General features: G+C 35.3%; 1 protein-coding gene, 1 non-coding gene and 1 pseudogene across 2 annotated transcripts; 2 read left to right on the forward strand and 1 right to left on the reverse strand.

The window, feature by feature from the left end:
- Window positions 1–24,735: 24,735 nt before the first annotated feature.
- LOC130963202 (uncharacterized) lies at window positions 24,736–26,130 on the forward strand. Its single transcript, XM_057889341.1, has 2 exons — window positions 24,736–24,978; window positions 25,335–26,130. The coding sequence occupies exons 1-2, from the start codon at window positions 24,789–24,791 to the stop codon at window positions 25,862–25,864; spliced, it is 720 nt and encodes a 239-aa protein (XP_057745324.1). The 5' UTR covers window positions 24,736–24,788; the 3' UTR covers window positions 25,865–26,130.
- A 19,371-nt stretch (window positions 26,131–45,501) lies between these two features.
- On the reverse strand, window positions 45,502–45,609 carry LOC130956564 (small nucleolar RNA R71). The gene has a single exon (XR_009077162.1). It is a non-coding gene; the product is annotated as a small nucleolar RNA R71 (small nucleolar RNA).
- Window positions 45,610–62,412: 16,803 nt separating this feature from the next.
- On the forward strand, window positions 62,413–64,836 carry LOC130977318 (NADP-dependent malic enzyme-like; annotated as a pseudogene).
- The last annotated feature ends 7,253 nt before the right edge of the window (window positions 64,837–72,089 follow it).

The raw sequence follows: 72,089 nt of genomic DNA on the forward strand, positions 1-72,089 counted from the left end.
ACCAGGGACCTCTCACTTAATGCAAAAAGTTTTTACCAATGAACCAAGATCATCAATTAATAATTTAACACTCAGATCATAGAATCATAACCCTCCAAACTCCCTAAGAACCCTAATCTATGATTCTCTTCTCTCAAATCTCAATCTCTTTGCAACTCCACGTCTGCCCCTACTCCCCTCATCGCCGCTGCTCGCCCACGTCTTCGGCATTTGCCAACTTGGTCGTCGTGGTCTGTGTTCGGATGGTCGCGTGCTCCGTTAATATTTTAGCGCTCCCAATGCTCCGTGCTCCATTTAGACTTCAACACAGTGCTCCATTCATTCATTTTTGCTATTTAGTGCTCTCCGTGTTCTATGCTCCATTCACTAATTAGTGGTAAAATTTTGCTTGCTTTTATTATTATTGCTTATGCTGATTGGGTGATTTTTATCTGCATAAAGTGTATTTGAACATGTTACATTCATATTTGATGCAACTAATAATTTTTTAGTGTTTAATTTGATTTGATTTGATATATCTTGATATTAAACTGCAAATGATGATGACAATGATGCTGTATCTGAAGTCATAGACTAGTGATGATATTGTTGTAATAAATAGAATGCTCACGAACTTACAATAATTTTATTTGTGTTTGTATTATTAATTTAAGAAAAGACTTTTATATAAAATTGAATATTTGATAGTAATGTTGTTTTCAGGATGATTGTATTATTTATGGGATGATTGTGTTATTTGTATTGAATTTTTAATTTATATGTTCATTAGGTTATATAATAATATTGTATATTTGTAAAAATTTGTGAGCCAGATTGAATACCCGTAGGTTAATCATGGATAAAATTAGAGTTAAGTTATTTTCAATTTGTGAGTAAAGTAGAGTTAAATTTTAATAAAAAATATATTTTGTAAATAAAATTAGAGTTGGTTCTAAATCCTATCTTATCATTAGGGGTGTAATCGGTTCGGTTTTACAACAATGTCAACTGTTCGGTTTGCTATTTTCTGGACAACCGAACTGAATTGAACCGAACTAACAGAAGTTTGGTTTGGTATTTTTTCGATTTTTTTAATCCTAATAATCAGAATTAAATCATCATAAAATGATGTTTAAAACCGTCAATAAACTAGAATAACAAGAGTATATGACATCTAAATTCAATACAAATTCAACTTGTCCCAACAATTAAATATAAAACAAAGACAATTAAAAATGTCTAGCAAACAACAAAAACAAACACACTTTAAAAACTGAAACAACCACTTTAAATCAAATAAAAACCAAAACAGCCACCATGCTTAATCTGAATCCACACCAGACTCGTCATCATCTTCTCCAGTTGGTGCAATTTCTACAAATACAAAACAAAGAAATTAATATAGATTATAAACATAAACATAATATAGATTATAAATTATAAACATAAATTATGAAAGGAACTTCGAATTTCTTTTTTGCATACTTAATTCAAGTTTCTCAAACTCCTCAATAAGCTCCTCAAAATCAGTTGTTATTGGAGAAGCACGAAGCCAATTTTGTGTGCAAATTAATGTCTCAACTATCTTTGGAGTTAACTAACTCTCTCAAGCTCTCATTCTCTCAAAGTCTCAGGCATGGAGGAGAAAGTGGAAAGTGAGTTTACTGAAACTTTGTGTTGGGGGTTGTGTGTGACTGCGCTGAGTGGTGAGTGGTAAGTTAGGGATTTGGGGGTTCGGTTATTAGGTTAAAGGGTAAACTTGTAAAAATAAGTACCCATTATTTGGTTCGGTTCGGTTTAGTTCAGTTTTTACGGAGCCAACAAAAAATCGAACCGAATTGATCGATTTAATTAAAAAAAAAACAAAAAAAAATGATTTTTTTAGTTTTTTATTCGATTGTTGTAAATTTCGATTCGATTTTGCGGTAAATTTCGGTTCGATTCGGTAACTTACACCCCTACTTATCATATCTATTGCCACGCCTATGAGGAGCTTTGAGAGCTCTTAGCTAGGGATGTAAATGGGATGGGGTGGGGCGGGGCGGGGGATGCTTCCCTGCTCCCCGTTTTCGCCCCCAGTATTAATCCTCGTCCCCGTCCCATTCTCCGCCATGGGAGAATAATTGTCTCCATCCCTGTTCCCCGCATTTTTCGTGGGGCCCATTCTCTATCTCCTTATGTTTAACATTCATATGAAAATTATAATAAAAAAATATAAAAAAACCAAAAAAAAAAACAAACTACAAAATATTATTACAAACACACAAACATGTCTTATCCAAGATTATAAGTCCAGAAATATAACATAGCAAATCATAGTCCATAAAATAAAATTTTGAACAATAGAGTTAGGGTTTTTCAATGAGTGAAATTACTAAAAAAATTCCTATAATAAAAATAAAGTAAGGGTTATTAATTAAGTTTAAAGATTCAGGAAATTATCGGAGATGGGGTGAGGATCCCTGTTCGGGTTCCCGCACCTGTCTCGGGAGAATTTCGCTCCCCATCCCCATCCCCACAGAAAAAAATTTTTACTATTGGAGTCCCATTCAAGATGGTCTCTACGGGAATCTCCGCATCCGAAGAATTTTTGACACCCTTACTCTTAGCTTCTTATCCATCAGGCCGCCGTTTGAACTTTGAAGTTAGAAAAGATGAGGAAAGGATTGAATGAGGCTTCATTTAGGTTACCCTATTTGTGTTTGTGGGTTCGTTATTTTAGGGCCCATGATCTTTGTTTTTCACACTTTTAAATAAAGTCCAGTTACACAATTTCTCAGTCTTCTAATTTTATTTCTCTCTTTGCCTCTCTTATAGTTTAAACAGTAAAATAAACTCAAAATAAAAAATCCAAGTATGAATACATTAACAACCCAATGTTGATCAACAAGAAGATTTGGAGACTTTAAATCTCCATGGACAATGAAGGAATGCTTGTGAAATAATATATAAGTATGTATATGTTCTATTTTTATATGTTTTTTTTAATTTATGTGACCATCTATCTATTATATAATTTTAACGTGCCTACAAAATTTATCTATTTATAATTAATATATAATCTATTGAATTTACCTATAAAGCACATATAATTTGTTGAGTTGCCGTGTCCGCATATCGGACACATTTTAGATACGACACTAGTCCGACATGTGTATTTTCTGTGTCTAATCATATTTTAATAAAAAATAAAAAATTCCTTTTCAAACATGTTTGAACATACTTAAATATCATTAAGTGTCAGCGTGTCCAATCTTATTCTTAACATGTATTCTTGAAATGAGTTTAAAAATAGTATATATTATTAATTATTAAAACAAAACTTTTTAAATACTTTATATAATTAAAAAAGACATTAAAAATAGTTAAAAAATTAAATTAAGTAAGACATTTTGTTGTTACCTTTTTATTACAGGCTCTCAAAAACTTCTATATATACCACATTCATCATGCAGTTATCTTCCAAGTGTCCATGATCTTGCAACAGCACTCGCAGACCATATTTACTCGTTACCTTGATAACGCAACATACAATTGACCATGGGTAAAAACTGGCATTGGAAGGTAAATTCTAACTTTTGATAGAGTTTGTCCCTGGATTTATTTATTGTCATTGCAAATGACATGATAATTGGGAATTGTCTTTTTTGAAACCTGACCGGTAATATTTCATTATTTGGAATTAGATTCAGTTTTGGGATAAGAACAATACTTCCAACTTTGCTACCGGTTAAATTAAAGTCTTGCATTCTATCACATGATTTCCCATTCTTCTAGCTTGCATTCTCGTTCCATTGCATAAACCATTAGTTTGGTCTATATTCTGCAGTAACATAACAGGAGTGCCAACCTTCACAACCAACTTGTGTGGTGGTAGACCTGAATAGAGACTTACTATATTTTGGTCTATATTATTGCTATATATGAAGCAGGTTTAAATTCCTATAATTATAGAGACTTACTATAATTATATCAAATTTAATTATGTCTATAAATAAATAAAATAGATAACGATGAATACTATTTTTTTATATTCAAAATTTACTGTAAATATAAAAAATAAAATCACTAATGATTAAAAATTTGAGTGAAAAACAAAACTTCATAATAAAAATTCAATTTGTTAACTAATTAATCTTATGTCCATATAATATTATTATTATTATATACCAATTAAAATTGTGAAAATAATATACCAAAATTATTACGTATGAATGAGAATTAGAACTATATCAATTATATTAATTTAAAATAATAATAATAATAATAATAATAATAATAATAATAATAATAATAATATTATTATTATTATTATTATTATTATTATTATTATTATGCTTGAATAATGATGATAATTCATGTGATTATAACTTTTACCTATAAAACATCTAAAATTAAATAATAATAAAGTATAATTAGCTGACAATTATAATTCAAATTATTGCATATGAAGTCACGTGAATTATTATTATAATTGATATAATTGCTATATATACTCTCAATGTTATCGATTATATCAATTTAACTATATCAATCATATTCAAATTATTAGTTAATAATTTTAATACAAATTATTGCTATAATTAGGTTATTCTTATTTATTATCTTGTATTAATCGTAATAATTAATTCAATAGAAATATTTATTCAGTATATATGTTATCTACATTAACTATATGTCAATATTTTTAAAAAATAATTAAAAAAGAGATATATAAATATATATAATATTATTGCTATATAAAAAATAGATATAAATAAATAAATAAATAAATATATATATATTATATATATATATATATATAGATTGTATTATTAAAAAAATAAAGCCTATATATAAGAATAACGAAAAACTCAAGTAAGAATTTATTGGTTTTTATGGTTTCTATGATGAAAATTGAGCGATCTAAAAAATAAATACTGAGGTGATTACTATATAATTTTGTTATTAAGGTAATTACTTATTATTAAAATAATTTTTTATTATATACCCTTTAGTAAAACACGAAAAAATATATAAATTACTTATTATTATTATTATTATTATTATTATTATTATTATTAGATAATGAATAAGAATTAGAATTATATCAATATTTTTAAAATTAATATAATTAAAATAATTAAAAATATTTAAAATCAATGTGCGTTATTAATATCATAAGATTTGATCATTTTATAATTAGAATAAAATATTCTTATCATGATTAGACCGGTACCTGATGAGCGGATAATTTATACGCTTTTTGGCATTGTTTTTAGGTAGTTTTTAGTAAGTTTAAGCTACTTTTAGGGATGTTTTCATTAGTTTTTATGTTAAATTCACATTTCTGGACTTTACTATGAGTTTGTGTGTTTTTCTGTGATTTCAGGTAAATTCTGACTGAAATTGAGGGACTTGAGCAAAACTTTGAAAAAAGGCTGACAAAAGGACTGCTGATGCTGTTGGAATCTGACCTCCCTGCACTCGAAATGGATTTTCTGGAGCTACAGAACTCCAATTGGCGCGCTCTCAACGGCGTTGGAAAGTAGACATCCAGGGATTTCCAGCAATATATAATAGTTCATACTTTATTCGGGAATTGACGACGTAACTTGGCGTCAAACGCCAAGTTCATGCTGCTGTCTGGAGTTAAACGCCAGAAAAACGTCATGATCCGGAGTTGAACGCCCAGAACACGTCATAACTCGGAGTTCAACTCCAAGAGAAGCCTCAGCTCGTGGATTTATCAAGCTCAGCCCAAGCATACACCAAATGGGCCCCGGAAGTAGATTTATACATCAATTACTTACTCATGTAAACCCTAGTAGCTAGTCTAGTATATATAGGACCTCTTACTATTGTATTAGACATCTTTGGTCTCAGTTTTGTTTTATTCTTCATCCTAAGAGGCTATTGATCACATTTTAGGGGGCTGGCCATTCGGCCATGCCTGAACCTTTCTGTAACAACCCCGGTTTTCGAGTACGCGAGATCTTTTCTGAAAGTACGGAGAACTCCGGAGGATCAGTAAGGGGAGAAGCTCTGATATATTATCAAGTATCTCAATTCTAATTGTCATTATGTCATCTTTAAGCTAGAACCTTTTATGAGGCAAGCTTGATAATGCAGTTACGAAGAACATAGTTTTTGAACCGTATCGGTTAGGAGTTTTGATCCGGTTTTTCGTAAATAGTCTCAGTTTGACGAACCGGACTCGATTCATGAGAGGAGAGAGATAATAGGGTAATATCATCATTATATGAGTATTAGAAGCTTCTTGAATGATATTATAAGGTTACCTGGTCAGTTTTAGTTAAAAACAGAAAATCGGTTTAACCGGGTTCACAGTTTACTGGTGCAGCTTAGCACCAGCACTCTCTGATGACTTTAGCAATGCTAAGGCCTCATTATTCATGTTTTATTCTTATAATAAATATGTTACTAGTGTCATTTATGCTAGTAGCTCAGAAAATAATTTTTAGAGATGTTTTTGCAAGTGTTCCGATACACCTAGTTTTAGTAGTTATACACCTGAGATATTTTAATATTATTTTAATCCACCTCCAAGCCAACCAATCACAACTCACCCTACACCCCAAAACCCCCAAGGCTGGCTCATTTTCACTTTGTGGCCGAAAATAGGTAGAGAGAAAAAGAGAGAAAAGTTCTTAGTTCCAAATCTTCAAAGCTTGATTTCTGCTGAACTAAAACTCAAATCAAAATTCCAATCCGACCAAAATGATCCTCTCTTCTTTCTCTACATGATCATATGATTTATCAAGGCTGGGATCAAGGTGAGTTGGCTGCACCATCTCTCTTTTGATTCGGTTTCAAGGAAACATGGTTAAATATGTGTTTCTTGGTGTGATTTAGGAGGAAAAAGTGCTTAAGGACCACCTGAAAGTTTGATTGAATTAGGAGCAGCAAACCAGGTAGGGTGTCACGAAATTAATCTTGATTGTTTGTGTTTGAGATGTGTGAATGTTGTATTTGGCTGTGCTAAAAATTGGTTGCATATATGATTGATTCTTGGTGAAAATTTGGTGAAATTTTGATGAAATTTGATGAAATTCAAGCTTTATGTTCATGTTCTTCGAGCAGCTGGAAAAACGAAACCCTAGGCTTAAATTGAGGTTCAATTTGTGATGAAATCATGTAGAAAAGATGGGGTTTTAGTGGCTGCTAATTTATTATGAATTATAGTAAAAATCGGTTGCTGAAAAGACTGAAAAACGGGTAAAAACAGAGAAAGAATTTGAAGAATATATGAAGAACATGAAGAACACTTTGAGTGTGGTGAAGAACATTGAAGAACACCTTTTAGATCTTAGAAAGGGCAAGGAAGTAATTATTTTGGTGTTTAAGGGGTTATTTGGTAATTTCTGAAAGTTAGGGTGGTTAAAGTAGAAATATTAAAAGTTACCGGGGTAAAAAGTAAATTTTAAAGGTTAAAAGTAAAAGTGAGTTAATTTTCGAAAATTTAATAATAAAATAATAAATAATAATAAAATAATAAATAATAATATTTAACTAAAAATAATATTTTATGTTAAGTATAGACTTAATGAACCTATACTTGGGACAGGCTAACTATTCATACCGAAGTTTACATAAGCTTTAAATACATATGTTAAGCAGAGAAACACAGAGAACAGAGTAATCAGAGTAGAGTAGAGAAACACAGAGAACAGAGTAATCAGAGTAGAGTAGAGAAACACAGAAAACAGAGTAACCAGAGTAAAGTAAAGAGATAAAGAGAAAAGGAGTAATATAGATATATATATGAAAAGAGTAATCAGAGAAGAGAAAAGAGATACAGAGAACAGAGTAATTAAAACAGAGTAAAGAGATACAGAGAAAATGGCAACCAGAACAGAGTAAAGAGATATTATATATATCTATATGTTGCGTAATGCAACCCAAGAGATATTATATATAAATATATATATTAGTTGCTTGATGCAACCCAGAGCTATATTTAATATATATTAGTTGCTTAATGCAACCCAGAGCTTCTGTAGGGAAACTAAGTTACCTACAGCTATTTTCCGCTTCCCCAGAGCAGAGCAGAGTATATATATTTTCCTGCAGTAAGCAGAGGCTGTCTCAAATGAGCGGCTATTATTATATGCGCATTTATTTAGGAACGGAAAATCGTATCCGGGAAATCGGGATTACTCGTGACCGGATAAATGTCGGGATTGCGGGCAGCCAACCGACACATGAGCTCATGGCCTGTACTAGGGCTAGACATGCATCATTCTTGTCTGCGCATCATTCTCTGTTGCATTCCTTTCTGTGTGTGATCTATTTCTTTGTGTTTGTCAGCTTGTATGCTATTTCTATGTTTTATTTTCTTGTATTCTTTTGTTTGTGTTCTGCTTTCTTTTGTCTCTACCTTCTCTTTCTGTCTTTATCTTTTGTTTACTGCTTCGCTATCTTATGTTATTCGTCTGTTAATCGACCCCAAATAAATGAACGTAACTAATAACCCCGACCCTACTAAGAACTCCCCAGTTCTTACCCCTTCTCTCTCCCTTCCTCCCCCTCAGATGGAGACGGGCGTGATCTTCTATGAGTTCGAGGACCCTTACGTCTACGAGGATCCGGTACATCACAGTTATTTCATCATGGGATTGGAGCCTCGTATTAGACGATACGCGTTACCTGATCGAGCCTTTCAACATCCTCTGTCTAGCCCGCATTTTGACCCTGATGCTCCTTACGACTTTCCCTTATCCTGGTTACATCCTGACGCACCTGTACATCCTTTTCCTGATGACCCCGAGCACCCTATACCAGCTCAACCTTTGAATGAGGTGGAACTTGAGCCTATCATTCCTGATGAGCCCGAGTTAGTTGGTGACTACGTACCTGTGATACCACCAGAGTGGGACTTTCCCCCTGAGCCGATCCCTGACTTTCCACAGCCTGATGAGCCGGCACTACCAGATGATGGGGTAGCTCCTATATACGCGAACGGACCTGTGCTCGCGAATGGTTTTGTACATAGTGACAGCAGTGTTTCTGGTGGATCTGAGGGTATAGTTGTAGCTGCGGATGATGAGGAGGAGGAGGAGGATCCTGAGATAGAGATAGAGCAGGATGAGGAGATGGACGAGCCTCACGGCGATTCTCCGAACGGCCACGAGTAGATATAGTTTGACTGCGGAAGGGGCATTCTTTTGATGACACTCTAGTCTAACATTATCGGATAGAAAGTCTCTCACTTGTGTTAGTACACCCGAGAGCTAGGAGCTATATAGTGGTTAGGCTAGCCTGGGTGCCAGTTTAGCGGCTTTTTGTATGGGCCAGGCCCTGGGAGTGTCGTGTAAATATTAGCTACGTAGGATGACGAGGATGTGAACTGACTTGATCTTGTGTAAACGCTACATGTTTTGTTATAGTGTACATGATGTATATTATCAGCTGTGTTGCTATGTTTCTTTATGCCACTTTTCTATTATTCTTATTACATGCTTGTTTATTTTACCTGAATGTCCGCAACAAAAAAAAAAAGTTACTCGTAAAATTGGCAACGTTCTAACAAGGAACAGGCTCATATTTTAAGTAATGGTAAATAATTAGGAAGAACAAGTTGGTAACACTTAGCTTCTTGTATGACCATGGCATACTGGGAGTTGGGTCGTTACACTTTCACTTATGTATTTTCAACGGTGGAGTTTCTGCACACCATAGATTAAGGGTGTGGAGCTCTGCTGTACCTCAAATATTAATGCAATTCTATTTTCTTTTATTCAATTCTATCTTATTCTTATTCCAAGATATTCATTCGCACCCAAGAACATGATGAATGTGATGATTATATGACCCTCATTATCATTCTCACTTATGAACGCGCGTGATTGACAACCACTTCCGTTCTACATGCAACAGAGCTTGAATGTGTATCTCTTAGATTCCCCAACAGAATCTTCGTGGTATAAGCTAGATAGATGGCGGCATTTATGAGGATCCGGAAAGTCTCACCTTGTCTGTGGTATTCCGAGTAGGATCCTGGGAATCCGGAAAGTCTAACATTGTCTGTGGTATTCCGAGTAGGATTCCGGTAATGAATGACTGTGACGTGCTTCAGACTTGCAAGTGCTGGGCGTGATGACAAACGCAAAAGAATCAAGGGATTCTATTCCAGTAGGCGCGGGAACCAACCAGTGATTAGCTGTGCTGTGACAGAGCGCGTGAGCGTAGTTTTCACTGCGAGGATGGGATGTAGCCTTCGGCCAGGTGATGCCTCTAGACGATTAGCCATGCGAGTGACAACCGCAGAGGACCATTTTCCCGAGAGGATTAAAAGTAGCCATCGTCGAACGGTGAACCCCTATACACAGCTTGCCATGGGAAGGAGTAAGAAGGATTGAGTTGAAGCAATAGGAGAGCAGGCGTCCTTGGGCCATACAGTATCTCCATATGCTTATCTGAAATTCCCACCAATGAATCTGCATAAGTATTCTATCCCTTTTATTATTTCTTTTTATTATTAATTATTCGAAAACCCATAAACCAATTTAATCTGCCTAACTGAGATTTACAAGGTGACCATAGCTTGCTTCATACCAACAATCCCTGTGGGATCGACCCTTACTCGCGTAAGGTTTATTACTTGGACGACCCAGTACACTTGCTGGTTAGTTGAACGGAGTTGTGAAAACAACCGATGCCATAATAATGATTTCATACAAAAACAAAAGAACATGGATCACAATTTCGTCCACCAAGTTTTTGGCGCCGTTGCCGGGGATTGTTCGAGTATGGACAACTGACGGTTCATCTTGTTGCTCAGATTAGGTAATTTTCTTTTCAAAAATCTTTTTCAAAATTTTTCTTTTCTTTTTCGTTTTTCCTAACATTATTTCCGAAAAAAAAAATTAATAAAAGTATAAAAAATTAGAAAATCATAAAAAAAAACCAAAAATATTTTGTGTTTCTTGTTTGAGTCTTGAGTCAATTTTTAAGTTTGGTGTCAATTGCATGCTTTAAAAATTTTTCTTGCATTTTTCGAAAATCCCATGCATTCATAGTGTTCTTCATGATCTTCAAGTTGTTCTTGATAAGTCCTCTTGTTTGATCTTGATGATTTCTTGTTTTGTGTTGTTTGTTGTTTTTCATATGCATTTTTTGTTTGTTAGAGTCCATGCATTAAAGATTTCTAAGTTTGGTGTCTTGCATGTTTTCTTTGCATCAAAAATTTTTCAAAAATATGTTCTTGATGTTCATCATGATCTTCAAAGTGTTCTTGGTGTTCATCTTGACATTCATAGCATTCTTGCATGCATTCATTGTTTTGATTTAAAAATTTCATGCATTGAGTATTTTTGTTGTTTTTCTCTCTCATAATTAAAAATTCAAAAATCAAAAAATATCTTTTCCTTATTTCCCTCCAAATTTTCGAAATTTTGGGTTGACTTGGTCAAAAAATTTTCAAAATTAGTTGTTTCTTACAAGACAAGTCAAAATTTCAATTTTAAAAATCTTATCTTTCTAAAATCTTTTTCAAAAATCATATCTTTCTCATTTTTTCTATTTTTCGAAAATTTCAAAAACAATTTTTCAAATTATTTTCAAAATCTTTTCCTTATCCTTACATCATAATTTTCGAAAATTCACTAATAATTAATGTGATTGGTTCAAAAATTTGAAGTTTGTTACTTTCTTGTTAAGAAAGGTTCAATCTTTAAGTTCTAGAATCTTATCTTGTAGTTTCTTGTTAGTGAGGTAAATAATTTCAAAATTTTTGAATTAAATCTTTTTATCTTTTATTTGATCTTTTTCAAAAATTTTATCTTTTTCAAAATTTTTTTTTAAAAAATATCCTATCTAACTTGCTATCTTCTTATCTTTTTCAATTTTGATTTCAAATCTTTTTCAATCAATTAACTAACTTCTTGTTTGTTTCTTATCTTTTTCAAAACCACCTAACTACTTTTCCCTCTCTAATTTTCGAAAATATCTCATCCCTTTTTCAAACATTCTTTTTAATTAATTAATTGTTTCATGTTTTAATTTTAATTACATTTTATCTCTAATTTTCGAAAATCACTAACCCCTTTTCAAAAATTATTTTCGAAATCTCCCTCCTCCTTTCTTCTATTTAATTATTTAATTACTAACACTTCTCTTCACCTCTCTTCATCCAAAAATCCGAATCTCCCTCTTCATTCTTCTACCCCTTCTTTTTCTACTAACATAAAGGAATCTCTATACTGTGACATAGAGGATTCCTCTTTCTTTTCTTGTTTTCTTATCTTTCATATGAGCAGAAACAAGGATAAAGGCACTCTTGTTGAAATTGATCCAGAACCTGAAAGGACTCTGAAGAGGAAATTAAGAGAAGCTAAATTAAATTATTCTAAAGGTAACCTTTCAGAAACATTAGAACAAGAGAAGGAGATGGCAGCCGAAAATAATAATAATGCAAGGAGAATGCTTGGTGACTTCACAAAGCCAACGTCCAAGTTTGATGGAAGAAGCATCTCCATTCTTGCCATTGGAGCCAACAACTTTGAGCTGAAACCTCAGCTAGTTGCCTTAATGCAACAAAACTGCAAGTTCTATGGACTTCCATCTGAAGATCCCTATCAGTTCTTAACTGAGTTCTTACAGATCTGTGAGACTGTAAAGACGAATGGAGTTGATCCTGAAGTCTACAGACTCATGCTTTTCCCTTTTGCTGTAAGAGACAGGGCTAGAGTATGGTTGGATTCACAACCCAAGGATAGCCTGGACTCATGGGATAAGCTTGTCACTGCCTTCTTAGATAAATTCTTTCCTCCTCAAAAGTTGAGCAAGCTGAGAGTGGATGTTCAAACCTTCAAACAAAAAGATGGTGAATCCCTCTATGAAGCTTGGGAAAGATACAAGCAGCTGACTAAAAGATGTCCATCTGATATGTTTTCAGAATGGACCATATTAGATATATTCTATTATGGTCTCTCTGAATTTTCGAAAATGTCATTGGATCATTCTGCAGGTGGATCTATTCACCTGAAGAAAACGCCTGAAGAGGCTCAAGAACTCATTGACATGGTTGCAAATAACCAGTTCATGTACACTTCTGAGAGGAATTCCGTGAACAATGGGATACCTCAGAAGAAAGGAGTTCTTGAAATTGATACTCTGAATGCCATATTGGCTCAGAACAAAGTGTTGACTCAACAGGTCAACATGATCTCTCAAAATCTGAATGGATGGCAACATGCATCTAACAGTACTAGAGAGGCAGCTTCTGAAGAAGCTTATGATCCTGAGAACCCTGCCATGGCAGAGGTTAATTACATGGGTGAACCGTATGGAAACACCTATAACTCATCATGGAGAAATCATCCAAATTTCTCATGGAAGGATCAACAAAAGCATCAACAAGGCTTTAACAATGGTGGACGCAACAGGCTGGGCAATAGCAAGCCATATCCATCATCTTCTCAGCAACAGACAGAGAATTCTGAACAAAACACCTCTAATTTAGCCAATATAGTCTCTGATCTGTCAAAGGCCACTTTCAGTTTCATGAGTGAAACAAGATCCTCCATTAGAAATCTGGAGGCACAAGTGGGCCAGCTGAGTAAGAAAGTCATTGAAACTCCTCCCAGTATTCTCCCAAGCAATACAGAAGAGAATCCAAAAGGAAAGTGCAAGGCCATTGACATAGTCAATATGGCCGAATGCACAAGGGAGGAGGAGGACGAAAATCCTAGTGAGGAAGACCTCCTGGGACGTCCCTCAAGCAAGAAGGAATTTCCTATTAAGGATCCAGAGGAATCTGAGGCTCATACAGAGACCATAGAGATTCCATTAAATCTCCTTCTGCCATTCATGAGCTCTGAAGACTATTCATCCTCTGAAGAGGATGAAGATGTGACTGGAGAGCAAGTTGCTCAATATTTAGGAGCCATCATGAAGCTGAATGCCAAGTTATTTGGTAATGAGACTTGGGAAAGTGAACCTCCTTTGCTCATTAATGAACTGGATACTTGGATTCAGAAAATTCTACCTCAAAAGAAACAAGATCCTGGCAAGTTCTTAATACCCTGTACCATAGGCACCATGATCTTTGAAAAGGCTCTATGTGATCTGGGGTCAGGGATAAATCTAATGCCACTCTCTGTAATGGGGAAGCTGGGGATCATTGAGGTACAACCTGCCTTGTTCTCATTACAACTGGCAGACAAGTCATTGAGACAAGCCTATGGAATAGTAGAGGACGTGCTAGTAAAGGTTGAAGGCCTTTACATCCCTGCTGATTTCATAATCTTAGACACTAAGAAGGAAGAGGATGATTGCATCATCCTTGGAAGACCTTTCCTAGCCACAGCAGGAGCTGTGATAGATGTCAACAGAGGGGAATTAGTCCTTCAATTAAATGGGGACTACCTTGTGTTTAAGGCACATGGCCATCCCTCTGTGACAAAAGAGAGTAAGCATAAAGAGCTTCTCTCAATTCAGAGTCAAGAAGAGCCCACACAGTCAAACTCTAAGTTTGGTGTTGTGAGGCCACAACCAAACTCTAAGTTTGGTGTTAAGATCCTATATCCAAACTCTAAGTTTGGTGTGGACAACTATACAACATTGACCTGATCACCTTGTGGCTCCATGAAAGCCACTGTCAAGCTATTGACATTAAAGAAGCGCTTGTTGGGAGGCAATCCAATTTTATTTATCTAATTTTATTTTATTCTATTTTATTGTTATTTTATGTTTTATTAGGTACATGATCATGAGGAGTCACAAAAAAATCATAAAAATTAAAAACAGAATCAAAAACAGCAGAAGAAAAAAATTCACACCCTGGAGGACGCACAGGCTGGCGTTCAACGCCAGTAAGATGCATCTGGCTGGCGTTCAACGCCAGAACAGAGCACCATTCTGGCGCTGAATGCCAGAAACAAGCAACATTCTGGCGCTGAACGCCAGGAATGTGCCCAGAGAGGAAAAACTGGCGCTGAACGCCAGTAACAAGCATGAAACTGGCGTTCAACGCCAGAAACATGCTTTACATGGGCGTTGAACGCCCAGAATGTGCACCAATGGGCGTTTAAACGCCAGAATGATGCACGAAGGCATTTTACATGCCTATTTGGTGCAGGGATGGAATTCCTTGACACCTCAGGATCTGTGGACCCCACAGGATCACCTCAGGATCTGTGGACCCCACAGGATCCCCACCTAACATATTCCCACCTTACCTTTTAATCCTAATCACACTCTCCTAATCCAAATCCACTCTTCCCCATGTCACACTTCCCAACACCTTTCACCAATCACCTCAATTCCTCTTCCCAATTACCCCATTCACCACTCACATCCATCCACTCTTCCCCATAAACCCCACCTACCTTCAAAAATTCAAACCAATTTCCCTCCCATTCCCACCCAAATGGCCGAACATACCTCCCCCCCTTTCCCTATAAATACCCTTCCCTTCTACTTCATTTTCACACAATACAAACCCCTTCTTCTTCACCTAAGCCGAACCTATCCCTCTCCCTCTCTACCATATTTTCTTCTTCTTCTTCTTCTCTTCTTTCTTTTCTTTTATTGCTCGAGGGCGAGCAATATTTTAAGTTTGGTGTGGTAAAAGCATAAGCTTTTTTTTTTCCATTACCAATGGCACCTAAGGCCGGAGTATCCTCTAGAAAAGGAAAAGGGAAAACAAAAGCTTCCACCTCCGAGTCATGGGAGACGGAAAGATTCATCTCCAAGAGCCATCAAGACCACTTCTATGATGTTGTGGCAAAGAAGAAAGTGATCCCTGAGGTCCCTTTCAAGCTCAAGAAAAATGAGTATCCGGAGATCCGACATGAAGTCCGAAGAAGAGGTTGGGAAGTCTTAACCAACCCCATGCAACAAGTTGGAATCTTAATGGTTCAAGAGTTCTATGTCAATGCATGGATCACTAGGAACCATGATCAAGGTATGAACCCGAGTCCAAAGAATTATCTCACAATGGTTCGGGGGAAATACTTGGATTTCAGTCCGAAAAATGTAAGGTTGGCGTTTCACTTGCCCATGATGCAAGGAGATGAACGCCCCTACACTAGAAGGGTCAACTTTGATCAAAGGTTGGACCAAGTCCTTATGGACATTTGTGTGGAAGGAGCTCAATGGAAGAGAGACTCCAAAGGCAAGCCAGTCCAACTAAGAAGACTGGACCTCAAGCCTATAGCTAGAGGATGGTTGGAGTTCATTCAACGCTCTATCATTCCTACTAGCAACCGATCTGAAGTTACTGTGGATCGGACCATCATGATTCATGGCATCATGATTGGAGAGGAAGTAGAAGTTCATGAGGTCATCTCCAATGAAATCTACAAAATAGCCGACAAGCCTTCACCTATGGCACGGCTAGCTTTTCCTCACCTTATTTGCCATCTATGTTACTCAGCTGGAGCTATCATAGAAGGAGACATCTCCATTGAGGAGGATTAGCCCATCACCAAGAAGAGGATGGAGCAAGCAAGAGAAGCCCCTCACGGTTCTCAAGAGGTGCATGAGGAAGCTCACCATCAAGAAATCCCTGAGATGCCTCAAGGGATGCACTTTCCTCCAACCAACTATTGGGAGCAACTCAACACTTCCTTAGAAGGTTTGAGCCACAATGTGGAACAATTAAGGGTGGAACATCATGAGCACTCCATCATTCTCCAAGAAATAAGAGAAGATCAAAGAGCAATGAGGGAGGAGCAACAAAGGCAAGGAAGGGATATAGAAGAGCTAAAGAACACCATTGGTCCTTCAAGAAGAAGACGCCACTAGAGGTGGATTCATTCCTTGTTCTTTATTTCTTTCTTTTTTTCGTTTTTTTTAATATTGTGTTTATCTATGTTTTGTGTCTTTATTTCATGATCATTAGTATGTAACCATGCCTTAAAGCTATGAATAAAATCCATTAATCCTTCACTTCTCTTAAATGAAAAATGTTTTAATTCAAAAGAACAAGAAGTACATAAATTTCGAAAATAGCTCTTGAATTTAGTTTAATTATAGTGATGTGGTGACAATACTTTTTATTTTCTGAATGAATCATTGAACAGTGCATATGTCTTTTGATCTTGTTTTTTATGAATGTTAAAACTGTTGGCTCTTGAAAGAATGATGAACAAAGAGAAATGGTATTGATGATCTGAAAAATCATGAAATTGATTCTTGAAGCAAAAAAAAGCAGTGAAAAAAAAAAGAAAAAAAAAGAAGGAGCAATAGAAAAAGCCACGAGCCCTTAAAACCAAAAGGCAAGGGTAAAAAGGATCCAAGGCTTTGAGCATCAATGGATAGGAGGGCCCAAGGAAATTAAATCCAGGCCTAAGCGGCTAAATCAAGCTGTCCCTAACCATGTGCTTGTGTCATGAAGGTCCAAGTAAAAAGCTTGAGACTGAGTGGTTAAAGTCGTGATCCAAAGCAAAAGAGTGTGCTTTAGAGCTCTGGACACCACTAACTGGGGACTCTAGCAAAGCTGAGTCACAATCTGGAAAGGTTCACCCAGTTATGTGTCTGTGGCATTTATGTATCCGGTGGTAATACTGGAAAACAAAGTGCTTAGGGCCACAGCCAAGACTCATTAGTAGCTGTGTTCAAGAATCAACATGCTTAACTAGGAAAATCAATAACACTATCCGAAATTCTAAGTTCCTAGAGAAGCCAATCATTCAGAACTTCAAAGGAAGAAGTGAGATGCCAAAACTGTTCAGAAGCAAAAAGCTACAAGTCCCGCTCATCTAATTATAATTAATATTCATTGATATTTTGGAATTTATAGTATATTCTCTTCTTTTTATCCTATTTGATTTTCAGTTGCTTGGGGACAAGCAACAATTTAAGTTTGGTGTTGTGATGAGCGGATAATTTATACGCTTTTTGGCATTATTTTTAGGTAGTTTTTAGTAAGTTTAAGCTACTTTTAGGGATGTTTTCATTAGTTTTTATGTTAAATTCACATTTCTGGACTTTACTATGAGTTTGTGTGTTTTTCTGTGATTTCAGGTAAATTCTGACTGAAATTGAGGGACTTGAGCAAAACTTTGAAAAAAGGCTGACAAAAGGACTGCTGATGCTGTTGGAATCTGACCTCCCTGCACTCGAAATGGATTTTCTGGAGCTACAGAACTCCAATTGGCGCGCTCTCAACGGCGTTGGAAAGTAGACATCCATGGATTTCCAGCAATATATAATAGTTCATACTTTATTCGGGAATTGATGACGTAACTTGGCGTCAAACGCCAAGTTCATGCTGCTGTCTGGAGTTAAACGCCAGAAAAACGTCATGATCCGGAGTTGAACGCCCAGAACACGTCATAACTCGGAGTTCAACTCCAAGAGAAGCCTCAGCTCGTGGATTTATCAAGCTCAGCCCAAGCATACACCAAGTGGGCCCCGGAAGTGGATTTATACATCAATTACTTACTCATGTAAACCCTAGTAGCTAGTCTAGTATATATAGGACCTCTTACTATTGTATTAGACATCTTTGGTCTCAATTTTGTTTTATTCTTCATCCTAAGAGGCTATTGATCACGTTTTAGGGGGCTGGCCATTCGGCCATGCCTGAACCTTTCACTTATGTATTTTCAACGGTGGAGTTTCTGCACACCATAGATTAAAGGTGTGGAGCTCTGCTGTACCTCAAATATTAATGCAATTCTATTTTCTTTTATTCAATTCTATCTTATTCTTATTCCAAGATATTCATTCGCACCCAAGAACATGATGAATGTGATGATTATATGACCCTCATTATCATTCTCACTTATGAACGCGCGTGATTGACAACCACTTCCGTTCTACATGCAACAGAGCTTGAATGTGTATCTCTTAGATTCCCCAACAGAATCTTCGTGGTATAAGCTAGATAGATGGCGGCATTTATGAGGATCCGGAAAGTCTCACCTTGTCTGTGGTATTCCGAGTAGGATCCTGGGAATCCGGAAAGTCTAACCTTGTCTGTGGTATTCCGAGTAGGATTCCGGTAATGAATGACTGTGACGTGCTTCAGACTTGCAAGTGCTGGGCGTGATGACAAACGCAAAAGAATCATGGGATTCTATTCCAGTAGGCGCGGGAACCAACCAGTGATTAGCCATGCTGTGACAGAGCGCGTGAGCGTAGTTTTCACTGCGAGGATGGGATGTAGCCTTCGGTCAGGTGATGCCTCCAGACGATTAGCCATGCGAGTGACAGCCGCAGAGGACCATTTTCCCGAGAGGATTAAAAGTAGCCATCGTCGAACGGTGAACCCCTATACACAGCTTGCCATGGAAAGGAGTAAGAAGGATTGAGTTGAAGCAATAGGAGAGCAGGCGTCCTTGGGCCATACAGTATCTCCATATGCTTATCTGAAATTCCCACCAATGAATCTGCATAAGTATTCTATCCCTTTTATTATTTCTTTTTATTATTAATTATTCGAAAACCCATAAACCAATTTAATCTGCCTAACTGAGATTTACAAGGTGACCATAGCTTGCTTCATACCAACAACCTCTGTGGGATCGACCCTTACTCGCGTAAGGTTTATTACTTGGACGACCCAGTACACTTGCTGGTTAGTTGAACGGAGTTGTGAAAACAACCGATGCCATAATAATGATTTCATACAAAAACAAAAGAACATGGATCACAATTTCGTCCACCAGTACCATTATCATATCATTATCATATATTATTATTATTATTAAAATGATTAAAAATATTTTTAATTGATAATTGATAAGTAGTTTAATAATGCATTAAATATTGATAATTGATTTTGCATATGAATAGATAATTGTTACAAAACAAATTATAATTGTAAATCTTCACATACTGCAAATCATGGAGATCAACCACAATGTAATGGCCATTTTTTCCTGCTTTTGACCATGATATAATATAAGTTCTCCTTTTTCGGTTAAGAATTCAATAACATCTAATTAAAAAAATGAATTAAAAGCATGAAATTAAAAATGATCGGGAAAATTGAAATGATTGTGAGGAATGTTATGATCATCGATCGTATTTACTATACGTGACTCCTTCTTAAAAGTTATTCTACACACATATGTAGTCGGAAGATAAATTCCGCTTGGTTCTTCATTCAGAAAATTTGAGAAGACATAAACTTTTCCCTCGATCAAATCATTCTCAAACATCTTTGCCAAATAATTCTTGATTGAACAATGAATTTTAGCACACTGTAAAACAAATTAAAAATGAAGACTATTAGCACTTATAACTCTATTAAATCGCACTATCGTTGATTCGTCCAAGGGTTTACTTATCAAATAAATTTAAAATATGAACAAAAAATATCTATAAATTGGACCTAGCATCACTTGAAGAAATCATAGAGGAGAATCAACCTACCTTATCATCCATGAGAACCATTTCTACGTAAGCTATCTTACTCTTGTCAAATTTGGATGGGACTTTCCATAACCTTATAATCCTTGCTTTTATTTTCCAAACATTTTCATTACATAATCTACTGTAGGTAATACTGTTGATAGAATCATAGCTTGTAGCCATTAGGTATGAAAAATAATAAAGAGAAAAAGAAATATAAATGAGGTACGAATTTCTTAGATGATAAATAATTGTAACAATTGGCTATTACGACTTATATATATACACACACGGTACGAATTTTTAATGGAGATACTTGCTACAATTAAAAAAAATATATATATATATATATATATATATATATATATATATATATATATATATATATATATAGGTGTTATTCACATTAATTATATGCCAAAATTTTTATGAAAGAGATAAAAGAGGAGATATATAAATATGTATAATATTATTGTTATATATGAAGCAGGTTTAAATTCCTATAATTATAAAGACTTATTATAATTATATAAAATTTAATTATGTCTGTAAATAAATAAAATAGATAATGATCAATACTATTTTTTATATTCAAAATTTACTGTAAATATAAAAACAAAATTACTAATGATTAAAAATTTGAGTGAAAAACAAAACTCCATAATAAAAATTTAATTTGTAAACTGAATAAATGACCATTTGTACCCATGACAGATGAAAACGTTGACATTTGTACCTATAATAGCCTGAAACTAAAGTTATACCCATGATAGATGCCTTCCGTGTGACAAAAGTGCCTTGACTTGGATCTGAGCTTGGTTCGTGGGAATCCGATCCTACGTGGCACTTCCTACCTTATCTTCAACCTCCCTCTCTCTTACTCACTCTCTCTCTCTTCAACCCCCACACTAGTTCCTTCTTCCTCAACACTCGCTCCCTCACATTCCTCGTCGTCATCAATGGCGTAAATTGGTAATACCAATACACCAGTAATCAACAACACCAATACATAAAGTGGCACCACTCTTCCCACTACTAAGTACTAACCTTCTGAAACTTCAACCCTCTCGCATTGTTTTTTCAAACCTCCACATGGGTTGCTGCATCAGCAAATTCCAGACCCAAAACCAAAATCCATATCACCAAAATAACCAAACTTCCCAACAATACCTTAGACCCTCTCTCTCCAACTCAAACCTTAACTAACAAATACCACAGCGGCAACCACCACCAGTGTTAGAGGAAGAGTCTGTGAAAGAGGTCCTATCACAAACACCCATTGCCAAACGAAATCAAGTTCCAATTTTGAAGACAGAATCAGACACCCTTCTACCTCCTCTTCAAAATCCTGATGACAAAATCGAATCAAAGAACTCACATCCCATTCCCGACTCCATTATCATCAATAAAAAAGAAGGTGAAGCCTCAGAGGTAGTGTCTCAGCTCTCAGAAGAACCATGTAGTATCAACGGAAGCTTCTCCACCGCTACCACAGTTACGGAGAAGAGAGAAGAAGAAGTAACCAGCAAAAGAAGCACCAGGGAGGGAACAACAACAATGATGAAGAATCATAAGTGGAACAGCAACAGATCCCCGTCGAGGAAGCGCCCTCACGGCGAAGTTCTGGAATTGGTTCGACTCGGAGAGCTGGTACCTACTTGGACGCATCATCGGCGGAACCCTCTATCCTGGTCTCATGCTCACTGCCACCGCGCTCTACTGGGTCCTCCGCTTCCTCCATTTTGCAGTCCACATCCGCGAGGTTTGCGTCCTAACGGCGCCTTTTTTCGCCTCCAACACCACCCTCGTTGCTTACTTCTTCGGCAAGGAGATTTGGGATTCCGGCGTAGGGATCATCGCCGCGGCTTTGATTGCAATCTGTCCTGGGTATATTTTCGCGGTCTGTGGCAGGGTCCTATGACAATGAAGGTGTTTCTATATTTGCGCTTTTGTTGAGATTTTACTTGTTTGTTAAGGCTGTTAATATTGGGTCGTTAGCTTGGGCTCTGGCTTCGACGTTTAGATATTTCTACATGGTTTCAGCTTGGGGTGGTTATGTGTTTATCATCAATTTAGTGCTACTTTATGTATTGGTGTTGTTGATTACTGGTGTATTATGAAGGCTAGGATGTAGATGAGTGTGAGGACAGTGACGCGGATCAGAAGCTCTTGCTGCTTGGTCTTGAGCTTCAGGGTTTTGGAGAACGAGAAATTGTTGAAGAGATCTTGCGCCATTGATGATGACGAGAAAGGTGAGGGAGCGAGTGTTGAGGAAGAAGGGGCCAGAGTGGGAGTTGAAGGGGCCACGTAGGATCGGATTCCCACGAACCAAGCTCAGATCCAAGACAGGGCACTTTTGTCACACGGAAGACATCTATCATGGATATAACTTTAGTTTCAGGCTATCATGGGTACAAATGTCAGCGTTTTCATCTGTCATGGGTACAAATGGTCATTTATTCTTTGTAAACTAATTAATCTTATGTCCATATAATAATATTATTATTATATACTGATTAAAATTGTGAAAATAATATACTAAAATTATTACACATGAACGAGAATTAGAACTATGTCAATTATATTAATTCAAAGTTATTATTATTATTATTATTATTATTATTATTATTATTATTATTATTATTATACTTGAATAATGATGATAATTCACGTGATAATAAATTTTACCTATAAAATATCTAAAATTAAATAATATTCAAGTATAATTAGGTGACAATAATTATAATTCAAATTATTACGTATGAAGTCACGTGAATTATTATTATAATTGATATAATTGTTATATATACTCTCAATGTTATCGATTATATCAATTTAACTATATCAATTATATTCAAATCATTAGTCAATAATTTTAATGTAAATTCTTGCTATAATTAGGTTATTCTTATGTTATTATCTTATATTAATCATTATAATTAATTCAATAGAAATATTTATTCAATATATATGTTATCTACATTAATTATATATTAATATTTAAAAAAATTAAAAAAAGAGATATATAAATATATATAATATTATTGTTATATAAAAAATAGACATAAATATATATAGGCTGTATTATTAAAAAAATAAAGCCTATATATAAGAATAACGAAAAACTCAAGTAAGGATTTATTAATTTTTATAGTTTCTATTACGTTTAATGAAAATTGAGCGATCTAAAAAGTAAATACTGAGGTGATTACTATATAATTTTGTTATTAAGGTAATTACTTATTATTAAGATAATTTTTTATTATATACACTTAAGTAAAACAAAAATAAATATGTAAATTACTTATTATTATTATTATTATTATTATTATTATTATTATTATTGGATAACGAATAAGAATTATAATTATATCAATTTTTTTAAATTAATATAATTAAAATAACTAAAAATATTTAAAATCAATGTGCATTATTAATATCATAAGATTTTCTCATTTTATGATTAGAATCAAATATTCTTATCATTATTAAACCGGTGCCATTATCATATCATTATCATATATTATTATTATTATTATTATTATTATTATTATTATTATTATTATTATTATTATTAAAATGATTAAAAATATTTTTAATTGATAATTAATAAGTAGTTTAATAATGCATTAAATATTGATTTGATATAATTATAATGAAAATATATTCCTAAATTATAATATAACTATAATAAAGATATTTTTTATAAAATAATTTAGAATAGAGAAACTTGCATTCATTTTGGAGGGAAAATAAAATCACGAGAGATCGACACATCACCTTTATTAATTGGGAGAAAACCAGTTTTTGTATATTAAGTAGATGGATAATTTAAGTTCAATAATTAAAGTTATTAATTAAGTTTTACAATATTTTTTATGAAAATTATTTATATCTACATTGTTTGTGTTTATTTATAATTTGATATATCATTTTATTTTAATTAAATCATAGTTAAACTGATTAAGATAATAAATTAGTGAATCGAAAACTAGAACGTTTGTTTTCAGAACTTTGGTGTATAGTAACGAATCTAGTACTAATAATTGAATTTCCACAATAGTTGCGGTACAAAATTAAGAATTTGGGTATTAACATAGTATATGTACTCATTAGGTGGTACAACTTCTGTATGCATACTTACTTCGTAGGAATTACCTATAGTCATTGTTGTGATACTGAACTTATTATCTCTTGTATTTATACTTAGCATAATAAAATTAGTTATTCGTATAAAAAGCAAAAAAAAAAAAAAAAGGTAATAACATAACATTTCAAGTTTCATTTTCTAGCTTTCATGCATATTGTATCTCCCAAGTATTCGCATTCAGTTAATTGAACTAGGGTCTAATTTCTCTTTTACCCTGTGAGAAGCAAGATATTTCGTGAGGATAAGGTGATAATGAATTGTACCTTTTATTGAAGGGGGTGGACGAGATATATACATAATATAATATTTGTGGATATATCATATACAGATACAGTTAGATGTGGATGGGATGGCATCAGCATCATTATCATCATCTTGTATGCCAAACACTCTGCCATTCCAAGGGTGGAAAACAAGAACTCCCCATTGCTTATTCGGTTGGAAGAAGAAGAGCGCTGATGATGACAAACCTCAAATTAAATATCATGATATTGATCTCACTTTTCCAATTTCTTTGGTAGCTAGTACATTCCTTAACGGTATTACTCACTCTCTCATCTGTCTCTATTAAGTTTCAATCTACGATTACTTAGTCATATCATCAATCTCATCAGTTATTAAGGCAAGCAAGGAATTGCTCAGATTTTTTTTTTTTTTTTAACTATGCTAAATATATATACTTACCAAATCAGCTACTCATTATAGAATACATGTTAAAATGCATGTAGTAGTTTATCAAGGTAATTATAAACATATTGTCATAAAACACCCAAAAAAAAAACATTTTGTCATCTAATCAAGTGATTCTATCTAGATTTATTTATTTACTTAATTATTTGAGATGCTACTTATGAAAGTTAACTATTTTTGTTAATTTCTGACTTGTCCTTGGCAGGGAAGGAACTCAAATGCTGCTATAGGGCAACAATTGACGGATTTAGTGCAACAAATTTCCATGAGTGCTGTGATTTCAAGGGACCCTGTGTCATAATTGGCTACACAAACAAGTCCTTCAAGTTTGGTGGATTCAACCCTGAGGGCTATAGAAGCACAGATGACTACTATGACACCTTTGATCCCTTCTTGTTCTATTGGGCCGACAACAACAATGGGCCTGAGGTTGAGCCCATTATCTTACCCAAAATTGGTGGAAGTGGTGCAGCCCTATTTGATTACGCTCGTGGAGGGCCGCAATTTGGGGCCGATGGACTCCTAATTGGGCCTCCACTGGCACCAGTTATGGGGGGCTTTGCTGGGCCTGATACCAATTCAGGGGTTGGTGATTTGAGGCAAGCTAAGTCAAGATTGGGATTGTCTTATGCAAAGAGGAAAGATGGGAAGGAGTCTCTTTTTGGTGATGAGTCCAGGGCTATCATTCAAGAAGTGCAAGTTTTTTGCAATCCCAAAATTGCAAGCCTATACTAATTTACTTACAATTCATAAGGGGTGGGGAATGGTGGCTGACGCACTGTACAAGTGGCAAACCTGTTTGCCATAACTGGGTTGTGGTAGAGAAGAACTTTTAGTGTGAAAATAGATGAGTGTGTGTGTGGAAAAAAAAAAAAAAACGGTTGGGAAATAGAATATTTTACTAGAAAGATGGTAGACAATTTAAGTCCTTTGAGCTTGTTAAAACAATGATGTATCTATATACATAGTAATTTTTATGTGAATAAATAATTTTGTGATCATATTTGTTTAGAATAGCATAATATTTTTTAATAGGGAATGAAAATAATCTATCTAATGATTCTATTATAAAAAATATAGGCATGTGATAAATGGTTTTTGTCTTATTTAAGATATTAGTTAGATAGTGTTTATTTTGAGGTAATGAGATTGAGATTGAAAGATTGGAATTTAATATCATGTTTATTAGTTTAGAGATTAGTACTAAAATTTCAGTTTCTGTTTCCAAAATTTTAGTATTTTAATACTTCTAAAAAGTGGAGATACAGGGAACTGAAATTTTTAGAAACGAAGACTAAAACTTTAATAACATTTTATACTTAAAATATCTCTATTTTAATTAATTAATTCTAACTTTACCCTTTTGTAAATTAAATTAGAACTTCATTTTCATTTCAGTATTTATCTCTTACTTTACATCAAACACAATACTAAAACTTATTTTAATTTCTATCTCTAAGTCTCTGTTTTTTAGTCTCAATCTCTCAGTTTCAATCTCTCGTCTAAACACTAGCTTAAAGAATCATAAAAAGTGATTTGTTTAAAATTTTAACATTTTTTAGTATCAATGATCTATGTCGTCCAATCATTATGATAATTATTTTTTATCTTTTTAAAGAAAGAAAGGAAGTAGTTTTTAAGCTTATTTTGATTTTATACAATTGCTATACTAATTATTTTTTTGTCATTTTGATTCGGTGTCCGATGTTTTGAATCAACTAATCTAGATTTAGGTGCTGCAGGTGTCTTCTACGGAAAGTGGTCCTTTCAAATTCATTTTTTTATACACAATTTAAAATTTAAACTCTGGTATTACTTAAAAAATCTAGTGTATCATCTCACTAGATCAATAAAATATTAGTATTACTACACTAATAATTAAATATCGGTAATTGTTATAGTACTTAAAAGGTAATATTTAATTTACTAAAAAAATTTAAAATTAATATTTAATTTAAAAATATAAAAATAAATCATTTTTAAATATTTAATATTTTATATAAAAAATAAATTAGACAAAAATTAAACAACCATTCATAAAACCATAGAATTAACGTTAAATATCCCTCTTGCTTTTCATGAGTGATATCCAAGTCTATGATGAGATCAGACCATGTTCCCATTTTATTGTAATACTTTGTGCTTGATTTACAAATATCAAAGTAAATAATAACCAGTTAAGCCTTTTCGTCCTTTTCTTCTCATCTTCCACTTGAAAGATTCACCAAGTAATATATATACTCCAAATGTATATAAATTAACTTCCATTGAGGATGCTTTTCACTCATTTCATTGTCAACCCGCTAGTGGAGAATAAAATAGCCGAATGAAATTTTCTTAAGAAACCGTATTATAAAAAAAAAAGTAATCTTTGCTTAGCTAGGAAAAAGCCATATAAGGACTTTATTTATAGAGTGGACCGTAGAAGGGGGGTGGAAGAATATAATATGTCACTACAGTTATCTTATTGGATAGTATTGCACTAAAAAAGAGATTTGGAACTAAGTTTGTTTCTTAGTTCTTTTAAGAAAGTGTTGCAGAAAGTCATCCACTATTAAGGAGTGAGATTTCCTTTTAGAGATTCTTGACAACATGGAGAAGAAGAAGAAGCATGCGGTTTTTGAAAACCCCAGACTGAGAACAAAGTGAATCTATAATACATTGTATTAAGTAAGAGGTTTTATTAGAGGAGAATAAAAAAAAAATAGATTTTTACAACAAAAAATTTTAAAGACTTAATTATTTGGTCATTTTCTATAGTTTCAACGTTATAATTAAATTCCTATATTTTATAAATTTTCAATTAGATTCTTATACTATTTTTAATTTTATAATTAAGTTATTTTTATGTTAAAAATATCAAATTTAATGAAATATTCTTTCAAAAAAAAAATTATGTGGATGCAAAAGTTTAATTAGATTCTTAACTGTGAGTACCTTAGTTTGCAAAAAAAAATATTCTGTTAATTTTAATATTTTTTATTGATAAAAATTCAATACAAAATTAAAAATATTGTAAAAACCTAATTAAAAACTTTTAAAATATAAAGACTTAATTACAATTTTGATAAAATTATAAGGTTTGACAAAATAATTAAACTAATTTTAAACTATATATATTTAAAGTACAAAAACTATACATTCAAAATTTCATAATCTATTTTTGTTGAATATTTTCTTCTTTAAAATTATTTTTCCAAATTTACCCTTAACAAAATTTACACTAATCATCACAAATGAATATAGGTAATAATACACATGACAACTTTAAATCTTTTTAAAATATTAAATTGATCCAAAGGTCTTTATAATTTTATGAAATTTTTAATTTAATCAATATATCTTAAAAATTGTCATGAATTATCTACATTTTTTTAAAGAAAAAGTTTGCAATTGAATTTCTATCATTCATATTAAAATGTTTTATAAAAAAGAATATTAGGTTCATACTTATAGAAATTTAATAATTGAATAAATGTTAAATAATAAGAACTTAATTATTAAAAGAGTAAATTATTATTTTGATCTTTAACGTTTAATTCGGTCTCTAATGTTTCAAACATTCTATTTTTGTCCCAAATAATTTTAAACAAATTTAATGTGGTTCTACCATTAAATTTGCCACTAATAGTTTATAAAATAAGTGATGTGGACGTTAATAACGTTACTATTCAGGTCATATATCTTCTTTTATGTGTTAGAAAAACATAAATAAAATCATTTTGTAACACTTTTTTTTTTCTCAATTTTTTTGGACAAAATTTAAAATCTTAAAAATCAATCATCAACGTTTCAAAATAAAAAAAATTTTATATTAGTGATCATTGGTAAGTGATCGATTTTACTTACATACTAAAGTCGAATACTATGTATTAGCTCTTCAATATGTAAATTATTTGTATCAAATTTAATAGTGGGATAACATTAAATCCACTTAAAATTTTTTGGAGGAGTGAAATAGGACGTTCGAAAATTTTTGAGATTGAAATAAGATACTTAAAACGTTAAAAAATAAATTAAAATTCGACCTAAACGTTGAGACTAAAATAATACTTTACCTTTATAAAAATAAATTCTTATATATTAATACTGGTATATTAAGTAACGTGTTTATTAATCCACATTGCTATAAATTACATGTATATAATAACAACAAATATGAGATTATAGTCAAAATATTAAATGTCTTGTATACCATGAACCAGAGAAAAAATTATGCACCTGTCTTTCCCGACTTCTTCATTCTATATTATATTTAGTAGATTATTGTTTCATATAATTATTATCTAATCATAACATGAAATAGATGTATGTGTGGGATATATGAATATCATTATTTTCTCATGTACACCAAAAAAAAAATTAAATAAATAAAAAATGAAGAAAATTTGTTTGCGGACATGAAAAAATAAAAATATTCATATATCTCCCACATACATCTATTGATAACAATTTAAGGATCAAATAAGGAGTTTGGCTAAAAAAATTATTCAAAAAAATAATAAATAAGTCTTTAATCTTTTAATTCGAAGATAAATAAATTATTGATTAATTAAAAATATAAAAGTATCTATATTTTTTAAAATGTGAGATATTTAAGTATTTTAAAGAGATTTATATTTGTCCTTGTATATTTTAAACGAAAAAATTTAAATATTTTATATTTTAAAAAATAATAAATATTTTTATATTTTCAATTAATAAAAAATTTATTTATCTTTAAATTAAAAAGTCTAAAACCTATTTATCTTTTTCTTTTAATCTTTAACTTGTACAACTTTCATTTTTTCTTGAAATAATCCTAGCAAATGTTTATTTTTTAACTTTTGGGGTTAGTTTTGTTAGTTTAACAGCTCAAAGCTAAGTGATCAATCTCTTGAACCATTTAATAGCATCCTCTTGAAATAGTTTTAGTTTCAGCGAGTCAATATATAGCAACTTTTGAAAATCCACCATAATTGATATGTAAATGAGTTTTGATTTGTTAGATAAGGGAGAAATTTTAACTAGAACTAAGATGGTGCAAGGCTAAGCAAAAATTTAAAACTTTATAAAAAATTTAAATGATAACTTTTAATATTTGTTTAGAGTGATTCTGATAATGAAATATGAGTAGTTATACTTTATTTAAGTGAGAAAAAATTGAAAATATATTTGATTCTAAGAATAAAATAAAATAAGAGTTTGAGAATAAAATACAAGGATAGAAACACAAAAAATTAATATTCTTATATTTTATTTGATGATAAATTAGAATAAATTTTGAAGTCTAATTTATTCTTATTTTTTTTTCATTCAAAAAATTTAGAAATAAAAATATAATAATAGAAATATAATTATAAAAAATTAATAAGAAAATAAAAGAAAAATAAAAAATAAGTTATGTCTCTTATTAGTATATCTGACTGCATATGTTTATAGGCACGAGACATTGAGACAAGGACAGAGAGATATAAAATTATATTTGACAGATCAAACATGGACAAAGACATTGTGTTTAGAGGTACTGAATTAGTGTATTTTGTATTCATTTTGATAGGAAGGACACAAAGACACTAACAAGAGACACAACTTATTTTTTAATCTTTTTTTTATTATTCTTGTTAATTTTTTATAATTATATTTTTTATTATTATATTTTTCTTCTAAAATTTTTTATTGAAAAAAATGAGAATAAATTGGATTTTCATAATTTATTCTAGTTTATCATCAAATAAAATTTAAGAACACTAATTTTTGTGTCTCTGTTCTTTGTATCTTGTTCTTAGTGTTTTGTCTTGTCCTGTCTTTAGAACCAAACATAGTCTCTATGTCTCTAGATACAATATTTCTATTCATGTCTCATTTGTCAAATATAATTTTGTATCTTTGTGTTTTTATCTTAGTGTCCCGAGCTTGTAAACAAACACAACTTAAAATATCATAAAAAATAATAATAGTTGAAAAAATTTAAGACTATTTTAAAAGAAAAAATACTAAAGGTTGTGGTAGGCTTAGAGAACGGGGGTTGAATCTATGCCTTCCTTTTAAGTTGCTGTTATGACCTTTTAAAACAAACTTTCAATTCTGATTCTGTTTGTACTCAGCAGTGGAAATTTATGAGATAATTTATTTTTGTCTCATGAATATCAGAAAACAGAACATAGCAGAGAAGAGAGAAGCTAACACCAGCATGTATCCTGGTTCGGTTGCCTTGTTTTATGCAACCTACATCCAGTCTCCTCCATAATAATAGAGGAATTTCCACTATAGTTAAAAGTATTACATACACCAATTTCACAGGATTTACCCAATCCTTTCACACTCAAGTTCTAACCTAACTTGACATTGGCTATGCTAATACCTAACTATTCACTCTTGGTGCTAACCCAACTAAGAAAGGGATATCTTACAGATACAAGATACAAGACATAGACATACCTAAAGAAATTAGAAAATAACTCTAGGCTTTTCTCTCAAGTGTATCACTCAGCCTTTCTCCACTTATGGCTTTTACTTGAGCTTTCTCACTTATGCTTTTTCTCACAAAAAATTACAGAAAGATAAACATTGAAAAGTACATTACAATCTGTAAAACATGAAGGAGATTGACTTCATCAACAGCCTCTTTACTATGTGCAAAACCAGATTTGCAAACCTCAGATACAGTTCTTCAGTATTGGCCGAATGCTTCTTTGAAAGAAAGCATTATCCAAGTAGAGGAACTTCTTTCTAGAACACAACTCTCAAGCTCTGGTTTTCTCTCCTTGCTTCTGAATGAGCAGAAAGTCTTCTTTTATCTCTTTGCATGTTGCTGGAATCTTTTTCCTAGGTCAACTCCTAGAGCCTTGAACTTCACCAATCTACTATCTCACTTTTTCTCATTTTTCCTCAGAGTAGAACCTTTGCTTCTGACTTCTCCATCTTGACCGAAAGCCATAAAACAGTAACCACAAAAGTCTTCCAATGGTAAACCGAATCTGAACCCTTGAAAATCAACGTGGTCCCCAAGACATGTTTGAGACTGTGGATTTACAGTAGAGAAGAACAGAAATTCTCTTTTCCATATAGCTCAAAACGGAGTGGCAGAGAGTTGAAGATGAAGAGAAGAAAGTGTGTTGCATGTATAAGGAAAGGGTTACCTTTAATCTTTTCTTAAGCTTGATTTGGTTTGAACTCACTGATTTGACATCTGCCTTTCAAGCTTAATCTCTCTCTTTCTTTCGGTGAATGGCATGTGGGAGAAGCTCTCTCTCTTTCTTCTGTATTTTCTGACCAAGAGCAAAAGGTGAATGTTGATTTTGTGAGAGTAGGTGAGAGAGGTTTGCTTGCTGAAATCAAATCGGACTTGGATATGGATATGGTTTGCTTAGCCTGTTTTGATTTCTTTGGCTTTGTTTCTCTTGGGCTTCTCTTGATTTACTAGCCCCCATCCTTGTTGTTTTATTTTGTACCAATTGGGCTGCTTAAATTTGAATTATGGCCTGCAACATATTATAAATAATTATTAATATGCAATTAAAATTAATCAACACTAATTATTTATTTTGCCCAAAAATAATATTTGTCATCACTAATTAATTTAGTTAATTTCTTAACTCAACAATCTCTCCCTTGATGATAAACATATTTAAACAATAACAAAAAGGAATTAAAATTTAGTAAAGTTGGAAAACTTCTCTTTGATTAATATTTCTTACTTTTGTGTTGCTCCCCCTTTCCTTTTCAATTGTAGCTCCCCCTGGATTTTTGCTTTCCTTTTTGTTCCTGTTTTACATTGTACTTAAAGAGAACATAATGAAGAGCTACACACATTTATCTTGTCTAAGGGATGTAGAACTAACAACACCACAGAATTAGCCCAACACATCATGAAAGCAAGTTCTAATACAACAGTCAAACAAAGTCACAAAACAAAATAATACTAATAGCTGCAGTAATACCAATAAACTTCATCAGTCAAAAGCAGTAATAAAAACAACATTTCCTAACCCTATAGCTATTACTCCCCCTTTTTTCATCAAGGGCGGAAAATAAGCAAGAACAACAAAAACACCTCCCTATAAACCTGCAGGAAAGAGTTAGAGCATAGTTCAAAGTACTAACTAAACAACCAAAGGTGCAGCAGTATTTAGAGTTATTACAGCCATAAAAAAATAGTTCAGCAGTAGCAAAAGAAATAGAATTTATGAGACAAAAAGAGAGCAGCAGCAGTAGTTTTCATGAGACAAATTCTAGGCATCAGAATCATTTCCCTCCGAACCAGCTTCTTCTTCATCATTAGTGATAGGGTCTTCATCCTTTTGAAGGTTATCAATGAAAGTCATGAACATAGCCACTCTATCCCTTAATTTCCTTAGGAAATTCTCATGCTTGCTAGCTAGCTTCCTTTGTTCCTTACTCATGGCAATCATATGATTGGATTGGGAGACAAACTCTTGAACAACATCCTTGACCACATTCAGCAGAGCGGATTTCTTCCCAGTAGAGATGGAAGTACCCTTGGTGGAAGGAGCAGGAGATTTCTCAGGGACAAATTCATCATCTTCATCATCTAAGACTACCCTCTCAGATCGAGTAGGTCCCTTTTGCTGTTTTACTGCACCACCTCCTTTTAGATATGAATGTCTATTTTGATACTCCTCATTGGTCAAGTCAACACTAAAATACTCAAATATGCAAGTTAGAAACATGCCATAAGGAAGTGCTTTGTCTTTTTCACTCCTAACAGAGTCAAACATGTATCTAACTATCAAATATGCAAATGAAATTTCAGTTTTGGTGAGAAGGGCATATAAAACAAGAGTATCAGTGTAGGAAACCCTTTGATATGAACCACTTTAAGGAAGTATAATGTGGTTGACCATTCGATGCAACTGAGCACGCTCATATCCCATGACTTTGTGAGTGGGTGTGATGCCATCAATTAAAGAAACATGTTCACAGATGTGCGCTAATACATCATTGTAGGAAATACCAACACTATCATCCCACTTAACTAAAGTGTAAGCACAAGGCCCAACATCAGTATACTTCAAAGCATCACTGATAGTTTCATTGTTTAAAACTATGTCTCGGCCCTTTACATATGAGTGAGAAGTGCCTTCATGATATGTCATGTTGGCATAAAATTCTTTGACCAATAGGGGATAAACAGGCTTTTTGATGTCAAAAAGGTGACTCCAGTCCAGAAAAATTAAGTTATCAACAAATGGAAAACCTTTTCTTTTCAAAGAAGGCAAATCAGCTAGAAAAGATGGACACATGGTACGATACCAAATAACCCCCTTATAAAAGTCATTATTCATAGTAGATTTGAATCTATAAGGGTTATAGTTTGAATGAGAGGTCAAAAAATGAGCTTTGTGATCAAAAGGCCCAATGTCAGGTTCACTAACTGATTTAAGAGGAACTCGAGTTTTACCTCGCTGAGAACGCACAGGAACAGACTTTGACCTAGGTTGTGGTGGCTCTGAGGCAGGTTCAGTTGCGGCTGGCCGTTTCCCTTTTGAGGTACTAGGCTTTGACGACCCTGGTTTTGATGAAGGTTCCTTCGGAGGTTTAGGGTTTGGCGTCGACTTGGCTGAAGGTGTAACCCTAGAAGGATTTTTGGTTCGAGCCATGGGATCACACCAAGGAGGAGAGGTAGGAGGAGAAAGAGATGGAGTGAAGGTTCGGTCTTGGGAGCGAGTTGAAGGTTTTGTGGGAAGCTTGTACACTTTCTCTCGAGGAGAACTTTTAGCAAGAACTTTCTTCCTCATTTGGTTAGATTCAGGCTTTTGAGGGAAGAGAAGTAGTAAAGGTAGTTTAGGAAACCGAGGAGTTGAAGAGAAGTTAATGGAGGGAAGTGAGGGAGTGTTGGTAACCGTACCCAAGGAAATTTTTCACAAACCATGCAACTGCATCATCTTTTGAAAAGACTTGAAAAGACATGACCTCATAAAAGAAAGATTTTATTTGATTTTAAACTAAAACAAGAAATTAATTTTAAAATTTGAAAACCGTTTTTGAAAAAAAATTTAAATAAAACTGAAAATCCTTTTTTTTGGACCAGAAACCCTTAAATGAGAACTCTTTCAAAAAAATTTTAAACACACAGGCCAACAAAAAATTAACTAAACAAAAATGTAACATTCATATTTGGGCCCAGAGGTGGTTGGATTTAAGGAAATATATCTGAATTTTTTATGTTGGCCCAGATCAACTATCACTTGAAACAAGCCTAGAACACGCTGATTGAAGGTAACGTTCATCACCTGCCCAAAATTGTCTCATGCCTGTTTATGAGACAAAAACTCCAACAAACACATAAGCAACTTTCAAACAAAGAATCATAATGTAAAATACCTAGACTAGTCCTAAGCATGCAGAATCTGTCCTCAGCAAGTGATTTTGTGAAAATATCTGCCAATTGCTCCTCTGATTTAACAAATTGAATACTAATATCTCCCTTTTGGACATGTTCTCTTATTGATTGAAATTTCACTTCAATATGTTTAGTCCTAGAGTGCAAAACTGAATTTTTAGAAATATTAATGGCACTCATGTTATCACACAGCAAGGAAATATTTTCAGCATTTAATTGTAATCAGCAAGCTGTATTTTTAACCACATAAGCTGAGAACAACATGAAGAAGCATCTATATACTTAGCCTCAGCAGTGGATGACACCACTGTTGGCTATTTCTTACTTGACCAAACATTCAAGGACTTTCCAAGGAAGCAACATAAGCCTGAAGTGCTCCTTCTATTAACTCTATCACCGGCAAAATCTGCATCACAATAACCAACTGTAAAAAAGTTATCAATCTTAGGATACCACAGACTAAAATTCGATGTGCCATGAACATATCTAATGATCCTCTTAACTACAGAAAGTTGTGACTCTTTAGGTTTGGATTGAAACCTTGAACACAATCCAACACTTTGCACAATATTGGGTCTAGAGGAAGTTAAGTACATAAGAGAGCCAATCATTCCTCTATACCTAGTCTCATCTACATCTTTCTCAGTTTTTTCCTTATCTAATTTTGAATTAGGGTGCATGGGAGTTCCCATGGGTTTGGCATTTTTCATACCAAATTTCTTAATTAATTCCTTGGCATACTTATCTTGATGAATGAAAATACCATTTTCAGTTTGTTTAATTTGCAGCCCAAGAAAAAAATTAAGTTCACACATCATACTCATGTCAAATTCACTTGTCATGAGTTTTCCAAATTCAGAACAAATGGATTCATTGGCTGATCCAAAAATAATATCATCAACATATATTTGGACTAGAATAAAAGAATCATTAGAATTCTTGATAAATATATTTGTGTATGTGGTGCCTCTTTGAAAACCATTTTTTAAAAGAAAAGAGCTAAGTCTCTCATACCAAGTTTTAGGAGCTTGTCTTAAACCATAGAGAGCTTTAGATAATTTGAAAATATGATTAGAATGCTCTTTATTTTCAAAACCAGGTGGCTACTCCACATACACTTCTCTATCTATCACACCATTCAAAAATCACATTTCACATCCATTTGATATAATTTAAAACCACAAAATGCAGCATAAGCTAAGAAAAGTCTTATTGCTTCCATTCGGGCAACAGGGACAAAGGATTCATCAAAGTCTATTCCTTCTTCTTGGTCATATCCTTGTGCCACCAGCCTTGCTTTGTTTCTTGCAATCATCTTCTCCTAATTTGTTCCAAAATATCCACTTGGTGCCGGTCATTTTCTTTCCACTTAGCCTTGGAGCCAAAGTCCACACTTGGTTCTTCTCAAACTCAAGAAGCTCATCCACCATTGCTTTAACCCAAGAAGGGTCACTAAGGGCTTCCTTGACATTTTGAGGCTCCATTTGTGAGAGAAGGGCAATGTTTGATCCTTCATTTGCCTTTCTAGTGGAAGACCGAGTTCTAACCCCTTGAGAGACGTTCCTAATGACAAATTCCTCAGGATAATTCTTCAAGAATCTCCATTCACGAGGTCTGGTGGACTTGGAGGTAGATTCAGATACCAAGGAATCCTGGGTGCTGCTGGCTTCAGGATTTCCTTTAGATTCATGAGACAAAATGGAATTGTCTCTTAAATTTTCAGCAATTGCAGTTTCTAGTTCAGCTTGAACAGAATTTCCATTTTCATGAGTTTGAGCAGTTTCATTTTCATTTTGAGCTTGATTTCCTGCATCACAATCTTCCAAAATACTTAGCACCAAGTTAGTATCACAGAATGTAACATGTATAGACTCCTCAATGATCCTAGCATCTTGATGATAAACCCTATATGCTTTACTAGTTGTAGAATATCCTACAAACAAACACTCATACGCCTTTGGATCAAATTTACCCAAATTTTCTTTGTTATTTAAAACAAAATATTTACATCCAAAGATGTGCATGTAGTCCAAGTTTGGTGGGTAACCTTTCTAAAGTTCATAAGGGGTTTTCTTCAAAATTTTTCTTATGATTGTTCTATTCAAAATGTGGCAGATCGTGTTAACCGCTTCAGCCCAAAGAAATTTTGGAACATTACTCTCACAAAGCATAACTCTTATCATCTCTTGTATGCTTCTATTTCTTCTTTCCACAACACCATTTTGTTGTGGTGTCCTTGGACAAGAGAAGTTGTGAGATATTCCAAATTCCTCACAAAAGGATTCAAATAAATTGTTTTCAAATTCAGTTCCATGATCACTTCTTATAGAAGAGATTTTTAAATCTTTTTCATTTTGAATTTTCTTGCAAAAAGGTTCAAAGGCCGAAAAGGCCTAATTTTTGTGTGTAAGAAATAAAACCCAACCAAACCTAGTATATTCATCCATAATCACTAAACCATAATGTTTACCATCTAGGCTTTGAGTTCTTGTTGGACCAAATAAATCAATGTGTAGCAACTCAAGTGATCTTTTAGTAGAGATGTCTTCCTTTGGTTTAAAAGAACTTTTTATTTGTTTTCCCATTTGGCAAGCATCACATGTGATGTCTTTGTCAAACTTTATCAAAGGAAGACCTCTTACTAATTCTTTCTTTACAAGTTTGTTTATTTGAAACATACTTACATGGCCCAATCTCTTGTGCCATAACCACTTTTCAGATTCTTTAGAATGAAAATAAGCTACATTTTGATCCTTTAGTTCATCAAGAGTAAGTCCATACACATTATTAAAACGCTTGGCAATAAAAAGCACTTCATTTTTTTTCTCATTAACAACACAACATTCAAGTCTTTTGAAAGTCACTAAATATCCTAAATCACACAGCTGACTTATACTCAAAAGATTGTGCTTCAAACCACATACCAAAAATACATCATCAATGATTTCACCTACTTTTCCAACAACAATTATTTTACCTTTACCATCATCCCCAAAGGTAACAAAACCTCCATTATACTTGTTTAGTTTGATGAAATAAGTTGACCTTCCAGTCATGTGCCTTAAGCATCCACTATCCATGTACCACATGTCCTTTTTGTTCTTGGATGCTAGGCAAATCTGCATGAAGAGTTTCAAGTAGCCTTAGGTATCCAAATTAATTTGGATCCTTTGAAGTTAACCCATCTTGGTTGCCCAAGTGCATTGATATCACAAACAACATTGTAAATTTTGTTTCCTACAACCCTCTTTTCAATGAAACATTGTGCATATGAGTGACCAAATTTCTTGCAATTTACACAACGATTTTCTGATGTGTATCACTGAAATTGAAGTGAGTTGCTTTACTAGAAATGATGAAAAAGTTGAAATTTTCTGGTTTTTGGAAGAGGTGCATTTATTTTGGCAAATTGATTTTTATTAAAATTGTTCTTCTTTGCAAAAGCATTTTCACCAGAATTTTTTTGAACTTTTGGACTTTTCGAATATGAGGTTTTGTTGTAAAATGGTGGTTTCTTGAAAGCAACCTCATTTTTCGAAATGTATCCCAAACCTGGCCTATTTGAACTAGGTTCGGCTCTTGGTGAAGGTTCAGTTTCTCTTGTGTATACTTCATCAAACTTTTCTTTTAAAGTTGGAACATATCCAATACCAGATTTGATTGGTGTGGATTTAACATTTGATGAAGAAGCCACAAATTTTATAGAGTAATCATTAAAAACTGCATCTTTCTTGGCTATATAACCTAAACCAGATTTTTTAAATAATGGTCTTTGACTTGCAAGTAATTTGTCCAAGTTACTAGAACTTTGAGCAAATTTTGCTAAGTCACCATTCAGCTTTTTAATCATATCATTTAATCTTTCATTTTCAGCAATTAACTCATGAGAAGGATCTACAATGTGCTTTCCTTTCAATTTTTCAAGTTCAGATTTTAAAAATCTATTTTTTTTTCAATAATGTCCAAAGCACATTCAGTTTTCTTCACTTTTTCTTTTAAAAAATAATTTTCAGCTCTCAACACATCTCTTTCAGATCTGCATTCATTGTACTTGTCAAGCAGTTTTGAGGTATTTAAAGTGATATCATCAATAATAGCATGTAAATCATCAATGGTCAAATCATAATAATTTACCTCATCAAGATTGTTGTTTCCAGCCATGAAGCAGTCTTTATCTTCACCTTCAAATTCTTCTTCTTCATTTGAGTCATTCTCAAGATCCTCCCAAACTTCCATGAGCACTCTTTTCCTTTCCTTCTTTCCCTTGTCCTCCTTCTTGAGCTTTGGACAGTTTAGCTTGAAGTGTCCAGCCTCCTTGCAATGGTGACATGTCACCTTGCTTAAGTCTATCTTGTGTTCCTTTGAGCTTGAACCCTTGTACTTGCCCTTGTTCTTTATCATCCTTCTAAATATCCTAGCAAAAAATAAGAATTCATCATCTGAAATACCATCACTAGACTCACTATCTTTTGGTTCTACTTTTGACTTGAGGTCTATTCCCTTTTTCTTTAAGTCGGTGTTTGTGTGTGTGGTTTCATAGGCAAGGAGTTTTCTTCTCAACTCATCATAGGTTATGGGGCTTAGGTTGTTACTCTCGGTTAGGACAGTGGCAGTGGTTTCCCATTCTTTTGTGAGGCTTCTAAGGATTTTTCTCACCAAGATTTGTTCTGCATAGTTTGTACCCATAGCATCAAGGTTGTTGATTATGATTGAGAATCTCTCAAACGCTTCATCAATGCTTTCTCTATCCTTCATGTTGAACATCTCGTATTATTTTCGCAATATATCAATCCTCGTTTCTTTGACTTGTTTAGTGCCTTCGTGTGTAACTTGGAGTTTTTTCCAGATTTCTTTGGCTGTCTTGCATCTAGACAGCTTTTGGTACTCTTCAAAACTGATAGCACAGTGAAGAAGGTTGATGGCTTTAACATTCAGCTCCAACTTCTTCTTATTGTCTTCATTCCATTCAGCTTCTTCTTTTAGAGTTACCACTCCATCAGTATTTATTTTTGTTGGGATCTTAGGACCGCTCACAACGATCTTCCATATGTTGTAGTCAATTGACTAGATGAAGATCCTTATCCTTTCTTTTCAGTAGGCATAGTTCTTCCCGTTGAAGAAAGGTGGCCGATTGTTTGACTGGCCTTCAGTGAGGGTGTAGGCAACTGTTGATGTGCCCAAGTTATTCGCCATTGGATCTTTGCTCCAAGTGGTTAAGCTTGATTCTTGAGACCTTAGCTCTAGATACCAATTGAAGGTTGTGGTAGGCTTAGAGAAGGGGGGTTGAATCTATGCCTTTCTTTTAAGTTGCTGTTATGACCTTTTAAAACAAACTTTCAATTCTGATTCTTTTTGTACTCAGCAGCAGAAATTTATGAGACAATTTATGTTTGTCTCATGAATATCAGAAAACAAAACACAGCAGAGAAGAAAAAAGCTAACACCAGCATGTATCCTGGTTTGATTGCCTTGTGCTATGCAACCTACGTCCAGTCTCCTCCACAACAATAGAGGAATTTCAACTATAGTTAAAAGTATTACATACACCAATTTCACAAGATTTACCCAATCCTTTCACACTCAAGTTCTAACCTAACTTGACATTGGCTATGCTAATACCTAACTATTCACTCTTAGTGCTAACCCAACTAAGAAAGGGATACCTTATAGATATAAGATACAAGACATAGACATACCTAAAGAAATCAGAAAATAACTCTAGGCTATTGTCTCAAGTGTATCACTCAGCCTTTTTCCACTCATGGCTTTTGTTTCAGCTTTCTCACTTATGCCTTTTCTCACAAGAAATTACAGAAAGATAAACATAGAAAAGTACATTACAATCTGTAAAATATAAAGGAGATTGACTTGTACAACTTTCACTTTTTCTTGAAATAATCCTAGCAAATGTTTATTTTTTAACTTTTGGGGTTAGTTTTGTTAGTTTAACAGCTCAAAGCTAAGTGATCAATCTCTTGAACCATTTAATAGCATCCTCTTGAAATAGTTTTAGTTTCAGCGAGTCAATATATAGCAACTTTTGAAAATCCACCATAATTGATATGTAAATGAGTTTTGATTTGTAAGATAAGGGAGAAATTTTAACTAGAACTAAGATGGTGCAAGGCTAAGCAAAAATTTAAAACTTTATAAAAAAATTTAAATGATAACTTTTAATATTTGTTTAGAGTGATTCTGATAATGAAATATGAGTAGTTATACTTTATTTAAGTGAGAAAAAATTGAGAATATATTTGATTTTAAGAATAAAATAAAATAAGAGTTTGAGAACAAAATACAAGGATAGAAATACAAAAAATAAAATTGTTATATTTTATTTGATGATAAATTAGAATAAATTATGAAAGTCTAATTTATTCTCATTTTTTTTTCATTCAACAAATTTAGAAATAAAAATATAATTATAAAAAAATTAATAAAAAAATAAAAGAAAAATAAAAAATAAGTTATGTCTCTTATTAGTATATCTGACTGCATATGTTTATAGGCATGAGACATTGAGACAAGGTGATGAGCGGATAATTTGTACGCTTTTTGGCATTGTTTTTAGTATGTTTCTAGTAGGATTTAGTTATTTTTTAGTATATTTTTATTAGTTTTTAGTTAAAATTCACTTTTCTGGACTTTACTATGAGTTTGTGTATTTTTCTGTGATTTCAGGTATTTTCTGGCTGAAATTGAGGGACTTGAGCAAAAATCTGATTTAGAGACTGAAAAGGACTGCAGATGCTGTTGGATTCTGACCTCCCTGCACTCAAAGTGGATTTTCTGGAGCTACAGAAGTCCAATTGGCGCGCTCTCAACGGCGTTGGAAAGTAGACATCCTGGGCTTTCCAGCAATGTATAATAGTCTATACTTTGCCCAAGATTTGATGGCCCAAACCGGCGTTCCAAATCAGCTCAAAACTGCCCGGCGTTTAACGCCGGAACTGGCACAAGAATGGGAGTTAAATGCCCAAACTGGCACAAAAGCTGGCGTTTAACTCCAAGAAGAGTCTCTACACGAAAATGCTTCAATGCTCAGCCCAAACACACACCAAGTGGGCCCGGAAGTGGATTTTTATGTCATTTACTCATCTCTGTAAACCCTAGGCTACTAGTTCTCTATAAGTAGGACCTTTTGCTATTGTATTTTCATCTTTTGATCACTTTAGATCTTAGATCAGATCTTGGTTCTTCTGGTTCCCTCTCTGGGGCCGAGGCCAATGATCACTTTTGTTCTTATGTATTTTCAACGGTGGAGTTTCTACACACCATAGATTAAGGTGTGGAGCTCTGCTGTACCTCGAGTATTAATGCAATTACTATTGTTCTTCTATTCAATTCAGCTTGTTCTTATTCCAAGATATTCATTCGCACTCAAGAACATGATGAATATGATGATTATGTGACGCTCATCATCATTCTCACTTATGAACGCATGATTGACAACCACGTCCGTTCTACAAGCAACAAGGCTCTAATGTTTATCTCTTGGGTTCTTTAACTGGAATCTTCGTGGTATAAGCTCTAGAATTGATGGCGGCATTCAAGAGAATCCGGAAGGTCTAAACCTTGTCTGTGGTATTCTGAGTAGGATTCAATGATTGAATGACTGTGACGAGCTTCAAACTCGCGATTGTGGGGCGTTAGTGACAGACACAAAAGAATCACTGGATTCTATTCCGACATGATCGAGAACCGACAGCTGGATAGTCGTGCCATGACAGGGTGCGTTGAACATTTCCACTGAGAGGACGGGACTGTAGCCATTGACAACGGTGATGCCCAACATACAGCTTGCCATGGAAAGGAGTAAGAAGGATTGGATGAAGACAGTAGGAAAGCAGAGAGACGGAAGGGACAAAGCATCTCCATTCGCTTATCTGAAATTCTCACCAATGAATTACATAAGTATCTCTATCTTTATCTTTATGTTTTATTCATAAATCATCCATAACCATTTGAATCTGCCTGACTGAGATTTACAAGGTGACCATAGCTTGCTTCACACCAACAATCTCCGTGGGATCGACCCTTACTCGTGTAAGGCTTATTACTTGGACGACCCAGTACACTTGCTGGTTAGTTGTGCGAAGTTGTGTTTATGCCATGGTATTGAGCACCAAGTCTTTGGGGGCCAGTACTAGGGATTATTTGAGTTGTGAAAAGTAGTGATCACAATTTCGTGCACCAAGTTTTTGGCGCCGTTGCCGGGGATTGTTTCGAGTATGGACAACTGACGGTTCATCTTGTTGCTTAGATTATGTATTTATCTTCAGAGTTCTTAAGAATGAATTCTAGTGTTTCAAGGTGATGTTCTTATCATCACCAAAGCTGATTGATTCTCATCAATTTAGCTCTTGAATGCAATGTCCTGCTGAAGCTTGGCTAACCATGTCTAATTCCTTTAGACTAAAGCTTTAGACTAACATTGCATGATTCTTGGAATTCTCATTAAGAATTTTGATACATTTATTTTCTTCTTCCACTTAATTTTCAAAAAATCCAAAAAAAATTACAAAATCATAAAAAAACCAAAAATATTTTATGTTTCTTGTTGAGTCTAGTGTCTCATTTTAAGTTTGGTGTCTTGCATGCATTGTTTATTTGATCTTGGTTCTATTTTCAAGTCAATAATACAGGAAACTGAAGATTCAGTACATGCAGCAGAGGAATTATACAGAAAAAGCTGGACGTTCAAAACGCCCAGTGAAGAAGGCAGACTGGCGTTTAAACGCCAGCCAGGGTGCCTGGCTGGGCGTTTAACGCCCAAAAGGGTAGTGCTTTGGGCGTTAAACGCCAGAATGTGCACCATTCTGGGCGTTTAACGCCAGGATGGCACAAGAGGGAATATTTTGTTTTTAATGCAATCTTTTTTTAAGTTTTCAAAATTTTTCAAAATCAAATCTTTTTCAAATCAAATCTTTTCAATCAAACCTTTTTCAAAATCAATTTCTTTCCTTTTTCAAAGATACTTGCTAACAATTAATGATTTGATCCAACATTTCAAGTATGTTGCCTTTTCTGTTGAGAAATGTTTAATGTTTGAATCATATCTTTTCTTGTTAGGCAAGTCATTAATTTTTAAAATCAAATCTTTTTAAATTGTTTTTCAAATCATATCTTTTTAAATCACATCTTTTTCAAATAGTTTTCAATCATATCTTTTTGATTTCTAATTTCAAAATCTTTTTCAAAAATCACTTGATTTCTTTTCCACTCTTAGTTTTCGAAAATCAATTAGTATTTTTCAAAATGTTTTTAAAATTTTTTACTTAATTTTCGAAAAATCTCTTCCCCTCTTCTCACATCCTTCTATTTATGGAGTACCACTCCTCCTCAATGCACAATTCGAACTCTATCTCACTAAGTTCGAATTCTTCTACCTCTTCCTTCTATTTTTCTGTTCCTCTGACACCTCAAAGAACCTCTATACTGTGACATAGAGGATTCCACATTTTCTTGTTTTCTTCTCTTTCATATGAGCAGGAGCAAAGACAAAGGCATTCTTGTTAAGGCTGACCCTGAACCTGAAAGGACCTTGAAGCGAAAGCTAAGAGAAGTTAAAGCACAACTCTTTGTAGAGGACCTAACAGAATTCTTCAAAGAAGAAGAACCCATGGCAGCCGAAAACAACAACAATGTCAACAATGCAAGGAAGGTGCTGGGTGACTTCACTGCACCTACTCCCGACTTCTATGGGAGAAGCATCTCTATCCCTACCATTGGAGCAAACAACTTTGAGCTTAAGCCTCAATTGGTTTCTCTAATGCAACAGAATTGCAAGTTCCATGGACTTCCATTGGAAGATCCTCATCAGTTTTTAGCTGAATTCTTGCAAATCTGTGACACTGTCAAGACTAATGGGGTTGACCCTGAGGTCTACAGACTTATGCTATTCCCTTTTGCTGTAAGAGACAGAGTTAGAATATGGTTGGACTCACAACCTAAAGAAAGCCTGAACTCTTGGGAAAAGCTAGTCAATGCCTTCTTGGCAAAGTTCTTTCCACCTCAAAAATTGAGTAAGCTTAGAGTGGAAGTCCAAACCTTCATACAGAAGAAAGGTGAATCCCTCTATGAAGCTTGGGAAAGATACAAGCAATTGATCAGAAAATGTCCCTCTGACATGCTTTCTGAATGGAGCATCATAGGTATTTTCTATGATGGTCTGTCTGAACTGTCCAAGATGTCATTGGATAGTTCTGCTGGAGGATCTCTTCATCTGAAGAAGACGCCTACAGAAGCTCAAGAGCTCATTGAAATGGTTGCAAATAACCAATTCATGTACACTTCTGAAAGGAATCCTGTGAACAATGGGACAAATCAGAAGAAAGGAGTTCTTGAGATTGATACTCTGAATGCCATATTGGCTCAGAACAAAATATTGACTCAGCAAGTCAATTTGATTTCTCAAAGTCTGGCTGGAATGCAAAATGCACCAGGCAGTACTAAGGATGCTTCATCTGAAGAAAAAGCTTATGATCCTGAGAACCCTTCAATGGAAGAGGTGAATTACATGGGAGCCCTATGGAAACACCTATAATTCTTCATGGAGAAATCATCCAAATTTCTCATGGAAGGATCAACAGAGACCTCAACAAGGTTTCAACAATAATAATGGTGGAAGAAACAGGTTTAGCAATGGCAAGCCTTTTCCATCATCTTCTCAGCAACAGACAGAGAGTTCTAAGCAGAACTACTCTGACTTAGCAACCATGGTCTCTGATCTAATCAAAACCACTCAAAGTTTCATGACTGAAACAAGGTCTTCCATTAGGAATTTGGAGGCACAAGTGGGACAGCTGAGCAAGAAAATTACTGAACTCCCTCCTAGTACTCTTCCAAGCAATACAGAAGAAAATCCAAAAGGAGAGTGCAAGGCCATCAACATGGCCGAACTTGGAGAGGAGGAAGAGGCAGTGAACGCCACTGAGGAAGACCTCAATAGACGTCCACTGACCTCCAATGAGTTCCCCAATGAGGAACCATGAGAATCTGAGGCTCACACTGAGACCATAGAGATTCCAATGGATTTACTTCTGCCATTCATGAGCTTTGATGAGTATTCTTCCTCTGAAGAGAATGAGTATGTCACTGAAGAGCAAGTTGCTAAATACCTTGGAGCAATCATGAAGCTAAATGACAAGTTATTTGGTAATGAGACCTGGGAGAACGAACCTCCTTTGCTCACCAAGGAACTGGATGACTTGTCTAGGCAGAAATTACCTCGAAAGAGACAAGATCCTGGGAAGTTTTCAATACCTTGTACCATAGGCACCATGACCTTTAAGAAGGCTCTATGTGACCTAGGGTCAAGTGTAAACCTCACGCCTCTCTCTGTAATGGAGAAGCTAGGGATCTTTGAGGTACAAGCTGCAAGAATCTCACTAGAGATGGCAGACAATTCAAGAAAACAAGCTTATGGACTTGTAGAGGATGTTTTGGTGAAGATTGAAGACCATTACATCCCTGCTAATTTTATAATCCTAGAGACTAGGAAGTGCATGGATGAATCCATCATCCTTGGCAGACTCTTCCTAGCCACAGCAAAGGCTGTGATTGATGTTGACAGAGGAGAATTGATCATTCAAGTGAATGAAGAATCCTTTGAGTTTAAGGCTCAAGGATATCCCTCTGTCACCATGGAGAGGAAGCATGAAGAGCTTCTCTCAAAACAGAGTCAAACAGAGCCCCCACAGTCAAACTCTAAGTTTGGTGTTGGGAGGTCACAACCAAATTCTAAGTTTGGTGTTGAACCCCCACATTCAAACTCTAAGTTTGGTGTTGGGAGGTTCCAACATTGCTCTGAATATCTGTGAGGCTCCATTAGAGCCCTCTGTCAAGCTACTGACATTAAAGAAGCGCTTGTTGGGAGGCAACCCAATGTTATATTTTATCTATTTTCCTTTGTTATTTTATGTTTTCTGTAGGTTGATGATCATGAGAAGTCACAAAATCAATTGAAAAAGCAAAAAACAGAATGAAAAATAGAAAGAAAAATAGCACACCCTGGAGGAAGATCTTACTGGCGTTTAAACGCCAGTAAGGGCAGCAAATGGGCGTTTAACGCCCAGTCTGGCACCATTCTGGGCGTTTAACGCGAGAAAGGGGCACCAGACTGGGGTTAAACGCCAGGAAAGGGCAAGAAGCTGGCGTTAAACGCCAGAAATGGGCACCAGCCCAGCGTTTAACGCCAGAATTGGCACATAGAGCAATTTTGCTCGCCACTTGGTGCAGGGATGACTTTTCCTTGACACCTCAGGATCTGTGGACCCCACAGGATCCCCACCTACCCCACCACCCTCTCTCTTCTTCTTCACCCATTCACCAATCACCTCAACACCTCTTCCCCAAAAACCCTTCACCTATCAAATCCCATCTTTCTCTTCACCACTCACATCCATCCTTCATAAAACCCCACCTACCTCACCATTCAAATTCAAACCACTTTCCCACCCAAACCCACCCTCCCATAGCCGAACCCTACCCCTCTCTTCACCCCTATATAAACCCATCTTCACTCCTTCATTTTCACACACCCTAAACACTACTTCTCCCCCTTTGGCCGAACCATACGCCATCTCCATCTCCTCTATTTCTTCTTCTTCTACTCTCTTCTTTCTTCTTTTGCTTGAGGACGAGCAAACCTTTTAAGTTTGGTGTGGTAAAAGCATTGCTTTTTATTTTTTCATAACCATTTATGGCATCCAAGGCCGGAGAAACCTCTAGAAAGAGGAAAGGGAAGGCAAAAGCTTTCACCTCCGAGTCATGGGAGATGGAGAGATTCATCTCAAGGGTGCATCAAGACCATTTCTATGAAGTTGTGGCCATGAAGAAGGTGATCCCCGAGATCCCTTTCAAACTCAAAAAGGGTCAACTTTGATCAAAGGTTGGACCAAGTCCTCATAAACATTTGTGAAGAGGGCGCTCAATGGAAGAGAAACTCAAGAGGGAAGCCATTTCAACTAAGAAGGCATGACCTCAAGCCCATCACTAAGAAAAGGATGGAGCAAACAAGAGATTCCACTCATCATGAAATCCCTGAAATACCTCAAGGGATGCACTTTCCTCCACAAAACTATTGGGAGCAAATCAACACCTCCCTAGGAGAATTGAGTTCCAACATGGGACAACTAAGGGTAGAGTACCAAGAACATTCCATCCTCCTCCATGAAATTAGAGAAGATCAAAGAATCATGAGAGAGGAGCAACAAAGGCAAGGAAGAGACATTGAGGAGCTCAAGCACTCCATAAGACCTTCAAGAGGAAGAACAAGCCGCCACCACTAAGGTGGACCCGTTCTTTAATCTCCTTGTCCTTCATTTTTCTGTTTTTCGAAAAATCTATCCTTATGTTTATCTATGTTTGTGTCTTGTGATCATTAGTGTCTTAGTGTCTATGCCTTAAAGTTATGAATGTCCTATGAATCCATCACCTTTCTTAAATGAAAAATGTTCTTAATTGAAAAAGAGAAGAATTGCATGAATTTTGAATTTTATAACAGATTAATTATTTTGATGTGGTGGCAATACTTTTGTTTTCTGAATGTATGCTTAAACAGTGCATATGTCTTTTGAATTTGTTGTTCATGAATGTTAAAATTGTTGGCTCTTGAAAGAATGATGAAAAAGGAGACATGTTACTGAGGATCTGAAAAATCATAAAAATGATTCTTGAAGCAAGAAAAAGCAGTGAATTCAAAAAAAAACGAAAAAAAAATAAAAAAGAAGAGAAAGAAAGAGAAAAAGAAAGAAAAAGAAAGAAATAAAGTTGTGATCCAAGGCAAAAAGAGTGTGCTTAAGAACCCTGGACACCTCTAATTGGGGACTCTAGCAAAGCTGAGTCACAATCTGAAAAGGTTCACCCAATTATGTGTCTGTGGCATGTATGTATCCGGTGGTAATACTGGAAGACAGAGTGCTTTGGGCCACGGCCAAGACTCATAAAGTAGCTGTGTTCAAGAATCATCATACTTAACTAGGAGAATCAATAACACTATCTGGATTCTGAGTTCCTATAGAAGCCAATCATTCTGAATTTCAAATGATAAAGTGAGATGCCAAAACTGTTCAGAGGCAAAAAGCTAAAAGCCCCGCTCATCTAATTAATACTGATCTTTATAGATATTTTTGGAATTCATTGCATATTCTCTTCTTTTTATCTTATTTGATTTTCAGTTGCTTGGGGACAAGCAACAATTTAAGTTTGGTGTTGTGATGAGCGGATAATTTGTACACTTTTTGGCATTGTTTTTAGTATGTTTCTAGTAGGATTTAGTTAGTTTTTAGTATATTTTTATTAGTTTTTAGTTAAAATTCACTTTTCTGGACTTTACTATGAGTTTGTGTGTTTTTTTGTGATTTTAGGTATTTTCAGGCTGAAATTGAGGCACTTGAGCAAAAATCTGATTCAGAGACTGAAAAGGACTGCAGATGCTGTTGGATTCTAACCTTCCTGCACTCGAAGTGGATTTTCTGGAGCTACAGAAACCCAATTGGCGCACTCTCAACGGCATTGGAAAGTAGACATCCTGGGCTTTCCAGCAATGTATAATAGTCCATACTTTGCCCAAGATTTGATGGCCCAAACCGGCGTTCCAAATCAGCTCAAAATTGCCCGGCGTTTAACACCGGAACTGGCACAAGAATGGGAGTTAAATGCCCAAACTGGCACAAAAGCTGGCGTTTGACTCCAAGAAGAGTCTCTACACGAAAATGCTTCAATGCTCAGCCCAAACACACACCAAGTGGGCCCGGAAGTGGATTTTTATGTCATTTACTCATCTCTGTAAATCCTAGGCTACTAGTTCTCTATAAGTAGGACCTTTTGCTATTGTATTTTCATCTTTTGATCACTTTGGATCTTAGATCAGATCTTGGTTCTTCTGGTTCCCTCTCTGGGGCCGAGGCCAATGATCACTTTGTTCTTATGTATTTTCAACGGTGGAGTTTCTACACACCATAGATTAAGGTGTGGAGCTCTGCTGTACCTCGAGTATTAATGCAATTACTATTGTTCTTCTATTCAATTCAGCTTATTCTTATTCCAAGATATTCATTCGCACTCAAGAACATGATGAATATGATGATTATGTGACGTTCATCATCATTCTCACTTATGAACGCGTGACTGACAACCACGTCCGTTCTACAAGCAACAAGGCTCTAATGTTTATCTCTTGGGTTCTTTAACCGGAATCTTCGTGGTATAAGCTAGAATTGATGGCGGCATTCAAGAGAATCCGGAAGGTCTAAACTTTGTCTGTGGTATTCTGAGTAGGATTCAATGATTGAATGACTGTGACGAGCTTCAAACTCGCGATTGTGGGGCGTTAGTGACAGACGCAAAAGAATCACTGGATTCTATTCCGACATGATCGAGAACCGACAGCTGGATAGCCGTGCCGTGATAGGGTGCGTTGAACATTTCCACTGAGAGGACGGGACTGTAGCCATTGACAACGGCGATGCCCAACTGACGATTGGATTTTTGACGGTTTAGAATTTCACTAAGGAAATCTCGTTGTAAAGTATAGTTTCTAAACCAACAATAATCCTTTCATACAAAAGATTGTTTGTCACAAGTAACAAACCCCTAAATTTATAAACCGAAGTATTGAACCTCGGGTCGTTCTCCCTAGGAATTGTAATGAAGTGTCTTGTTATTGGTTGTGAGTTATAATTGGGGTTTTTAAGATTTTTGGACAATAAATATAAATGGCAAAGAGAATAAACTAACAACTAACAAAGCTCTTGGCAAGATATGAGAATTAGAAGTCCTATCCTAGTTATCCTTCTCAATTGTGATTAGAATTGTTCATTGCTACCACTTAGTTAACCCTTACTAAAGAAAGGAAAGTCAAGTGGATGAATTGACTTGAGCCACAAATCCTAGCCAACTCCCAAGGGAAGACTAGCTTTAGTGCACTCCAAACCAATTAGCAATCTCTCCAATTACCAATCAACAAAGGAATTAGATAACTCAAGTGTCACTAATTACTCTACCTAGGCCAAGAGGAACAAAATCTACACTAAAACTAAAAGAGACATTTTAACAAACACATAAAGTGCAATAGAAGTAAACAACATAAATTGCAAGAATTAAAGAGAGATCTAACTACAAAGGCAAGAGATTAACAATGGAAAAGCAAAGAAGAACAATTATTATGAATTACCTTTTATTGAATTGGAAGAAAGTAGAAAGAACAATACTAGATCTACAACAAAATATAAGAACAACATAAAGGAAATTACAACAAAAAGAATAGAAGAAGATGAATGTAACAACAAGTAATTGAAAGGTAGAAGTAGAAGAAGATGAATAAAATTTAGATCTAAGAACTAATCCTAATCCTAATCCTAATTCTAGAGAGAAGTGAGAGCTTCTCTCTCTAGAAACTAACTCTAAAACTAAACTATACTAATTGGTAACTAACTTGTAAAGTATGAGAGTATGTTGATTCCCCTTCAATCCTTGGCTTAAATAGCATCAGAAATGAGTTGGATTGGGCCCACAAGGCTTCTAAAATCGCTGGCCACATGTTGCTTTAAGTGAACTAGGTGGCAGCAACGGCGCGTGCGCGTACTTTGTGCGTGCGCGCCACCATACGTATAGCAACTATGGCAAATCTTATATCATTTCGAAGCCCCAGATGTTAGCTTTCTAACCCAACTAGAACCGCATCATTTGGATCTCTGTAGCTCAAGTTATGGTCATTTAAGTGCGAAGAGGTCGGCTTGACAGCTTTCCGGTTCTTTCATTTCTTCATGAGTTCTCCAACTTTTCATGCTTCTTTCTTCATTCCCTTGATCCAATCTTTGCCTTCTAAATCTGAAATCACTTAGCAAACATATCAAGGCATCTAATGGAATCAAGGAGAATTAAATTTAGCTATTTTAAGTCCTAAAAAGCATATTTTCCCTCTTAAGCACAATTAAAGGAGAATATACAAAACCATGCTATTTCAATGGATAAATGTGGATAAAAGGTTATAAAATCCCCTAAAATCAATACAAGATAAACCGTCAAATTGGGGTTTGTCACCAACATACAGCTTGCCATGGAAAGGATTAAGAAGGATTGGATGAAGACAGTAGGAAAGCAGAGAGATGGAAGGGACAAAGCATCTCCATTCGCTTATCTGAAATTCTCACCAATGAATTACATAAGTATCTCTATCTTTATCTTTATGTTTTATTCATAAATCATCCATAACCATTTGAATCTGCCTGACTGAGATTTACAAGGTGACCATAGCTTGCTTCATACCAACAATCTCCATGGGATCGACCCTTACTCGCGTAAGGCTTATTACTTGGACGACCCAGTACACTTGCTGGTTAGTTGTGCGAAGTTGTGTTTATGCCATGGTATTGAGCACCAAGTCTTTGGGGGCCAGTACTAGGGATTATTTGAGTTGTGAAAAGTAGTGATCACAATTTCGTGCACCACAAGGACACAGAGATATAAAATTATATTTGACAGATCAAACATGGACAAAGATATTGTGTTCAGAGGTACTGAATTAGTGTATTTTGTGTTCATTTTGATAGGAAGGACACAAAGACATTAACAAGAGACACAACTTATTTTTTAATCTTTTCTTTTATTATTCTTGTTAATTTTTTATAATTATATTTTTTATTATTATATTTTTCTTCTCAAATTTTTATTGAAAAAAATGAGAATAAATTAGATTTTCATAATTTATTCTAGTTTATCATCAAATAAAATTCAAGAACACTAATTTTTGTGTCTCTGTTCTTTGTATCTTGTTCTTAGTGTTTTGTCTTGTCCTGTCTTCAGAACCAAACATAGTCTCTATGTCTCTGGATATAATATTTCTATTCATGTCTCATCTGTCAAATACAAATTTGTATCTTTATGTTTTTATCTTAGTGTCCCGAGCTTGTAAACAAACACAACTTAAAATATCATAAAAAATAATAATAATTGAAATAAATTTAAGATTATTTTAAAAGAAAAAAATACTGAAGATTGTGGTAGGCTTAGAGAAGGGGTTGAATCTATGCCTTCCTTTTAAGTTGCTGTTATGACCTTTCAAAACAAACTTTCAATTCTGATTCTGTTTGTACTCAGCAGCGGAAATTTATGAGACAATTTATTTTTGTCTCATGAATATAAGAAAACAGAACACAGCAGAGAAGAGAAAAGCTAACACCAGCATGTATTTTGGTTCGGTTGTCTTGTGCTATGCAACCTACGTCCAGTCTCCTCCACAGCAATGGAGGAATTTTCACTATAGTTAAAAGTATTACATACACCAATTTCACAGGATTTACCCAATCCTTTCACACTCAAGTTCTAACCTAACTTGACATTAGCTATGCGAATACCTAACTATTCACTCTTAGTGCTAACCCAACTAAGAAAGGGATACCTTACAGATACAAGATACAAGACATAGACATACCTAAAGAAATTAGAAAATAACTCTAGGCTTTTCTTTCAAGTGTATCACTCAGCCTTTTTCCACTCATGGCTTTTACTTGAGCTTTCTCACTTATGCCTTTTCTCACAAAAAATTACAGAAAGATAAACATAGAAAAGTACATTACAATCTGTAAAACATGAAGGAGATTGACTTCATCAGCAACCTCTTTGCTTTGTGCAAAACCAGATATTCAAACCTTAGATACAGTTCTTCAGTATTGGCCTAATGCTTCTTTGAAAGAAAGCATTATCCAAGTAGAAGAACTTCTTTGTAGAACACAACTCTCAAGCTCTGGTTTTCTCTCCTTGCTTCTGAATGAGCAGAAAGTCTTCTTTTATCTCCTTGCATGTTGTTGGGATCTTTTTCCTAGGTCAACTCCTAGAGCCTTGAGCTTCACCACACTGTCTCACTTTTTCTCATTTTTTCTTAGAGTAAAACCTTTGCTTCTGACTTCTCCATCTTGACCGAAAGTCATAAAACAGCAACCACAAAAGTCTTCCAATGGTAAACCGAATCTGAATCTTTGAAAACCAATTTGGTCCCCAAGACATGTTTGAGACCGTGGATTTACAGCAGAGAAGAACAGAAATCCTCTTTTCCATATAGCTCAAAACGGAGTGGCAGAGAGTTGAAGATGAAGAGAAGAAAGTGTGTTGCATGTATAAGAAAATGGGTTACCTTTAATCTTTTCTTAAGCTTGATTTGGTTTGAACTCATTGATTTGACATCTGCCTTTCAAGCTTAATCTCTCTCTTTCTTTCTTCTTCGGTGAATGGCATATGGGAGAAGCTCTCTCTCTTTCTTCTGTGTTTTTTGACCAAGAGCAAAAGGTGAACGTTGATTTTGTGAGAGTAGGTGAGAGAGGTTTGCTTGTTGAAATCAAATCGGATTTGGATATGGATATAGTTTTCTTGGCCCGTTTTGATTTCTTTGGATTTGTTTCTCTTGGGTTTCGCTTGATTTACTAGCCCCCAGCCTTGTTGTTTTATTTTGTACCAATTAGGCTGCTTAAATTTGAACTATGGCCTGCAACATATTATAAATAATTAGTAATATGTAATTAAAATTAATCAACACTAATTATTTATTTTGCTAAAAAATAATATTTGTTATCACTAATTAATTTAGTTAATTTCTTAACTCAATAAATACTTCTGCTAAAATTTTAAATTTGTAATAAAAATATAATTTGTCTATTTCTATTTGAATAAGATAACTGAATTTATTAAAATAGAAATAGGAGTCAAATTATAAAAATATATATACGATATTTTCTTTTAGATTCAAATAACGTAATTCGTTAACACTAATGTAATGATAATAAAAACTTATTATTTCAATTCCCACTTAGTTGTCATTGTTCAAAAGGATGAATAACATCATTTGACATTATACAATCTTATAGAATTTTTTATAGATAATTTATGTGAAAAGAAGAATAAAAAATCTGCTTACTAATTATGTATGAGTATTTTTTTTTTGTGACATTATGTATGAGCATTGAAACTAAATAAACTTCTTAATCAAAACAAAATTAAAGAAAATTAGAGATGTGTCCATCTTTATATACAAAATGTAATATTTAATTTTTTTTATTTTGATAATTTTTTTATTGCACACAATGAGCACTCTTTGAAAGTTGCAACTTAATAAATGACATTAAATTGACTAATTGTGCTACAAGAAAAATAAAAAACTTAATGCATGAGCATGTTGTTAGACTGCTATAATTTTTGTGCATTTAATTTCAAAATAAATAAGGACATTTACAAAATGTACCAGTTATATTTTTATATATGCTTCAATGAAATCAAGTTTGACAAATATCATACGTATTTTAACTTTATTGTTTTTAATAGAGCGTTTTTGTATTTTTTAAGAAAAATTCTTTGCAGCAGTAATTTTTGCTTATTCCGGACGGACATAGTACCAGTGAGTCTTTTAAAATTTCATATTTTATGATTAAAAAAAACTTATGCAATCTGAATAATTCCACTTCTGAAATTTTATCTATAAAGAATAAGGGTTGTGTAAGACCTGAAAAAATATTAACGAATTAATTACATAATAAAAATTGAGTTAATAGGGTTTAAACCGCCCATTTTGGATTAAAAATCTAAATTTCATAATTTAAAAATTTACAGATAAAATTTGAATTCAGAAAATTATTTGGAGCGCAAAAATATAATTATTTATGAAAAAATACATATCGGCGTTATAATTAACTGTACACGCTTAGAACTGTTCGGTATTGCATATGAGAAAAATAAAAATGTAAAAATAACCAGAAAAATATTTAGAATACAAATCAAAACACTTATTTTTAAAATTTTGACTCCAGGTAAGGCCAATGGACAAAAAGACGAAAATGTCCCACTTAAAATATTACATACGTGACTCCATTCTCTAAATTCATTTATTTTTTCCAAAATGAGAGAGAGGGGGCTCGAGCTTGAGAGAAGAGAAGAGAGAAAATCTCAAATTTCATTATTTACTATCTCATTCAAATCCATTTTTTTCACAAACCGGAGTTTTGATCGATAATCTGTTTGCAGCTACGTGTTGCTCTCAACTCCATCTATATTTTTATACCCCTTTTGTGGTGAGTAATCGTGAAAACTCTATCCCATTCTTCTATTTTTTATTATTTTGCATTTTGGGTAGTGTGCCTGTTGAATTTGTTATTTTGATGCTTTAGAGGAAGCTCAAACTCACATTCTAGTGGAGTTTCAACCCATGCTCGTGTAGAATAAGATAAGGAAACTCTTTTCCTCTACTTTTCTCAATTTAAAATTAGTATGAACAATGTGAAATTTGAATAAAATTAGATTGAATAGAGTTGCTTGAGTGCTTTGCTTGGTTAGTGTTGATTAAAGCTTGGATTAATTGAGGGTTGGATCGGTCGGAGAAAAAAGTCCAAGAAGTTAAGACCGCTGCCAACTAAGGTACAGGTTTCAGTTTTGGATAAGTACTATATAATGTTATGTGAAAATCTAGAATAGTTGACTTTAAGATATTGTTAGATTGAGGTTGTTGATATTAATGGTTTAGCATGAATATGTCAAATTGGATGATTGTTTGAATGTTGAATGAAAATAGCCGGAGGTCTTGATTTAGTATATATATATTGATGGGGCAAATGTAACTATTAGGATGGTATAATTGTTGAATGGTATGTTTATCAATTATTAAGAATGAGACTTATGATGGTCATTAGTTTAATTTGTTAAAAATGATATTGGTAGTGGCTAATTGCCTAAGTTGTTAGAAATGAACTTTGGTAATGGATATTGAATATGTACGTGAGTAATTATTGTTGATTGTTGAGAAAATTGTGAGTTAGTTAAAGAAAAATTTAATGATAATTTGTGTGAAATTTTAGTGTTTGATGAGTTGTTGGAGTGTGAAGGATGAATGTCTTTTAAGCTTTGGACTTGGATGAGGCTTGATTTATATTGGTTTTAAAAGATGAGGATTTGAGAAATGGTAATTTTGAATGATGCAAAAAATTTGAGTAAATTGGTAATTTTGGTCATCTTTGGATAGCTATAACTTGGCACTCGGAATTTGGAAATAAATAGTATTTATTTTGAATTAAAATTGGGAATGTCTACTTTAAGGCTTTTAAAGAACAAAGGAAAAATGTTTTTTTTTTTATAGAAAAAACAATGGGTATTTGAAAATTGATGGTTAAAGTTGAATTATGTAGATTCTGCAGAGTTAATGGTTGAACCAAGTTCCCTGTGTACGCACGTATGCTGCGTACGCATCATTACACTTTCGTGCGTACATACGATTCCTGCTTACGCACCATCCACACACCCTCAAGGGAATGAATCAGGTTCCGTGCGTACGCACAATTATGCTGATTTTTTTTAAAATGTTATTTTTTAATTGTTAAGCCTTTCTGACAAGTTTGTAACCCTGTAACCTCCGTATGAACTCTAAAATCTTATTATAGGCTTTGAATATGCTGGGGGTTGATATAGTGGATTGAATTGAATAATTCCCTGATAAAATCTTGAAAAATAAAATGTTTTAAATGTTGTGGGGATGGTGGTTGTAACACTCTGTTACCCTAATCCTTACCTTTAGCCGTAAAGCGAAGGATAACAAGGCGTCACAACAGTTCTAAAGCTCATACATTAATAAATATAGAAGGAAATAGTAATACTAGGAGTCCGATGAAAGGATAAAGTTCAAAATCACATAAGCGAATTTACAAAGCACGAAAGCGTTAACACACAACAACTAAGAGCGTAAAGGCACAAGATACAACATGAGACTTAATATAATAATAGTCAATATATATATATATATATATATATATATATACATACAAACAAACTCTAGTCGTAGCCTACGTAGTTTAGGCCGACTAGTTAAACTGAAATACAAAAGAGTTTTGGAAGTTTAAAATAGTTTATAGAACTTATCTCTCAAAGTAAGCTTCTAAGGCAACAGAGTATCATGACAAAAGTGAGAGAACTACAACATAATAACCAAAATACAAGATAATAAAAGATCCTCCACTCTGTCACCATCTGCAAACTCACCGAGGTGGGTTGCGACCTGCATATGAAAAACAACAACAACATATAGTATGAGAACTGGAGGTTCTCAGTATGGTAACAGTACCCAATATATAAGATATAAGGTTCTGGAATGCCAAAGGCAATCCTAGAACTTCACATCACAGATATTCAAACTTAACAAAATAAATAACTTAAACCAGAAGCCATAAACAAGGTTATCTACACTTAAGGAATTTCTAACCAATACTAATCACACTGTTGTATCCCACAGCCTTCGCCAACCTAACCTCCTGCGATCCTATTGCCACCGCCTCCCGATCCTCCTCAATTCCAGTAAAACACATATAATGTAAACAAGTAAAGCACAAATAGTATACATATATAGCAGGTACATCAACTTGCATTTAGACATGTTATTCAATTAGGCATGACTCAAGTAATCAAAGCAAACAAGCATGTAGAAGATGTATATGATGAATGCCTATCCTATTTGGCTCGTGATATCACTTGTCAGTTCATAATGCCAACCCGACACATCCCCGAGATGTCACCTTTCTGCCACGACCAGGGTTATAGTGCCCTGCTCACTCTTTCTAGTGCCCAACACTTTATCTTGAGCCCTGTGAGTTATAGTGCAAGGCACACTCTTTCGGGTTATAGTGCTCGAGTTCACTCTGGCAGCAAAAAGGTTATATGAGTGGGAGACTGCCACAGTTCTCACATCTCAACGTAGGCGGGAGACTGCCTCGGCCCCTACGCCGGCACCGCTACCTCGACAAGCAGGAGATTGCTAAAGCCCTTGCCTAAGGTGCATAGCGACTTGCCAAACAGAACAATTCAGTAATACAGCACAACTCATAATACAATTCCGTTTATACATATTCCATTAACCATAATCCGTCATTTTCAAGTTCCAATCTCATCATTCATCATCAATATCTCAAGTTCATCATCAACCCATCTCCCCATTAGCTCACAAGACAATTCCACCCAACTAACATACCAAGTCTAAGTCACCGTCTTTTAATATAAAACTCGTATATAAATCCACTAATCCCGATTCCTAAACCCATCTATACTAGTCTTAGGTTCTAATTACTAACCACAAGCCTTAATGAGAAGTTAAAGAAGTTTGGAAAGTTAGAGAACTCTTAAAAATAAAGAAAATACATTTTTCAGAAAAACAAGGGTTGTGCATACGCATATGTCAAAAAAGTGAGGGTCACGTACGTGACCCCCAGCTCGCGTGCTCGAGCGTCTCAACTCGAATGGGTTGCTCGCGTCGCGTGTTCAGTGTTCGCGTACGCAAGGGCCTAAATTCTGATAGCTTGCGTACGCATACAGTGCTCGCGTACGCGAGATACCCAACCCGAATGGGATGCTCGCGTCGCGTGCACTGTTTGCGTACGCATGCTGCATCAGGATCAGAAAAATTAATAGCGGCAGAATTTCAATTTTAAACACCAAACTTTAAATGCTCATAACTTCTTCTACAAAATTCCATTTTTCTCAAACTTTATATCAATTTAAAGCTCTTTAAATGATCTTTAGTTTAAATCAAAATTCAATCAATTTCAAAAAATGGAGACTCGAGTTATGATCCGCCAAAGTTCACCAAAAAAGGTTCCTACCAAAAGAGACAATTCTCTAATTTTCCAAAACTTCTAAACCAACCAACTCAAACATAACTCAAAACAATCCAGAATTCATAATAGACACTTCCCAAACATTTATCAATCACTTAACTATCAAAACCACTCAAATACTCACCTTCTTCAACTTCAAGTTCCTCCTAAACTCATGTTAAAACTCCTCAATCATTAATTCAATATGAACCACAATAACCAATAATTCATATCATCATCAACATTTATCTCCAAATATCAACACCTACCATTATAGCTCATCAAAAACATCATACTCGTCAGTAATCATCATCTACCAACATATATATACATATCATCACTAAATGAAAATATTATGACTAAATGAAAATTTACAAACTCTCAATTACAAAGAAAAAATTATAACACTTTTTAATATATGTATAAAAAAACACTCACTAAAATTTCCACTACGCCACTCATGATCGGGGTCCTCATTCATTTCTCTTATGTGCCATTTGGTTCTTGTGCACACATATACACCTCTCTCTCTCTCTCTCACACACACACACACACACACAAGTTCTTCATTCTCTTTCTCTCTTTCCTAAATGCTTTTCTAGTTGTTACTACTAACTTGTACAGTTGCCCATATCGGATCGGATATAACTTATAATTCTATCCAATCTCTTTATTGTATTCATCGGATCAAATTGAATATAATATATATATTTTTTAGATCGGATCGGATATCGAATATGTATGCATAATTCAAAAAAACTATTTTAAGGTCCTGTTTGGCTGTTTTTACAAAAAAAATGTTCAAAAAATTTATTTTTTGACCTTTTTAAATATATTTACTCCTAAAATATTATCAATAAAAATTCTCTTGAATAACAAAAAAAAAGCACAAGATCTAAGTTTAATTATTCTAAATTGAAGTACAACATAAAAAATTAAAAACAAGATTTCATAAAACAACACACTAAAATTTATATTACATTAGAGTTTATTATGCTATTTATATGAGACTTATGAATATGCGGATCTGTGGATCGAATTCGCTGATATCACTACTAAATCTGCCACTACAAGAAAAAAAGGTCTATGGCCACACTTTTTTCTTTCCACGCTTTTAAAGCGTGGCCAAAAGTGGTCAACGACCACGCTTTTATGAGGGTGGCGATCGATTAGAGATTTGGCCACGTTTTTTTGCTACGCTTAAAAAGCGTGGCGAAAAAGATCTATGGCCATGCTTTTATGAAGGTGACAATTGATTAGAGATTTGGCCATGCTTTTTTTGCCACGCTTCAAAAGCGTGGCCAGAGAGAGAAACAGGGACACTTTTTAAATGTGGCAAAAAGTCTTTTATCTTGGCACCCAAAAAAAGCGTGGCGAAATGTTTTTGATCTAGGCACCCCTAAAAAATCGTGGCGAAAAGGTTTCCCAACACGTTACAAGACTCATCAGACTCTTCTACTCTTCTCCCCTGACACTAACACTAATGCTTTGAAACCCTAACACTCAGACTCTACTGTTGCTCATCCCTAACTCTGTTACTCATCGTCGGTACTTGCACTCTCTCCTTTGTCGGCGCTTCCTCCGTCGTCTCCCTTAACCCGTCTCTGTTGGCGCTCGCATTCCCTGCGCTCACTACTCACTGTGTGCAGCTGCTTGCTTCCACGGTGGATGTGATGATCCGATACCCAGCCCCTTTAACCCGTTGACAGATGGCAGCACCCAACCCATAATTTATGTACTCACCAGGTATGATATCTTGACCCTGCTAGCTTGGGGTGTTCTTTACAGGTTCTTCTTCTACTTGGTACTGAGATTTTACTCCAAGAATGAGAGAAAATGATGAACCAATCATATATATACTATGTCTACATTTTTTGTTCTTGATAAAGTTGTAGACTTCAATGTACCATTTTCCTATGGTTTGTTAAAAATGTGAAACAATAATAACAAATATATATTATCATGATCATATATGTGAAAAGTAGCTACTGAGTTTTTCAGCTTTACTGTTCTTAGAAGTGTTGAGAGAATCTAAACAGAAAATCTACTCTTTTATTATGGTTTTCTTCCATTAATTTGTGGAACAAATGCTATTCCATAAGCCATGTTTGTACATCATTTCAAAAGAAAGTAAGGCATATATTCCTGTCATATAAATGTGCCTCACTCTTAATCAACCAAACATGTATGAAGACCAACAATTGGTTCAATATCAAGATTGATTTGGTTTTTTATGAACTCAGTGCAAAATTTAAAAAAACATCCAAATATGCTGAAGCCAATGTATTCCAGAATGTTTCGACTGGTCCAAGAAATGGAAGATGGCTACTGATGTGGTTAAGTTTCCTGCTGCAAAGAGGAGGTTGTCTTTCATTTCTGCCGGAAATATGAGATTTTTTATTTAATTAATATAATTATTTGGAATTAGTGTTGTTTTAATTCGTTCTGATGTGTGTGTTGATGATTGCTTTTGATTTTGATGGTAGTGGTTGAAAGAGATTAAAGGAGATTAACAGTTGGCGATGGGGTTCTAGAAGTATCTTTGGAGGTATTCCCTTGTTTGCTTCGTGGATTTTTAGTTTATCGTTTGAAATTGTTGGTTTTCGGATTTAATTTTGATGCATGTACTTCAATTATGTGTTTTACACTTTTATTGCTGAAGAAGCTTATACATTGAGCAAGGTAACTAACTGTTTATATAATTGGCCTCAGAAACTCAGAATAGATTACACACATCATTATATGTTAATATTGTTTATCTTAATTTAATTTGCAGGGTCAAGCAATCTTTGCTAGTGGTAGCCCATTTGATCCTGTTGAATATGAAGGAAAAGTCTTTGTTCCTGGACAGGTTTCATTTGACCTTTGCTACCTACACATTTTGTTATTCAATATAAACATCTCAGTGGCTGACCTTTATATATTTATTTTTTCATTTTATTTTTTTGCGCTTCCTGCATTGCTGTTCAGGCCAAAAATGCTTACATATTCCCTGGTTTTGGCTTGGGTTTGATCATCTCTAGTGCAATTCGCGTCCGCGATAAGATGCTCTTGGCAGCCTGTGAGTTCATTCAAGCTAAGAGAGATTAAATATACTAAAATCAATTCAATCTAAATTCCAAGAAGGTAGAACCAAGAACTCACAAACGGTTTCTTCTTATGCAACAGCTGAAGCTTTGGCTGCACAAGTGTCACAGGAGAACCATGACAAAGGACTGATTTACCCTCCATTCTCAAATATCAGAAAGATATCAGCACATATTGCTGCTAACGTGGCAACAAGGCATATGAACTTGGTTAGTTTCATGAAATGTTTTGAGTTTCAGACAACTTTGCTTTATTTTCTTTTCAATACTTATATCTTTTGTGTTGTGTTTGGTAAAATAGGTCTTGCTTCTCATTTACCTCGACCTAAGGATCTTGTCAAATATGCAGAAAGTTGCATGTACAGCCCAGGCTACAGAAATTACCGTTGAGATTTTTGAACCATATTATGTCATGTTTTGTTTAGTTTAGTTTCAAAGGCTACAAACTATGATTCAGACCAAAGCTTGTGGCTGCTTCATGAACTAAACCAAGCAAAACATATTAGTAGTGTGCTCTCCGCGGTTTTACAGTTATGAGATACTTGTTAGGGACATATTCATTTTATTGCTAAGATAGATTGTTGTACAAGGCATCGCCATAGGAACCTAAATTCTTCAACCAGATGTGAGAGAAGTTTGCTAATTCTTTCAAATTGTAAACAGGACAATCACTTTCCTATGCAAACTCGAGATTTATTTTGTATTTGATTTGTCTTGTAAAAAAAAATTGCATACTATATTTATAAGTTTGCTAATAAAAAAGAACTAAAAAATTTATATTTTGTATCGATGAAGGTAAAAATCAGAAAAAAGATTTTTTTTTTTAAATTTTTCAAGGCTATTGCCACGCTTTTAAAGCGTGGCCGTATCTCTGACTATGGCCACGCTTTAAAAGTGTGGCTATATTGACAAACCCCAATTTGGCGGTTTGTCTTGTATTGGATTTAGAGCATTTTGATAACCTTTTGTCACATTTAGCCTATAAATTAGCATGGTTTTGTTATCTCTCCCGTATTTGTGCCTAAGTGTAAAAACATGCTTTTTAAGCCTTATTTTGATGAATTCTATTTCCTCTTTTGATTCCATAAGATGCCTTGATATGTTTGTTAGTAATCTCAGGATGAAATAGGCTAGGCATGGATCAAAGGAAACAAGGAAGGAAGCATACAAGTGGAGAGAAGCATAAAAAGCCAAAGAAGCAAAGTCAGCCATGCACGCGCACGCGCACAAGGCGCTCGCGCGCACATTGCGAAACAGGCCAAGGACGCGCACGCGTACCATGCGCGCACGCGCCGATGATGGCACATGACCTCATTAAGGCAACACGTGCCTGACGATTTTGGAAGGTTTCAGCAACCAACTTTGGCGCCAAAATGCATATAAGAGCCAAGGATTGAAGGAGATTGACATGACAATTAACACATTCACATCCATAGACTAATTTTAGATGATTAGCTTAGTTTAGGAGTTAGAGATAGTTTCTAGAGAGAGAAGCTCTCACTTCTCTCTAGAATTAGGATTAGGTTTAGGTTAATCTCTCCTCTTGGATCTAGGTTTAATTCATGCTTTGATTTACTTTTTCCTTATCAATTCTTACTCTTCTCTTCTCTCTCTCTCTCTCTAGTTATGTACTTTAATTCTTGCAATTCTTCATTTTGTTGTGGATCTAGTGTTGTTCTTTTGTTTTCTTTCAATAATGCAATTTGAGGTAATTCATGATAATTGTGAGTTCCTTGATTGTTGTTGTTAATTCTTTGTATTCAATTGTTGTTAGAATTCTTTCTTGTTGTGATTTACTATACTTTCCTTTTGTGCCTTCCAAGTGTTTGATGAAATGCTTGGAAGAATGTTAGACTAGAATTTTATGTTCTTGGCTTGAGAAGGTAACTTAGGATTTCTTGAGTCACTAGTGTCCAATTGATTGCTAGTTGATAGCCATTAACTCTAGCCTTCATTAATCCAATTAGTGGAAAGCTAGGACTTATGGACTAGGATTGATATAACTCATTTGACTTTCCTTTGTTAATTGATTTAAGGATGACTAAGTGGGATTAATCCTTGCAACTACCATACTTGTGGCTAGTGATAATGATGAAGACCCTTGACAACCAAATCTTGCCAAGACCATTTTGTTAATAAAGTTTTCTTACCATTTACTATTCATGTTTCTCATCTAAAACCCCAAAATAACTCACAACCAATAACAAGACACTTTATTGTAAATCCTAGGGAGAACGACCCGAGGTTTAAATACTTCGGTTTATAGATTTTAGGGGTTTGTACTTGTGACAAACAAATTTTTGTATGAAAGGATTAGCGATTGGTTTAGAGACTATACTTGCAACAAGAATTCATTTGTGAAATTCTAAACCGTCAAAAATCCAATCGTCAAAATGGCGCCGTTGCCGGGGATTTGCAATGGTGTTATGTTATTGGTTATTGTACATATGTGAATATTGTGAATAGGTTTATCTTTTGTTTGTTTCTTAATTTTTGTTAGTTTTATTTTGTTCTCTCAATATGAATTCTCACTTTGGCTTTGAGTTTGGTTTTAATTATGTTGTAGGAAATGTGCACCTCAATGATGACACTCATTATGGATGGAACCAACAAAGATGGGAGGAGCCTCAAGGAATTGATCACTCCTATTGGCAACAACCTCCGGATACTTATAGGTATAATTTCCATCCTAATGCATGCCAATTTAATGGCTATGATGATTCCTTTTGTGACACTCAACAATCACCATCATATGCCTATGAATATCATCCTCAACATAACCCTCAACCATACTCACAAGCCTTTCCATACCAAGCACCTTTTCATGACCCATACTTATCATACAACCAACCATCCATACCATATCTTTATGACCATTATGAGCAAGAACCTTTAGACCCACCACAACCCTACCAAGATCACTACCAAGAACCACCTCAATACACACAATCTCCACAACCTTACCAAGAAGAACCACCTTCCTATTGTGAACCCTCTCTCCAAAACGATGAACCTTCCTACCCACCACAACCCCCAATAGACGATTCCCTCACTTTGTTACTTCAAGGACAAGAGGCCATGAAGCGGGATACACTTGAGTTCGTGACCAACTTGACCAAGGTGGTGTCCACCTTAGCCTACCAATGTTTGAATACTCAAGGTACTTCCGTGATCCCATGTGGAACGTCAAGAAAAGAACAAAGCATGAAGGAGATATTGGGAAATTCGGTGGAAAAGATGGACTCAAATTTTGTGTTGGAACAATTGGAGAAGCCTATGATCATTGAAGAAAAGGAAGAAGTGGTTTAAGATTTAGGAGATGTTGAAAGTCCATGGGAATGTAGCATCATGGAGAACTCTTCCAAGAAGCTTGACATTGATGTGGAGGAGGGTGCGCAACCTCCAAGGCATACCATCATTGGAGACTTAGAAGAGGCTTATCAAGAGATGGATTCAATCATGAATGAATTTCTCTCTACAATGGAACCCTCACCCATTGGACATGAAGCCCATATTATAGAAGAGTGTGCACAACCTCCTAAGAAAGACGGAAATGGCATGGTGTATATTGAAATTGAAGAATATGAAGAGGTTGATCAAGAGATGAACTCATTCATCAATGAATTTTTATCCAAAATTGAATCGCCTCTCATTAGACAAGATGAAGTTCTTGAAGATAACACCAAGCCACGTAACAAAGACGATGAGGTTGAAATTGAAGAAAATTTTGAAAAGGTGGAAACAATCAAAGAAGAGCACAAGGAAGTGGACCTTGCATTGTCTAAGTGTGGGGAAGCCTCTCTTCCCAAATTGCCATCCAATACAACATTTAAGTGGGTAAAATCTCTATCCCTACGCTTTAATTTCTCACTTGAATATGGTTTGATTGAAAATGATGGTCAGCTTAGAACTCTTTGTGGAATTAAAAGTAAGAATGAGTTGTGTAGTGGTTGGAAAGTAGGTGTTAAGCTTATCAAGGTCAAGGCCTCAAGGTATAGGGATGATGTTGGGACAAGGATCACTTTGTATGGATCTAGAAGGAAGCATTGGTGGAATAAAGAGAATTCTATGTGTCAATCACATTTATGCCATCCGCTCATCCGACAAAATCATGAAACGCAACTAACGGATGGATGTGAAGACAAGATATGGGATCCCGGCTCGCTATGTGAAGACCAAATAGAGGAACTCATATTTTGGGTAGAACTCTGCCCAAGCTTAATAAAAATGGTTGGAAATTCTGTCAACCAATTGAGAAGCAAAGATCCTTGGAGATTCAAGGATGAGTACAAGCATAAGCCACCATGACAAGGAGCTTCTCAAAATGTCCAACTTAAGGACTTAAACTAAAAGTGCTAGGTGGGAGACACCCCACCATGGTAAACTCTTTCCACTCTTCTAAATTTACTTAATAAGTGATTTGAGTTACCCTTGTAGGTAGATGTTTCATAAAAATTTGTTTGTACAACTTAATTGGTAGCTTGGTCATATGCATGTTATGTTTAGTAGTAGATGAATAATATCAAAAATTTCATTTCTTGTGGAGTGTATGATAGTTGAGTGAATAAGAGTTGTGAACACTAAAGGGGAGCACCCAGCAATTTGTTTTCTGAAAAAAAAAAAAGAGAAAGAGAGAAGAAAAAAAAAAGGGGGTGGACGCGAGCGCACCATGTACGCGCACGCGTCCTTGTGTGGATGCACCACGAGCCACACTCCCGAGAGTTGGGCTTCCCTTGGGCAAACATTATGCCTTGAGCCCAACACGATCCACGCGGACGCGCACAACGTGCGTGCGCGCCGTCTTTAAGCACATGGATATTCGCGCGGACGCGCACTTGCCGCGCCCGCGCCGATTTGCTGCTGCAACAATTGAGCCAATCCACCGAGAGTTGAGCCAGTTCTGGGCCAATCTTAAGCCCCTGGCCCAACTTGCTTCGCGCGGACGCGCCCCTGCCGCGTGCGCGCCATCTTGGCATCAATAATCAACTTACGCGGACGCGCACTTGCCGCGCGCGCGTCCCTTGTGTACTGCCACCAAATTGAGCCACGGACCCGAGAGTTGGGCGTGCCTCAAGCCTATTCTAAGCCTCAGGCCCAATCTAATGTACGCGTGCGCGCACGGTACGCGCACGCGCCCTTACCTCATCTGCCATCCGACGCTAGAGCGCACTGCACGCTCACGCGTAGATCTCCATTTCTCTCGATGCGCGCGGACGCGTACATGCCGCGTGGGCGCCGATCTGATTGCGCGACTTCCAGGCCATTCTCGAGAGAGTTAGGCCTGGGTTGGGCCAACTCTAAGCCCCTAGCCCAACTCCACGCACGCGTGCGCGCATTGTACGCGCACGCGCCCCTTCCTATTTTGCTCAATCCACGCTTAAGCGCACAGTACGCGCGCGCGCAGATCCCAAGTTTCCTCAATGGGCGCGGACGCGCAAGGTACGCGCCCGCGCCGATTCAAAAAATGGGAACCCTAATACGCGAAGAACGATTGCGCCGTAACGCACTTCCCCCCATTTTACCTTTTTCTTCCTCCTCTCAACCCCCATAACCACCACCTCAACCTTTCCGGCCAACACCTCCAGCCAACGCACACACTCTCTCAACCACCACCACATCCCTCTCTCTTGCTCCTCACTCTCCCTTTCCCTTATTCACTTCGTCTTCTCCCATACACTCCCTCTCCTCTCTCTCTTTTGGCCGAACCTCCACCACCGCCACTCCTTTCCGGCAACTCCCAGCCACCGTCCACGGCGGCGCAGTTCCGGATTGCCCCCCCATTTCTCTCCCATACTCAGTTTCTCTGCTCCCAGGTTCCTGCTCCATTTTTGTTATTCTTTTCTATTTTTTCCTTTTTACTGTTCGTTTATGGTTAATTACTGTAAATTGTATGTTAGATAGTTAAATTCAACTTTTGTATGTTAGGTTAGATAGAAATAATTGCGGTTAGGTAGCTAGGACTGGATAGAGGATTCTAGGCCTGATAAGTGCTCCGTATGTGCTTACTTGCTGTCTGTTTATTTGGGAGTTGTATGCTGCTTTTGGACTGTTTTATGCACTTCTTGTTGCCTGAACACTATGCCTCTGTTGCTGTACTTACTTGATGTTGTTTTCTATGCTAATTGTGCTAATTTGCTATCCGGGAACGTCCAATTTTAAGCCGGAATGCTGCCCGATTTTCAAGGAAATTAGTTCATTTCGGTCTTTAATTCTATTTTGGGGCAAAATTCCGTTTCTTTTTGACTTCCCGGATTTGCACAATCTTTGTGAACATGAACCACAACTTTCCTTTTCATTGCGCATAAATATCATCATATCACTAATCTACTTTCCTAACTTACTAATTTCTTTAACCAACTAACTCCCACTCACCTTTACCCATTTTTAACAATTCTTTTAATCATATGATGATACTATTGCCTTTTGAGGATGAGTTGTTGACCCTAATGAAGTTTGCAATTTCTTTTGGTTTACTTGTTCACTTTTGCATATTCATTGCAACATCATGATTACTCTTTGATAATTGTATCCTGAACATGCCTTCTTTGCTACATGCTAAATGTTTTTTTATATTCAATCATATTTTTCAGGATGTCGGATAAAGGCAAAGCCATAGCCACTACCTCAAAGAAGAGAAAACACTCTACCCCCTCCATTCCTTCCATCTACAAGCATTATGCTAAGAACCCATTGAATGATGAGGAAAAAGAAAACCAGTTATTGCCTTCCACCAACCCGGACAAATTCCCCAACCTATACTGTGTGCTCCGGTTTTCTAGATATCGAACCACAAAGTTAAACATTGAGAAGAAGTTACTTCTACCTAATGATGTGAGACGGTCCATTACCGGTCGGATCCTTGATTTGGGCATTGACTTTGTTGACCGGGAATTGGGTGATGTCAATATATCTTGGGTGAAGGAATTCTACTGCAACTTCTTCCGCCCAACTTTGGATTCGGTTCAGGTGAGGGGTAGGGAGATTATGATTACTGAGACTGCGATTGAGGAGGCGCTACAGTGACGGCATGTCCCGGATGAGCTGTGTGCCCATCAGCAGGCTGAGTTAGCCATACACAGCATGACTTTTGATTATGAGGCACTCAGGACTATTATTGGGATACCAGATGCCACATGGGTTATGGATGCCAACAACACCAAGCCGAAAGGGATGCTATTTACTCATCTGACTCGTGAGGCCAAGACTTGGCAGATGATATTCGCTTGCTATGTCCTTCCCACCACCCACTTCTCTGAGATTCCTATGGAGATGCTTCTACTGATTGGGTGTGTTATGGAGGGGAAGGAGGTCTCTTTCCCTAGGCTTATCAGACAGTGCATGTGGCGGGCGCATATTCGTGGCCTACTCCCATTTCCTACCTTGGTCACGAGTATGGCGGCCCTAGCTGAGGTCCCATGGCTGGATGATGATGTGCGACCACCACCCCCTGATGCTGATGACAGGGAGGTTACTATCCCCTGGGGTGGTTGGGTGCACGAGAGGCCACCTGCTAGACGCCGCTCTCGGGCTAGAGCTGTCATTGGGACACCTTCACCATCGGCCCCTGCAGCTGCCCCATCATCCTCCACAGCAGCTCCTTCATCATCTACTGATCCTACAGCTGCCCCTGAGCCTACTTATCTCCTGGTTCAGCGTCTTTTCCGATTCTTAGAGCGAGAGCGACGCCATGTTAGACGACGTTTGGATCGGATGGACCAGGCACTTATTTCTTTGGGTGCTGAGCTACCTCCACTTCCCGATTCTCCGGCCTCCGATGAGCAGGATCATCCGGAGGAGGATGCGGAGGCACCGGCTCAGCAAGATGCCCCTGACACTACAGAGCCACAGACTCAGGAGGAGCCGGTTCCACAGCCACAGTTAGAGCCAGAGCCTATCGTTGTACCTCCCACTGATCCTCCGGTTTAGCATCGAGGACGATGCTTGGTTTTAAGTGTGGGGAGGGCACCGGTAGCATTATTTGGGAACCGGTGAACTTTTCAGCCTAGTTATCTTATTTTGCACATTTTGTATATATTTTGATGCATTTCTAGTTATTTTGGATACTTTTATTGCCTATTTCGGATTTTAGATATTTTGATGTTTGGATATTTTTAGATATTTTTGATGATGGATTCCGTACTTTTAGTTGGATTTTTCTTTATACATTTTGCATATCTTTATTTTTTTTAGTTGAGATTGTGATTAGAAATCATACTTTGAATTGCAAATACTTAGCCACCCTTTTTGCATAAGATATTGGTTTCAAGTGAAAAAGGAAAGGGTGAACTAAGAAAATTTTTGAGCTTTTCAATCACAACAATGCCTAGTCAAACATTGAGATTTTTCAAGGAGCTCAAATAGAGGGCACTAACCCAATTGATTGAAAGAAAATTTTTGGTGAAACTTGCTTGAATTTCATACTTTGTGAAGTATGTATTGAACTAAGAACACAAGCTTGTGAGACTTGAGCCTATTGATGTGGTTACATTTTATAACCACTTATTTTCCATTCTTGTGTGAAATTGTTCTCTTTCTATGATTATGATCCTTAATTTGCTTGATTCTATATATCCATTTACTTCTTGTATTTATGCATTTATATGATTGAGGCCATTGTTTCATTAGCCACTTACCCAAATAGCCAACCTTTTACTCTCTATTGTTAGCCAATTTTGAGCCTATGCTTAACCAATTTATTCTCAATTTAGCTCATTACAAGCCCAAGGCGGAAAACCAATGAAAAGTCCTTGTTTGGATCTTTAATTAGCCTAGGCTAGTGAGAGTGTTTATTATTCAAAGTTGGTGAGGCTTGGGAACATTGGATGGGATAAAAGGGGTAGTACACTTTTATGTTTAGGAATTGGGTACATATTCTTGTATTGATTAAATGAATAGACCTTATGCATTGATGT

Source organism: Arachis stenosperma, chromosome 1 (genome assembly GCF_014773155.1).
Source record: "Arachis stenosperma cultivar V10309 chromosome 1, arast.V10309.gnm1.PFL2, whole genome shotgun sequence".
NCBI lineage: Eukaryota > Viridiplantae > Streptophyta > Magnoliopsida > Fabales > Fabaceae > Arachis > Arachis stenosperma.

What these genes read in the sequence shown, in the direction of transcription:
- LOC130963202 (XM_057889341.1), top strand. Translation starts at nt 24,789, where the DNA reads ATGGCATCAGCATCATTATCATCATCTTGTATGCCAAACACTCTGCCA. An exon ending in AGCTAGTACATTCCTTAACG is followed by an intron (nt 24,979 to 25,334) that starts GTATTACTCACT and finishes TGTCCTTGGCAG; the next exon opens with GGAAGGAACTCAAATGCTGC.